At 36.2% G+C, this 72,089-nt stretch overlaps 1 long non-coding RNA gene and 1 pseudogene across 1 annotated transcript; both read left to right on the top strand.

Moving 5' to 3' along the window:
- The first annotated feature begins 23,103 nt into the window (after window positions 1-23,103).
- Window positions 23,104-28,205, top strand: LOC131659470 (chorismate synthase, chloroplastic-like; annotated as a pseudogene).
- A 17-nt stretch (window positions 28,206-28,222) lies between these two features.
- On the top strand, window positions 28,223-29,449 carry LOC131656969 (uncharacterized). The gene is made up of 3 exons (XR_009300403.1): window positions 28,223-28,685; window positions 28,920-29,161; window positions 29,249-29,449. It is a non-coding gene; the product is annotated as an uncharacterized LOC131656969 (long non-coding RNA).
- The last annotated feature ends 42,640 nt before the right edge of the window (window positions 29,450-72,089 follow it).

The raw sequence follows: 72,089 nt of genomic DNA, 5'->3' as shown, positions 1-72,089 counted from the left end.
GAACGGCAGTTCGATAGCACTAATCTCTTTGGACATGATAAATTCCCGGATAAATACTTCCAAAACTTTTGTTGCTTGCCGCTTTACCGCTTCAACAGTAATCAAAGTTTTAATTAGTGGATTAAGTCCTTATTGAGAGGCAAAATCATCTTAGCGGGTGGACTAGAGATAGCTTCGCTAACAGTGAACCATAATAAAATCCTTGTGTCTTTTATTATTATTGCATCTTAGTTGTTTGTGTTCTTAGGTTGCAAAAAAGTTTTGATCTAGTCAATTCAAACCCCCATTTTCTTGTGTTTCTTTGCACCTTTAGAAGGAACAGTTTCATAGTTTCGTATGTATGAACATACAAAAATATATGATCATCTAAGTATTTTCAATGGTACTGTTTCCGAATAAGAAACTACTGGAGTTAGGGTTGAAGATTAAGATAAAGCTTTGAGACTCGTATGGTCTATTCCATCTTCATATGAACATATTAAACCTGTTTTGATATATGAGAAGGAAACTTTGAGTTTTGATGAAGTTGCTAGTAAAATTATTTTGGAAGAAAGAAGATTGAAAGGTGAGGATAATATTTCATCAAACTCAGTGTTGGTTGCTAGAGGAAGGTCTTATATGAAGAAAAATAATGAATCGGGTATGAGATATTGGAAATATGGAAAGATTGGTCATATTAAGTATAAGTTTCTTGATAAAAATACTTGTTGCAGCCGATAAATTCCGCAGCTTGAGATGGTCCACGTCCATCTTCATCAATACTAAGCACATCTAACATGGAGGACCACATCTGATCTAAATGAATCAAGGTAGTATAATGTGAATCCCATCTAGTATCCCCGAGTCTAGCGAGAATAGATGATTGGTGCAAACCCTTTTCTTGAGATATCTCACCACTCTCAAGTCAATTAAAAATATCTTGGTGTTGTGCCTCCGTCAAAGCATCTCTTCTCTTGCAAGATGCACTTATTGTGGTTACAATCAAGGAGATGTACTCAAAGAAATCAAGAATAGATGAGTAACCACTAGCAACAAACACAACCACCAATTGCTAATGGTGAGCATAGCAATGGACATAGTAAGCATAAGGGTTTTCATCTAGAATATTTCTTTGTAAACCAATAAATTCACCTCTCATATTTGAAGCCCCATCATATCCTTGCCCTCGTACCTTTGAAATAGATAATGTGTGACGATCAATAATACCATAAAGAGAATCCTTTAGTGCCACAGATGTAGTATATTTGACATGATGTAGAGCAATAAATTGTTCCCCAATTTTCCCTTTGATGTTCAAGAACCTAGAAATATAAATATAAAATCAAATGTATTCATCTAATTTTGAACAAAATTTACAAGTTTAAGTACAATAACAAACTCATAGTAATGGAGGCAAGGAGAATAATATGTAATAGAAATTGGAAAATACAACTACTAACCTCAACATCACTGCCATTTGCTCTTTGACAGATATATCACATGACTCATCAATAAACATAGAGAATTGTATATCACCGAGCTCTTTCATAATCACCTTGGTAACTTCATGTGCACAACACGTTGCGAGCTCCTTTTGAATGTCACTGGAAGTCATTATGTAATTTTTTTGACCACGATCAAAATCATCTTTCACTTTTTCATCATTAAATTTTACCCAATCCATCATCTCTTTAAAATTTCCCTTGTTTAGAGAAGTAGAGCTTTCATCATGGCCACGAAAAGAAATGCCTTGTGCTATGCGATATCTAGTACAATCTAAAGAACAAGTCAAACGGATCTTATACAATTTTTGTGATTTCCCTAGTTGCTCTAGCAAAGATACTTGTCACCCTTTGTCTTTGATTATTATAATCGTCATAGTGCTTCTTCATACATGAGTTGTGCTTACTATCATGACTACCAATATGATATTTAAAGCCTTTATATTTCAATCTTTAAATTCGTCTTTGTTAAAGATTTATGACCAAAGTGTTCAGCCCTCCCGGGCGGCTTAAAGAGAAAATAATAGAAACAATAAACTGCATCCTTCGGCTCACGGTATTCAATCCATGTATAATTCTTATACCATTCTTTACAAAATGCTCTTGAATACTTCCCAAATTGAGTACGAGGAAATCTTGCTAAAACTGGTTGCGTTAGACCCTTTAATATATATGCCCTCCTTACTTGGTCTTGAATATCCGGAGCATACTCATGAATTTGTTTCCTACATCCTGGATCACGCACAATCTCATTTGGATTAAACTCATTGGCTAGGTGGTGTTTCTTCTACTTCGGCTTCCGGTTGCACAACATTCATATTCTTAATACTTGTTCTAGGAAACAAAAATCTCCTCATCTCTAACATTTAACGATCTAGAAAAAGAAACTATGAAGTTAAATTGATTTATTGAACAAAATTGAAATTAATATAGACTTAAAAAAACTAAATATTTCCATGGTTTAATTGCAATTTTGGTCTCTTATTTTCCTTTTTTTGTATTTTTTTAATCTCTAATCAGTTGTAGTAACTTTATTTTTAAGTCATTGTATTTAATAAAAATTGTATTTTAAATCTCCATAAAACTAAAACAAAAATACTAAATTTTTGTATATTTTAAGATTAAGTGAACAAAATATTTCTAAGAATTATAATCAAATTTTAGAACTATAAATATATAACTCTTAAAAAAATTAGACTCTCAATATGTGGATCCTATACCTGTTGAGCACTACTAAGAATTATTAGTAAAAGGGCATGGCAGTCAGTCACCAAACTATTGTAAGACTTAATTTATCAGTATTCACCAAAGTTTAGAACTACAAATATGAATATATATATATATATATATATATATATATATATATATATATATATATATATATATATATATATATATATATATATATATATATATATATATAAGTGCATGGCGGTCACCAAGTGATAGGAAGCTAATCCTATCAAGACTATCAATCTAGGGTTCAACAATTAAAAGAGAAAGACATTAAAATAAACTAAGGAAATAGAGATAAAAATAAACTTTGATTTCTTTGATTGATCCCAAATGTCTCTATGAGACTACATTATATGAGACTCTTCATGGATAATAATAACATAAAAGCCCAAACACTACTAAAAGCCCAATAACTATACTAATAATATAAGTTCTATTATTACCATCTAACTAATATAATACCCTTCTATCAATGCCGCGGGGTTCACATGAACCTTGTCCTCAAGGTTCGAAAATAAATATGAGAGTGGAGATATTGTTCCCGGATCCCATTGGAGAACTTTCAGTGTTGCATCAGCTTTTAGTAAACTCGCTCGCCTATGTTGAGCCAAAGCAACTGCCAATGCTTCTTCTACCTTCAAAGAAGCCAATTCCCACAAACCTTGCTCAACAAAAAGAATGTTCTTGATCTTTCCCGCACCAGAAAGTTCATTCAGGCCTGTTTCTGTTGCAACTTTCCTTGTAGCTATGACATTAATCAAATTCTTGGTGATTAAATCATGGACAATGGCCATAGCTTTTGTACCATCTTCATCTAAGTCGTGTAGTTCTGCCCACATATCAATGAGGACGGTAACAAGAATCCTCTGATCTTCAGGAAAAAATCCCATATCCATGAAGCACTCCTTCTGATTGATATCCTCCAATATATCCAAGCTTTGTTGAAGGAAACAAAGCAAGTTAGTAGTAGTAATATTAAATTCCAGAATGGATTGACTTTGTAAAAACTCTTTCATATTTTGCCACTTCTCAAAAGGCTGCTGACAAAGTGATCCAGCAATGACCTGAAGCGCTAGCGGCGAACCCTTACAAGCTCTCACAATCTCCCTAACGAGATTTTGATCAGGCATGTATGAGCTGTTGTGATTCAATTGCGTGAAGTGATGGAAAAGGGACTCTGCAGGACTATAATCGAGCGGATCCAATTCTAACATTTGGAATTTGAACTTCTCAACAAAGCCTTCCGGGTTAGGCCAAACATCATCCAAGACTAACAATATTGGTTTTCTACCAAAATTCCTCAAAAGAAGTCCCAATCGGGTAACTGCTTCTTCATCGGTTTGAAACTCAGGCACACAACATCCGCAATGCTCAAATAGTGTCTGTACAACGTTCTTCAAGTTGGGATTGTTTGAGACAGTAACAAAGAAAATGTTTCCACCAAACTTGCCTTTGATTTGTGGATGCCAACACCGCTTCTTAGCAAGAGTGCTTTTACCAGAACCACCCAAACCAGTCAAAACAAGCACAGAAACACCATCTTTAACCAATTCCATCTTCAACTTATTCAGATGCTCAACCATTCCCAAACACTCAGGCTCTTCCGGAGCAACACACAAACCCCTAACTTGATTCCCATCAAACTGACCCAAATTCTCCTTCCTCATCAAAATCTCCAAAATCCCATTCACCTTAGCCAAAACCTCAATCAAATCCTTATGCGGCATTCTATCAAACATCTTAGAGCAAGCTTTATGCACCTATATCGCACACACATATCAATCAACGAATTTGAAAATCTAACATTGTCTCTGAAATCTTTCTTCATCGCAAGCCTATGTACGCACAGTCCAAGATCAAGTGCACCCATATGAGCACAAACAACAATGATAGCCATAACAATCATGTAATCAAGAACAACATCGACAATCTGCATTTCTTGAAAACACTCTAGAGCTTGTTCATAACAGTCCTTCTCGCAATCATAAATTTTGGTGTCGGGTGAAAGAAAAGGCTTGTTCTTCGTGTTCTTGAAGGAAACAAAGATCATTAGACACATGAAATATGTTTTAGTAGATGAGATCATTGAAGGAAACAAGGGAAAGCTTGTACAAGAGTGGGGCAGCTTCTGTCCAAAAGCTGTTTGGGAGTCTGATTTTGTATGGAGAGAGAGAAAGTCTTGCTGAATTGATGTGAATGGTGATAGGGAGCTACACGTGATCCCTATAGCAATAAGTGGGACATTTTTTTTGAATGAATGGTTGTGATGAATTCTGCATAAATTGATGGAAATGTAAAGGTGGGTGATTCTTTTCAAAGGATAAGAAGGAATCTTTTTGCAGTATGGGAGAGTGCACTGACGGGCATGTGACAGGTGGCAGGCGCGTGGGTCTTCTGTGAATGAAGTGCAGCAGGCGCGTGGCAGGCTTTAATTGGACCGTTGGATTCTTTTTTAGAACGTTACACAGTGGTGAAAACCTGATGAATTCATTCTGTAAACATTGATATAGTGGTGACTCTTGTAGGAAAACAAACGTAGTTGTCTTTTTTGCGTGAGATTTCATCTGACATATCATGGAAGATATTGTCGGAAGTCTGGCCGGAGAAGTCGCCGAAAATATATTTTTCGTCATATTTTTTTCATAGCAAAACAATTTCAGAGGTGGTGGTGGAACAGGAGGCTGATCAACTATTGACTCCGGTGGTGATTTCTCTCCCTGTGACTTTGTTTCTTCATCCTCTTCTGTCATCAGATTTGGTTGTTCCAGCTGTGTTTTTTGCAAATTTGATGAATCTTCTAGGCCCTCCTTAACCCATTTAACATCATCATTAAAACATGTGTGTTTGAAGTGAGAATCTGGACTACAAGTTGAATGTGTCCGTTTAGAACAAGGTGACGATGCCCTAAAACAAGGAGATTGGATTTGCTGTTGCTTTAGATTTGGCAAGGGATTTAGAGTTATTTCAGGAAGGTCTTGACGGACTGGTTCCACAATGAAATCTTGATGAAAACAAGTTTCCTCAATGGGTTCCATTGGTTCCAGATATGGCTTTGTGAAAACATAGTTTAAAATTTCTGAATATGGTTTCCCTGCTTCATCTAACTCAGGCATAACATCTCTAAACTCAGGTTTAAAATACCAGAGAATAGCAGTAGTAAAGGCATCCCAGCTTGTCAATGAGTACCTTTGAGACCATTGAAACCACCATTGAAGAGCTCGACCTCTCAATGCTGGAACAATGCTTGCTAGTTTTTTTTCTTCTGGTATTCTATTTGTAACAAAATATTTTTCAGTACACAAAATCCACCAATAACAATCGTCACATCCATCGTATATGGAAATATTCATCTTCAATACTAGGCAAGAGATCGAAAATGAAAGCACCAATTGATAGGAAGCTAATCCTATCAAAACTATCAATCTAGGGTTCAACAATTAAAAGAGAAAGACATTAAAATAAACTAAGGAAATAGAGATAAAAATAAACTTTGATTTCTTTGATTGATCCCAAATGTCTCTATGAGACTATATTATATAAGACTCTTCATGGATAATAATAACATAAAAGCCCAAACACTACTAAAAGTCCAATAACTATACTAATAATATAAGTTCTATTATTACCATCTGTGGACCTCCGTTTTTTTTCGGGCCATACCTCTGAGCGGGAGAGATACGTGAACTGACTCTTTTTTATCGCTTATGCTTTCGCATTTTTGAAAATTCACAGAGTCGCCACCGACCTTTTATTTTATCCAATTAAGGAAAGGTTTATAAAAGAAACAGAAAAAAGACCTTTAAGAAATTCTGGGTAAGGGGGTTGGTTATACAAAGGGAAGGTGTTAGCACCCTTTGTATCCATGGTTATCCATGGGCTCTTAAGTTTGCTTAGCTCACTTGTTTTTCGATCATTTTTCAATTGCTTTAGAATGCTCATATGTGGTTTCAAATACCTTTGTAAATTGAATTTGTAATGATCCTTGTGCGGATGTATACAAAATGTTCGTTTATCTTTCGAAAGATGTTTTGAAAAGAACGTTAACTTTGTAATGATCCGTGTTTGGACGTATACAAAGTATTGTCTTTTTGAAAAGTTTTGTTTTGAAAAACAACAGTGTATGAGAATTTTGTTTGTTTTGATTTGAGCAAGCAAACTAGGAGGTCTACCCTGAGTTGTAAGGTCTTTATCCTATTTCCTTTAAAAATCTATCCTTTCACCGGATACAAACAAAAGGTTCGATTTTGTACTCGAAACAGTAGAATTTTGACTTTGATTTTGAAAAGAATGAGAAGGGATTACCTTAAGAGGTGCAAGTGTGATTGTGATTGGATTCAGATATTTTATCTTTGAAGTTAGTGATCTAACGGTTCAATTTTATCTTTGACATACACGCAGTTTATATTTGCTGGAAATTAAAATGCGGAAATGTAAAGTGCGGAAAGTAAATCTACGCTATTACATCGATTGTGCAGGAAATGTAAACTAAGCCTATTTACATGATTTTGACATCCTATACATTTATCTAGGAATTTAAATTGCAAGAAAAATAAAAGGCATATCTTTGGATTTTTTATGATTGATTTTAATTATAATTAATGCATGATTAATTAAATTAAAATGAAGAAAAAAGATGAAAATAGATTTAAACCTAGAAATTAAGTTTAAAATATGTACAGAATATTTGTCAATTAATTTTAAAACAAAACTAATTTTTTTGGAATTTTTGAAATTGTTTTGAAATTGATTAAGCTAATTAATACATAATTATACAAATAATTATACAAATAATTCAAACTTAAAGAGAAAATTATTCAAAATATGTACAAAATTAGTCTATAATATATAAACAATATTTTATATAAAGAACAATTTTTTTATGATTTTTTTTTATTGGTTAGAATAATTAAAAAGCCAATATATAAATATATACTAATTAATTATGCAAAATATTGAAATTATGAAGAAAAATAGAATATTTTTATTTCAGAAAATAAAATATTATTTTAGAAGCTTAAAAATATTTTTTTGTGTATTTTTTGGATTTTTAAAACTATTTTTAATTAATTTTGCAAAGAAATTAAAATAAAAAAATAAAATATAAAAGGATACGATCAGGTGTGGTATGCATGTGAGTCCATGGTATGGATTGCTTGTCTGATGCGTTGGATGAAAATTTGAGATGATCCAAGGGCTCAGATTGGAGGGAACATGGTAGGCGTGGATGAGAGTGATCACGTGGGATCACAAAGACTTTCAATAAGTCAGTTGGGCCCCACCATGCACGCGTGGATGGGAGGACTGGTTGACTGGCGAATGAGAGGTGCCAGAAGTGCCACGCGTGCTGGTCAAGATTTCCAACATACTATTCATCTTCTTCAACCTTTTACCTATGGATTTAGCTGCGGATTTAGCTGCAACATTACCTGCGGATTTTCTTTGCTTTTTCCATACTTTTAGAAACCTGCAAAAACGTTAGTTTCAAACAACAAAAGCAACCCAGATCCCCTAATTAGGATGCTCTGAGTTCATTGGTGGTGTTAGTTTTGATTAAAACCCACTCTATCTATGAAAACGAAAGCTTTGCATCTTTAGAGTTCAAAAATGGCATACGATGCTCTAGGGTGTATGGCTCACATGTGATACGTAGGATCATCTCTATATCATGTTAGGAACCCATAGAAATGATTAGTTTGTATTATAGTTAAGCGCGCATACGAAAACGAAAGCTATGAGTGTATGTTCATGTAAAACTTTATACACTTATTACGACTCTCATGGGACCAAACAAAGAACTTATTCTTACTCTATGTTGCTTTAAGAGATGATTGGAAGTGATTGTTTGTATTGATATTGATTGGAATATGGAATTCGAAAATTACAAAGTTTATGGAATTTTGAGAGAATTTATGAAGTTTCTTGCTATGCTTTGGCAATATTTTCGTGCTCTCTTTTCTCCCCCTTGTTGCTGAAATATTCTAGCCTATTTATAAGCCTTGAAGTGCTTAGGAACTAAGCTAATAAGCCTTGATTGTCTTTGTTGGAATCTTGACTTTCAAACTTAAAATCTAAGCAACCATTGCTTGAATCTTCCACACTCTTGTTCTAGGCTTCCTTTGCTGCCTTCCTTGCTGAATAATTAAGTCCCATGTGGAGACTTTAGCTTAGAAAATAAGCTATGCTTTATCCTTCTTTTTTTTCCTTTTTAATTTAACCTTAAATGATAAAATTAAATCAAAAAATGGAGAAAAATGTTATGGGCTTGGTCTTGGTCGTGGGAGGCCCATAATAACATGGCAAACATGTTTGAACCATGAAAACTTGGCCCCATTTGGAAAAAATGTATTTTTGAGCAATGTTGGTTTCATGCATTTTCCCAAAATTTAGCCAACTTCAACAAGGTGTAAATCCCTCAATTTTTGTCATATGAAGGAGTTCTTGCACTTTTTGGAAACCTCAAAGAGTCCTCTAACCAATGTCTTTGGTCTCATGTCAAAATGATTTTTGATGCTCCTTGGGTGTCCTTTTGAAAAAAGTGTCTTTTTGTTGACTTTGAAAATGGCCTGTAATGTCTTTGGTCATATTTTTCAAATGGTGAATGCAATGACCATGGGATCAATTGCATTTGAAAGATAATTGAATTTCCTTCAAAATGAGCTTTGGTTTGAATTTTTTGGATGAAGGATGAGAGAGTTATGACCAGTCAAAGTTGAGTTGACTTTTCTGGCAAAAACCCTAATTTTGAATCTTAGGGTTTTGTTGATTTTTGATCTTTCCTTGATGAATTATGATCATCCAATGATCAAATGATGAATCCTTTGACAAAATATGGACTTTGACAAAAAAAAATCATTTTTGACTGTCTGTTGACTTTTTGGTCAAACGGGTCGTCTGTTGACTGTTTGAGCTGCTGACGGTGCGTCTGAGTGAATTGAAGTTTGAAAATTTGTATGATGGTACTTTGAGATATATGGATGTGCATGAAATCCATTTGAGGTCTCAAAAACTTGTTTCTCCTGTAAAAACAAGAAAACCCTAGTCAGGGACTGTTTGTGTAGGAGACAGTTAAGCGTACCTGATTTTTGTGCAGTGTTGAGTCTCTGCTAATCGCGTGATATTCAGAAGACTTCTAGAACAAAAATCTTGGAATTTTGAATTGTAAAAGATTGATTTGATTGATGGTACAAAACACTGAGAATTGTACTGCCAGCAGTTTGACTATCGACTGACTGTTACCAGTACAGTCTGAGTTTCCTGATTCTGCGCCTGCAAAAAGATTTAACTCTGTACCAATTGTATCAGTACTATTTATCTGTAAATAAATAAATAGCATGTGTGAAGTAATAAACAGTATTTGGCGTTTGCGTAAGAATAAATTCAACTGCAAGCCAAATTACTGTATAAGAAAAAAATTCTAAAAACTAAGTATTTCATATGTCAGGATATTTGTTGAAATAAAAATCCATGATTATATGAGACTCTTAATTTTCAGATTGGAGTTTTCTTGAAAAAAGATGCGGGCAAATTTTGGGGTATAACACCATCTAACTAATATAATACCTGTCGCCCTCGGTTTTTTATATCTCGTGTGAGAGATACGAACTGACTCTTCTTTTGTTTTTGAGTTTTGAAAATCAGAGAGTCGCCACCGACTTTTATTTTATCCAATTAAGGAAAGGTTTATAAAAGCAACAGAAAAAGACCTTTAAGAGATTTTGGGTTCAGGGGTAGGTTATACAAAGGGAAGGTATTAGCACCCCTTTGTATCCATGGTTATCCATGGACTCTTAATTGCTTAGCTCACTTGTTTTGAATCATTTGTCTTGCCTTGAAATGCTTGTATGTGGTTTTAAAATTCATTTTGCAAATTGACTTTGTAATGATCCTTGTGCGGATGTATACAAAATGTTTTATCATTCGAAAGATGTTTTGAAAAAAGAGCTTTAACTTCGTAATGATCCTTGTTTGGATATATACCAAGTATTGTCTTTTTTGAAAGTTTTATTTTAAAAAACAATGATATATGAGACATTTGTTATTTTGATTTGATTTGAGCAAGCAATTAGGAGATCTACCCTAAATTTATAAGGTCCTTTCCCATTTCTTTTAGAAAATTCTCCTTTGACCGGATGTAAACAAAAGTTTAGATTTGCATTTGAAACAGTAGAATTTGATTTTTTTGAAAGGAGTAACAGAGGGATTACCCTAAGAGGTGCAAGTGTGATTGTGTTCTGATTCAGATATTTTTATCTTTGAAGTTAATGACCTAACACTTTAGTTTTTATCTTTGACATACACGCAGTTTTATATGTACAGAATTTAAAGTGCGGGAATGTAAGATGCGGAAAGTAAATCTACGCTATTACATGGCTTCGGGAGGGGGATTACAATAATAATCGGGAGAACAAAAACTAAAACCCTAAGCTAAATTATTACATTACTCGTGCGAGAATTAAATCTAAGCTTATTACAAATTATTTACAGGACTTTAAATAAAGCAAACAAATTATGTTAAAAATAAAATCGAGGAATGGAAAGGGTGGATGATAAAGAAAAAATAAAGTTTTGAAAATAAGATAAAAATCCTAAGTCTAAGTTTTTAAACCTAAGTTATTTTTGGTGTTTTTAACTAAATTAAGAGTCTAATTTAACCTAATTAAAAGACTAAATAATAAAAAAAAATCTAACCTAATCTAATTAAATCTAAATTAAGTCTAAACTAGTTGTCTATTAATTTTTAAACTAAAACTAATTTTTTTTGTAGTTTTTGGAATTTGATTTTAAGGTTATACTAAATTAATTAAACTAATTAGTTATACTAAATAAATTAACCTAATAATATAATAATATTTTTTTTTATTCAGAAATTAAGTGATAAAATATAAAAAACCTAAATCTAAAAGAAAAATGATTTTGAGTGATTTTGATTGGTTGATATTTAATTAAAAGTAAAAACTAAAATTATTTAATTAAATAAGCAAGGGGGTGTATTTTGCAATTTGAAAATGAACTGATTTTAGTTCAAAACCTGCATATGGGCCAGAAACGAGGGGTGTCAATAACAACACGCACAGGCCCAGTCTGATTGTTTTTATTTTTTTTTCTGAATTTAAGTCATGTGGGGCCCACGTTTTTAAGTAACAACCAGTCATGTTTTATCATTTCGCCACGCAAGCCATGGACCTGTTGACTGGCCAATGAGGAGACTGGAAGGAGCCACGCGTGCACTGACTCTCCCCTGGGACTTGTTGACTACCGGAACAGTGTTTTCCGATTGTCTTCTCCGGCGAGAGTTTTTTTGAAAAACCTGCAAAACGAAATTAAAAGAAGATAGAACCACCCAGACTACCTAAAATGGGGGCTGCGAGTTCATTGGTAGCATCGGTTTTGCTTGAAACGCCATGTAGATAGGAGAACGAAGCTTCTCCGATCCAAAGCCTTAACTATGGCAAATCATGTTTTAGTCATTATGAGCTTCATGCGATTGTTAAAACCTGTCCTATGAGGTCTCAGGAACACAATGATGGGGTTAGTTCAAGTTAAAACATGATGAAAACAAAAATATGAAATTCAAGAATGTAAGGTGATCGGAGTTTATGATGCCAGTGATTCAAGGTCTTTTATCCATTTATACAGATACCTACTTACTCAATAATCACCCAGGAGCACGATGGGATGTTTGAAATTGATTGTAAATAGCTGCAAGAGTGAAAACAAAAATTACATATATTTGATATTTTTTTGACAATTTTATGAATTTCATGACTATTCTCTTGCTAGATCTTTGTGTCTTTGATTGATGAAGTATCCTACTTCATTTATAAGCAATGAAGTGCTTAAAATTGAAGCAAAGAAGCATTGATTGCTTTGTTGAACTTTTGATTTTTTTATATTAAAAATCTTTGAATTTTTGACCATGGCTTGATCTTCTTGGTCTCTCTTGCTCTAGGCCTGCTTTGTACTTCTCTTTGTTGCAGAAAATAAGCTATCTTGATGACTCAAACAAGAGACAAAGCTTTGGATAATGATTTTGCACCATTTCTTTTTCAATTTAACTTTAAATGTAATAAAATTAAATCAAAAAATAAATAAAAATGTTATGGGCCTTAGGTTGGTCGTGGGAGGCCCTTAACATTGTTAGAATCATGTTTGGATCATGAAAACTTGGCCCCTTTTGAAAAAAAAACATTTTTGATCAATGTTGGTTTCATGCATTTTCCCAAAATATAGCCAACTTCAACAAGGCATAAATCCCTCAATTTTTATCATATGAAGGAGTTCTTATACTTTTTAGAAACCTCAAGATGTCCTCTACAAGCTACTTTGGAAACGTTTTTTCATTTGGAGAAGTTATCTTGATGTTATGGCCTTTGACAAAACACCACTTTTTGTTGACTTTGAAAATGACCTGTAATGTCTAAGCTCATATTTTTCAAATGGTGAATCCAATGACCATGGGACCAATTGCATTTGAAAGATAATTGAATTTACTTCAAAACAAGCTTTGGTTGGAATTTTTGAATGAACGAGGAGAGAGTTATGGTCAGTCAAAGTTCAGTTGACTTTTTAGGAGAAAACCCTAATTTTGAAACTTAGGGTTTTGTTTATTTTTGATCTTTCCTTGATGAATTATGATCAACCAATGATCAAATGATGAATCTTTTGACAAAATATGGATGTTGACAAAAAATTTCATTTTTGACTGTCTGTTGACTTTTCGGTCAAACTGGTCGTCTGTTGACTGTTTGAGCTGTTGACTGTACGTCTGAGCGAATTGAAGTTTGAAAATTTGTATGGTGGTACTTTGAGACATATGGAGGTCCATGAAATCCATTTGAGGTCTCAAAAAACTTGTTCTCCTGAAAAAAAACAAAAACCCTAGTTAGGGACTGTTTGCGTAAGAGACAGTTAAGCGTACCTGATTTTTGTGCAGTGCTGAGTCTCTGGTGATCATGTGATTATCAGAAGACTTCTAGAACAAAAATCTTGGAATTTTGAAACGCAAAAGATTGATTTGATTGATGGTACAAAACACGGAGAATCGTGCTGTCAGCGGGTTTGACTGTCAACTGGCTGTTCAGGCATTAACGTAACAGTTAAAGTGAAAATTCAACAGTTAAACTTAATTTTTCCTTTTTGTTTTTTGTTGTGTTAATAGTGAAAATTTATTTATATGAGTTGTTAGAAAAACACAAAACATAATAAATAAATAAATAAAATACACTGTACGCGAACGAAATTACCGATAATAACCTTGAAAAATATTTAATGCGCAGAAAAATAAATATTTAACTAGCAGAAAACACACATAATATTATCTGGATAATTAAACTACAGTACGACAGATAGTACGACATTTAATACTGACAGTACAAATATTACATAATATAATGAACAGTACGACAAATAAACGGTACATTATTTGAAAGCAAAAGATACGACAAACTTTAAAAATGACGATTAAAAACCCATGCTATAAATAACAACATATAGATGATCGGGATGTAAACAACCCAGGTCCGCATTTTTCAGGACTATGCAGACAGAAAAAGGACATGATCATCACCAAGACGGTGATGACCATAAGAAAACACGTATCCATCCACTTCGCCATTTTAGCCTGGGAAGAAGAGAAAATAAATATGAGGTAGAAATTTGAGAGATGAGTTGAAATTTGATGTGAGAATTTATGGAAAAAATGAGAGGTATTTATAGAGTGAAAAGAAGGATAGAGACGTTGGGGAATGAAGTGATTTCGTACAAAAAAGAAAGTGTATCGTAGGGTTTGAAAAGAGAGATGTATAAAATAAAGTTAGGATTTGATTTTGAAAGAAAGAGATTTGAAAAGAAAGGAAAAGATTTTGAAAATAATAGAATATAGTACAAAAATTAGTGGGAAACAAAAAACTAATAATAATTTACTCGTTACCAGTACAGTCTGAATCCCCGGACTCTGCGTCTGCAAAAAATTTAATTCTGTACCAATTGCGTCAGTACTATTTATCTGCAAATAAATCTCAAATAAACAGCGTGTGTGAAGTGATAAACAGTAATTGGCGTTTGTGTAAGAATAAATTCAACAGCGAACCAAAATACCGTATAAGAAAAATTCTAAAAACCGAGTATTCATAAAAGCAGGATATTTATGAAATAAAAATCCAAGATTATATGAAACTCCTAATTTTTAGACAGAAGTCTGTTGCCTTCTTTCTGAAAAAGATGCGCATAAATTTTGGGGTATAACAGTTGCCCCTATTCAATCTTCTTAAACCTGAAGAGACTGATTAGAATCTGAAGGTAGAAGATGATTGAATATTTTAGATGCCCTGAAAATTTGCACTTACCTCCACCGGAAGTGATGTTGGAAATTGCATTTGAGTGTTTGTCTGAGAAATGATGTTGACAGATCGAAACATTACCTGAGATGGGCTTTCAGATGCCGTCTGGCAAATGTGTTGATGTTTGTTCATCAGGATGAATCCATTGATTATATCTTGATGAAGGATTTGAAAACCTCTGCGTTGACCGTTATGGAACCGTCCGAGGTTACCGCTTTAAATCTTAGAGGCTGATCGTTACGGAACCGTCTGAGGTATCGACTTAGATCTGAAAGTAGATCATTAAGGACCCGTCCAAGGTATCGACTTAGATCTGTAGGTAGATCATTAAAGAACCGTCCAAGGTATCGACTTAGATCTGTAGGTAGATCATTAAGGAACCGTCCAAGGTATCGACTTAGATCTGAAGGTAGATCATGAAGGAACCGTCCAAGGTATCGACTTAGATCTGTGTTGCTTGTTTTGAGTTGATAGGTGATTTGGAAAGAGAGATTTCTTCAGAATGAATCTTTGGCTTGATTATATCTGAGAGGAATGTTCGTCTGAATAGAATTCAGGGGAACACTGCATGTGATTGAGAACAACTTTTCTGAGGATATTCGTCCACCTGAAAAAATCAAGTTAGTGACATGCAATGTTATGATACATGTAATGTATATGTTGAGATTCTCGAACTAAATGAGAAACGTGCATGTTATGTATGCGTTTGTCATGAAACATTATATGCCATGTATGAATATGCGTATGATGTATGACTTATGCAATTTAGAGCGTATCAAACTTCTGGTTGGGAAAATAAATCCCTGCTTGCTATTTTGGAAACGAAGGCATTGATGATTGTTGATGATTTTTGTTCAAGTATACTCGGCTGGGGAAATTCCTCACGGACCAGAGTACTCTGTTGAGGGATATTTGACTACCGCTTGAGGATGAAGGTAATTTGAAAATTCTGATTTTGATGCCTTTTGAATGGGAATGAGAAAGATGTATAATCCTCCGATGCACTATTTAACCAAGCCTTGGTGTGAAGGACCACACCTTCTGGGGATAGTGCTCTTGAAAAGCCTTGCTGGGGAATAAGATTTCTCGAATCACTTTGTTGGAGAGAAAAATCTCATTGAGGAATTTGCTGAGAAATACGTCTCTGTTGGGGAATTTTCTTCTGAAGCTGGTTTCGGGATGATGTCCAGATGATTGGGACATTACCTGAATGCTATTCCTGTTTTTCTCATAAACATCAGTCATATTCAAATGCATATGTTCATTCAAAATTATCATTGGGACGTTTACGTATTCAAAAACAGAAAAAGTGAAAACATTGATTTTGAGCATGAGCTGCATTGATTTTGAAAGAGAGCCATAATAGGCGGATTAGTACAAGGAGACAAACATCCTAGTAGTAGGAAATTGTCATAAAACTTTGAAAAGTACTTATAAAGAGAAATAGCTATGTGAAAATAATCCAGTCAAGTTTCAACTCTGCTATTGCCAATCTTTCTTTGAGTATCTCATCCCTCATTTGCTGGAAGAAAGTGATTGGACTGATTGGTGCCTTTGATGTGTATAACCTTGCAGGTGAGTGGGTAGCCAAACGGGACATAGTCGTACGCTTTTGTTATACCCCAAAATTTGCCCACATCTTTTTTCAAGAAAACTCCAATCTGAAAATTAAGAGTCTCATATAATTATGGATTATTTCAACAAATATCCTAACATATGAAACACTTAGTTTTTAGAATTTTTCTTATACAGTAATTTGGCTTGCAGTTGAATTTTGCCCGCGTACCGTAAATATTAGTTATTTATTATGTCTATGTTTTTTTAACAAGTCATGTAAATAAACTTTCATTTTTCACATAAAACAAAAAACAACAAAAAAGAAAATTAACTTTGACTGTTGATTTTTCACTCTAACTACTACGTCAATACCTGAACAGTCAGTTGACAGCCAAACTGCTGGCAGTACAATTCTCAGTATTTTGCACCATCAATAAAATCAATCTTTCACAATTCAAAATTCCAAGATCTTTGTGCTAGAAGTCTTCTGAATATCACGCGATTAGCAGAAACTCAGCACTGCACAAAAATCAGGTACGCTTAACTGTCTCCTACACAAATAGTCCCTAATCAGGGTTTTTCTTGTTTTTACAGGAGCAACAAGTTTTTGAGACCTCAAATGGATTTCATACACATCCATATATCTCAAAGTACCATCATACAAATTTTCAAACTTCAATTCACTCAGACGCACCGTCAGCAGCTCAAACAGTCAACAGACGACCCGTTTGACCAAAAAAGTCAACAGACAGTCAAAAATGAAAGTTTTTGTCAAAGTCCATATTTTGTCAAAGGATTCATCATTTGATCATTGGATGATCATAATTCATCAAGGAAAGATCAAAAATCAACAAAACCCTAAGATTCAAAATTAGGGTTTTTACCTGAAAAGTCAACTCAACTTTGACTGATCATAACTCTCTCATCCTTCATCCAAAAAATTCAAACCAAAGCTTATTTTGAAGGAAATTTAATTATCTTTCAAATGCCATTGATCCCATGGTCATTGGATTCACCATTTGAAAAATATGACCAAAGACATTACAGGTCATTTTCAAAGTCAACAAAAAGACACTTTTTTCAAAAGGACACACAAGGAGCATCAAAAATAATTTTGACATGAGACCAAAGACATTGGTTAGAGGACTCTTTGAGGTTTCCAAAAAGTGAAAGAACTCCTTCATATGACAAAAATTGAGGGATTTACACCTTGTTGAAGTTGGCTAAATTTTGGGAAAATGCATGAAATCAACATTGCTCAAAAATGTATTTTTTCCAAATGGGGCCAAGTTTTCAGCATTCAAACATCATTTCCATGATATTATGGGCCTCCCACGACCAAGACAAGGCCCACACCTTTTTTATCCATTTTTGGCATAATTTTATCTTATTTTAAGATTAAATTAAAAGGAAAATGGATGGATAATGGGTAGCTTGATTTCCAAGCATGACTCACCCAAGGAATCTTCATCTTTCTGCAGAGAATTGAAGAGCAAGGCAGGTGCATTGAAGACAAGAAGACTTGGTCAATAATTCAAAGCTTTTTTAATATAAAAAATGCAAGAATTCCACAAAGGCAACTAGTTGCTTCTTAGCTTCAATTCCAAGCACTCAATGCTTATAAATAGCCTAGCATGCTTCAGTAACAAGAGGGGACGAATCAGAAACAAAGCCTTGCTCATAATACACTTGTAACCACTTGAAAAATTTCAAAGAAAATTCAAATTCGAGTTTTTAATTTCAGTCAATTTCAATACAAACTAAGCATTCAAAAATCATCTCTGAGCTTCACTGAAGCTATTCCAATCAATTGCAAGTCTTAAACCTCACTGAATCGAGCTATACAGGTCACGATTTGTCCAAACTAAAACTGACTTGTATCTCATAACACAAGCATATCTAGCACGATGTAGACATATATTTGGACTTGGTGTGGTGTGTAGATCATTTCTGGAACTTTAATTAAGTTTTAGACGCTTATACACGAAGTTACCATTTTAGGGTTCATAACCTAAAATTTAGGGCTTTCTGAAATAGGCAAAATTAGAAGTTCTAAATAGCATCATTGAACTCGCATGAACAAGACGAATTAAATGGTGGCATCGCGCCAAATTTATGTTGTTGTTTGCTTGTATTCGCTATTATTAACAGGTGTAAAAGATTGGAGTTTTTACACCACCTGCAAATGAACGGTGTAAAATCCCATCTGAAGATTGAAGATGATGCGTGGCGTCCTCTGATTGGTTGGGAGGCGCGCGCGTATTTTTTAAATTAACTTTGGATTCAGTGTTTTGCAGGTACGTCACGTGCCATGGTCCCTCACCATCTGGGCCTTCTGATCCACTTGCCAGCTCATCCAACGCGCCAGACAAAGCAGTCCTTACCATGGACTCTCAATCCAACCACACCTGATCAGTATCCTTTTCTTTTCTATTTTTATTTTAATTTCTTTGTTAAATTAATTAAAAATAGTTTTAAAAATCCAAAAAATACACAAAAAATATTTTTAGACTTCTAAAATAATATATTATTTTCTGAAATAAAAATATTTTATTTTTCTTCAAAATTTCAATATTTTGCATAATTAATTAGTATATATTTATATATTTGCTTTTTAATTATTCTAACCAATCAAAAAATCATAAAAAAAATTGTTCTTTATATAAAATATTGTTTATATATTATAAACTAATTTTGTACATATTTTGAATAATTTTATCTGTAAGTTTTAATTATTTGTATAATTATTTGCATAATTATGTTTTAATTAACTTAAATCAATTTCAAATCAATTCCAAAAATTCAAAAAAAATTAGTTTTGTTTTAAAATTAATTGACAAATATTTTGTACATATTTTAAACTTAATTTCTAGGTTTAAATCTATTTTCATCTTTTTTCTTCATTTTAATTTAATTAATCATGCATTAATTATAATTAAAATAAATCATAAAAAATCCAAAAAAACATGCCTTTTATTTTTCTTGCAATTTAAATTCCTAGATAAATGTATAGGATGTCAAATTCATGTAAATAGGCTAGTTTACATTTCCTGCACAATCGATGTAATAGCGTAGATTTACTTTCCGCACTTTACATTTCCGCATTTTAATTTCCAGCAAATATAAACTGCGTGTATGTCAAAGATAAAATTGAACCGTTAGATCACTAACTTCAAAGATAAAATATCTGAATACAAACACAATCACACTTGCACCTTTTAAGGTAATCCCTTCTCATTCTTTTCAAAATCAAAGTCAAAATTCTACTATTTTGAGTACAAATCGAACCTTGCGTTTATATCCGGTGAAAGGATAGATTTTTAAAGGAAATAGGATAAAGACCTTACAACTCAGGATATACCTCCTAGTTTGCTTGCTCAAATCAAAACAAACAAATTCTCATACACTGTTGTTTTTCAAAACAAAACTTTCAAAAAAGACAATACTTTGTATACATCCAAACACGGATTATTTCAAAGTTAACGTTCTTTTCAAAACATCTTTCGAAAGATAAACAAGCATTTTGTATACATCCACACACGGATCATTACAAAATTCAATTTACAAAAGTATTTGAAACCACATATGAGCATTCTAAAGCAATTGAAAAGTGATCGAAAAACAAGTGAGCTAAGCAAACTTAAGAGCCCATGGATAACCATGGATACAAAGGGTGCTAACACCTTCCCTTTGTATAACCTACCCCCTTACCCAGAATTTCTTAAAGGTCTTTTTTCTGTTTCTTTTATAAACCTTTCCTTAATTGGATAAAATAAAAGGTCGGTGGCGACTCTGTGAATTTTCAAAATGCGAAAGCATTAAGCGATAAAAAAGAGTCAGTTCACGTATCTCTACAGAACAGAGGTATGGCCCGGGATTAAAAAACGGAGGTCCACAGAACTGGCGACTCTGCTGGGGAATACTTTCAAAAAACAAAATGTTTTCAAAAGGGGTTACCTTAAGAGAATAGATCACTTCGATGTTTTCAATTGATTGACTTGATTGCTCTATTTTTCAAAGGTTTGTTTGGGTATTTTGCTTGTGTGAAAGATTCTAACCCGAATCTCGAGATACCTTAAGTATATGACAATAGACCAAGGAAACTGTACGGCATGTACCGATACGGTTGATCTGGTAGTCATCGTTAGTGCGATACTTTGGTTTATACTGATGTCCCTTGAAAACGATCAAGGAGTATATTAGGCTTCCGAAATGTCATTAAGCACTAATTTGTCTTAGAACCTTTTTAGTTGAACTTGACTTGTGGCCTATTAAGTGGCTAGCTTTGAAATTGATCGAAGTTAGTTATCCTCGAGGAATATTTTGATCGGCCGCTCGAGCGCCGTATTGAGATGTTACTTCCAAGGATCATAGAACCCGAATGCTATTCTAGGACAGGTTTTAACCAACTCAACTTCAGTGGGGAGGGTATCACCTATCAGCTCCATGCAAGCCTTTAAACCTAAGGCTATTGTTTGATTTGTTTTTGTGTGCCACATGTTTGCATCATAAGCATATCATTTTTGCACCAAACACTTCAAGGATCAAAGAGTTTACCTTTGTTTTTGCAGGTAATGGCTCCCGCCACCAAAGATTACATCCGAATCAACATCTCAACGGTACCATCTGAACTAAAAGACTTAGTGTCAGAATTCCCCAGGAATGTTCAATTCACCGAAAGGCATGGTCACCTACTCCATTTGGTTACCTCAAAATTTGAAGAAGACATGATACGGGTCCTGTTCCAGTTCTTTGACCCTGAACATCATTGCTTTACCTTTCCTGATTACCAGTTGGTACCCACTTTGGAAGAATTCTCTGAACTAATTGGATTGCCTGTTCGAAATCAATTACCCTTGACTGGTTTAGAAAGGATTCCAAAACCTGAAGTCATTGCTGCTGCTTTACATCTGCGGAAATCAGAAATCGAGTCCAATTGGGAAACAAAGAGTGGAGTTAAGGGTTTGCTTGCCAAGTTCTTATTGGAAAAGGCTCGACTACTGCTAGAAAACAAAAGTTATCCAGCTTTTGAGGAAGTTATGGCACTTTTGATCTATGGTTTGGTTTTATTCCCAAATCCCGACCAGTTCATAAGTGTACACATCATCAACCTTTTCCTAATCCGTAACCCGGTACCAACATTGCTGGGAGACATTCTACATTCTCTACACACTCGTACCTTGAAGAAACGAGGAACTCTCATGTGCTGTATACCACTACTGGCTAGGTGGTTTACATTTCATCTTCCCCGATCAGTGTTGAGAAATGAACAAAGAATGCAATGGTCTCGCAGGATTATGTCTTTGTCTCATTCAGATATCCGGTGGAACAACTTCTTTCAAAGAGACATTACTATCATTGATCATTGTGGAGAGTACCCTAATGTGCCACTCCTTGGCATCAAAGGAGGCATCACTTACAATCCCTCTTTAGCTCTACGCACTAGTACAAATAAAACAATATAATTTTAAAATTTACACCCGATTTACTAAAAACGGGTGTAATTGAGAATTTTGATGGCAATTTTGTAAATAAAATGTCACTTTTGCATTATCTGATTATAATATACACCCTTTTTCCAAAAAACGGGTTTAAATTAAAAAATTTATTATAATCAAATTTCAATTACTCCTTTTAAACTAAAAAACGGGTGTAAATTTATATAAATAAAAAAAATTGTTTAATTTTATAACTTAAAATATATAATCTATGTGGCAATTTAATGGATCTATATTTATTAGATTAATAAAATATACTAAAATATACTAACATAATTTATTAAAATATACAAAAACAAAATAGTTTTTCATCAACTCTGAACTTCATCGCTTTCACTGAACTTCATCGCATCGCATGCATACCGAATCCATTTTTCAATCAACTCTGAACTTCATCGCTTTCACCGATCAAAATAGTTTTTCATCGCATCGCGTTGCTTCTGTGAACTTCGTCGCTTCACGAAATCCTTTCTCTTCGCTCATTCGCTCATTCTCTCATTCGCTCAACTTCGCTTCGCTTCTGTGACGAATGAAAAGGGCTTCGTTCACTCGCTCATTGAAAAACGAAGCTCTCTTCTTCTCCAACACCGCACCGCTCATTTGCTAACCGAATCTGGAAAAAAACCATTTCGCAGTGACGACAACGAAGCTGAGAGGAAACCATTTCACAGTGACGACATTGGTAAGGAAGAATTAGGGGTTTTATAATTTGAGCGACATTGGTAGCTGAAGAATTAGGGTTTATACTCGCAAATTAATTCCTATTGCTTGATTTTGTTTGAAATGAATTTTGTTTGTGTGAACTTGTTTTTCTTTTTCTGTGACATTGCTTGATTAGATAGTTCTTCAGACTTTAGATAGTTTTTCTGTGACATTGCTTTGTTCATTCAATATTGAGCATGTCAAACAGGTTCTATTGGCTTTTATGACTAAGAAAACTATATTTGATGTTCTTACTTGAAATTCTTCTTTGTTTTGGTGTTTTGACTATATATGAAGGCTGGAAGGGAGAAGGTGCGAGATAGAGAAGAACCTGCAGAGAAAGTGTAGACTCAGAAGGGGTTTACTCAAGCATCGTTCGTTTAGTTTTGAAAGGCAGGTCTGAATCTGTGACTTATTTGTAGCTTATAGCTCAAGTACTTATCAAAATAAGCACTTATGAGTAAGCTCACATAAACCATTTTTATAACGAAAGATAACATAAATTCAAATTATTTTTATATATGATATAAGTTGTTTTCTTAATAAGTTCAAAAAGTGTATGAAAAATGTTACAAGCTGTATTGATATAGGTTTCCAAATAGTCACATAACTACTTGCACTGTAAAAAAGCTTTTGGAGGCTATAGAAGAATACTGTATAAGATGGATTTTATTGAAATGCATTCTGAATTGCTAGTAAGGGAATGTGACATTTATAAATGATAACTGATAGACCATGATTGTTTCTGGCACAACATGACTTAAAAGAATAACAGTGCAAGTTCTTGTGTATAGGAGGCCAGGTCAGAGCCGAATTACAACTTCTAGAAAGGAGACGGATACATGTAAAATATTTTCAGGAGTTTCAGATGGTCAGTATTTCTTCCTACTACTATTAATTGGGAAGTTACAAGTTTATCGACAAAAGGTCTTAAAATATAATTTATTAATTGCAGGTGTTACTACAGGAACTCCAATCCACGTATTTGTGCCTAATACTGATCAAAGAGGAAACGTGAGTATAGTTTCATGTTCATAGATATTCAATAAAGATAAGCAACCACGACCTTGATTTATGGGGCTGTTAAAACTTTGTACTTTTGGTAACTTTTTTCAGGACTATAGCGAGATGTCATTAGCTTATAGGCCTTCCCATGCAGATGCAACCTATGACATGAAGTATGGTGTGAGATCAGTTCAGGTATTGACCTTTACATTGTAATAAGAGGCATTTTCATTGGATGGGATTTGTATTAAGCTCATCCGTCTTAACTCCTATATTTAGGGTGGTGGTAGATCTTCTGCAAGAGAAACCATTGGAAGGGTTGCTTCTGGTGCTGTTGCTAAGAAAATCCTTAAAAAGTTTGCTGGAACTGAGGTGTGTTACTTGTCTCACAAGTTTAGCTAATATTTCTTCAATTTTTTAATATACTAAGAATATTTATCATATTTGGAGTGTGTCAGGCTTTTTTGACCGTCCAATAGAAAATTGGTATTGGGAAATCCCTTGATTAAAGAACAATATAAAACTTTAAGGGTATGCAACCTCCTTGCCCAAAGACTCATATTTCCTATCAACTGACATCTTGCCGCTCCCTCTCAACCTATCTCTTATTTATGGGCAAAATACCTCAATTGTTACAGTTATCTCTGTCCAACCAAACCAACTAACTACTTGATAAATCCTCTATCGGAATGTCCTAACAAACACCTCACCCACCTAATGAAAATCATTCCCCTTGTCCTCAAGTTGAACAACTTGTAGTTGCTGAATTCATTATTCCACCAAGGTCCCTAATATTAGAAACACGGTGTATAAGATACATATGAAAAATTAGGATTTTTTTTCGCCGTCTGTGTAATATACAGGTTATTATACCTACCGTCATAAAAATTCCTAAGGTTGCAAAGCAAGACAAGAAGAAGAAGCCACGCGGTCGTGCTCACAAGCGTATGCAATACAATCGCCGATTCGTCACCGCTGGTAATTTTTTTTAACTTTTGATTTGAATATTTTTGCGTTAAACTTAGATGATCGTGAATATCTTATTTTCGTATTGAATTTTTATGACGGTAGGGTTTTGATTTTGTGTTTTATTTTTTTTGTGTGCTTGTAGTTGTGGGATTCGGAAAGAAGCGTGGACCTAACTCATCAGAGAAGTGAGGATGATGCATCATAGTGGAAGGTTTTTTGATTAGCTTGCAGAATGTACTTTTTATTTTTATTGAAGACAGAGTTTTGATTGAGGAACTATTGAATTTCTGACTGTTTAAATGAAAGAGATCTTTTTGTTCTAGTTGATATCGAAATTGTGCAAAGTTTATTGTTTGTTGTGATTGACTGTTTTTTAATTTGAAATTGGTTATGCTTTAAAGCTTAACTAATGAACTCTTTTAAACACTCTTTTTCTACTAAGTAGAGTTTGTCCTTTATAGGCATTGAAGTGTTTCAGTTAGCTTAGAATGCTTCAACCAGAGACATCTAACCTAAGAGTTACCATTCACCCGAATATGTGAAAATGTCTTATTGATATGCGGTCTTTGTGGCTGCCAAGTCCTTATCCTTCTTTTGTAATGTGTCCTATTTTTAATAGCTATGTTTGGGCGATTAGTAATACCATTCAAATGGAAACATAGCCTTCCACTGCACCTAGTTAGTAGTTTGTGTGCATTATAAGTATATTAGTAATACGATTTAAATGGCAACAAAGCCTTCCACTGCACATAGTTAGTACTTTGTGTTCATTATACCTGCATTGTTAGAAATTGTTAAGTAATTAATATCTTATGTTTTGAGAGAGTTGTTACTATAGCTTGGTTGTCATTCCTAAACTTCATGCCTTCATCTCAAACTAACTCATCTGTACTAGCATTGCAATGGCTGTATCATTTATGGACTCTAGGAGTTCATAGCATATGTATATTTCTTCATTAAAATATATTGTATGTGCTAAATACTTCCGCTGATTTCAATTTGGGAACATCTACTTCAATGAAGTCTTAGAAGGTAGAACTAGATCAAGAATTATAGATTTAAAAGTTGCTTTGTTTCCGTCCCTATAAAATACTTTTTTGGGTTTGTTTTAGTCCCTGTAATATTTATTTTATGCTAAAGTTGTGATTGTAGATATATTCCAGAGACTCACCAAAAAATAGGGACTCATAAAAAAAGTGAGTATATTCCAGAGACTCACCAAAAAATAGTTAGTGTAGGTACCAAAACAAAATAACAAGGTCCGAAATGTAATATGGGCATCCTCCTAACCATATTGATCTTATGTGATATGATGTAGATATATGTGGGCCTTTAAGATGCTTTATTTGCCAATTCCTTCAGAAGTATCCTTAGCTAATTCTTGGATTTTCAGATTCTTGCCTATGTCTCTCAAGTTCACAAGATTATTCTTCTTGAGGACTTAATTGATAACGATGCACTGACACTTGATCAGGTATAAATATAATTGTTATTTTCATATTTATATATGCTAGAATGTACCTTTTATAAAATTATTTGCATTAGATTTTGTGCTGTCATGTATTATAAACACCAAGCTGCTATTGATTGATCTTTTACTTGAGCAAGTAACTAAGATATATGGTCTCTGCACACTGTAGTATTAGATTGTGATACAGATTCTCATTCATTCATTCAAAAACCTGATGAATGATGCAGATATAGATGGCATCTTAATTAGGACTTGTGTGGTTGATTGTATGTATTGTTTAAGGATTTGGCATTGGAATTTGGCCTGTTCATTTTAGAGGGAAAGTGTGATTAGTTATTTACGATTATCTGTTAATACGAAAAATGTGAAGATATGTTGCTTTTGTTGCTGAAAGTTTTTGTCTATAAAATTGGTCATTGTGAAGTTGTTCACTTGCTAAAAGTTTACTCTATTGAAATTATGGATTTACTAATAGATTAATTTCTTTAGAATTTAGATAGACTGTGACTTTTAGGGACAAAGCATCCTAAGTAGCACTTTCATGGAACTAAATTCTATTTATATTCCAAGATAATTGACGGATGAGGGCAATGATAATTGATAAAATACATGTGCATGTATAATGAACTATTAGGTTGTTGAAATTTAGTGTTATGTTTATTTCTTGAAGTCCTCGTTCAAATTTCTGATATAGATTAAAGCTTCATAATGAATACAAATTAGAAACCATGTGCATGTATAATGAACCATTTTTTTTCAAGTGCTGGAAGAACTGTAGCTTGAAGAAATGTGAATGTTACTACCCACACATTTATCAAATAAGACTTTCTTTTAGGAAGTGACTCACAAGACTAACTTTTCTAATATCGCTTTTTGATCTAGAAAACTCAACAGCATTTCCAATCATAAGCACAATCTATTCTCGGTTCTAATATCGTTGTTGTTTATTGCCTTTTTGAAATTGAATTTTCAGATTTGTTTTGAACAGATTTTGCAAATTGTGTGTAATCTGTTATATTTATGAGTTAGTATAATTAATTGTCATTTACTTATACTAACTTGTCACAAACTTACATTGTTGTAGGTTAGCAGTGAAGATGCACTTAACATGGCTAGGACATTGGCCGTAAAAGGACTCATGGTAATCTTGAAATGTCAATTTCCTACACTTAAAACAAAAAATGCTGGAGAAAACTTCAATCTTTATACATTGGATACATGATACTTAAATAAATTGCAACAAACTGTTTGCGAATTGCAATTGGAAGTTTGATAGTTTAACTTTTTTTCTAGGTTGGCATATTGTCCGGAGCTAACACGGTTGCAGCACTTAGATTGGCTAGTCTTCCTGAGAACAAATGAAAACTTATTGTGGTAAGAACAATTATCCTTAAAACAGCGTGAAACTTCATTATGCGGGGTCTAATTAGAGATACTATTAAAATATTGTAAAATTTCTGATGACTTGAATTTCAGACTGTTCATCCAAGTTTCGGGGAACGATACTTGTCATCTGTCTTGTACCAAGACCTTAGGACAGAAGCTGAAAACATGCAGCCCGTGTCCGTCGTTTAATTCTTTCCATGAGTTCCGATTCAACTAGAAACTATAATTTGAGTTTGAAGATAAGATTATACCCGAGAAAGTAGTTTCAATTGGATACATTTGTAAGTGTGGTATTCTATTAATCAGACATGTTGTTTAACATATGGCTAATGTGCCATGAACAATAGCGTTTAGTGCCCCTAGCTGGCTCAAACAATGAATCATGGTGCCATGGTATAGACGGTCTTGCTTCTCGTTCGGCTGCATACTACCAGCAAGGTGCCAGTTTCGCCAAATGGTAAGTGTATGCTTTGTCATGTCCTTTGTATATTATTTTGGTATGTGTTTCTATCCTTTGTATAATGTCCAATAGTTCTTGGTAGTAATGAGGAGAAAACTATACGGAGAGGTCTACATTAATTGATAACTATATCCCATGATTGTTATTTGAATTATGACGCATGAAACTTGTTTATTTGTGATGAAGATGGGATCTTGTTGCTTGAAGTTAATAGGATGCTAAGAGCAGGAGAGTATTTTGTTTGGGCTGCCCAACCGGTTTAAAAGCACGAAGAAGCTTTAGAAGAACACTGGGAAGATATAGTTGAAACAAGTTTCCATTTAGATTGAATTTATTGAAGCTTTTTAGCTATATTTTTATTGAATTTATGTATTCTTCAGTTATGTACTTTTCTTGAACTGGCCTGAACAGTCAATAAGTTATTGGAGAAGAAGGATCCAAGTGCATCTAAGATTACCATTCAGCACTCAAGAAGAAATGACATGTGCAGGATGATTCAACAAAAAGCCTAGTTTCTAAGGCTCTTGTCTCCCATCCAATTCTCCATACATGGACGACGCCTTTGCTAGATCTATTCCGGAGGTAAATTCCCATTGTTTATATAACTTTTCACTAGTTCTCAATCCATCAAATCTTATTGTAACTTCAGAAAAGAATCTAGATGCAAATATTTGTTGATTGTTCTTGAGTTCTTTATACAACTTACTAATATATATCTAATTAGTCGATAAAAAAATCAAAGTAATTACTATAGTTGAAATATTTAATATGTTAGTGAAAACAGTCTTACATGATTGTTCTTGTTTTTTTTTACAGTTATGTTTGATTGATGTGCATGTAAATCTGAAAGATTTGATCATATAGACGCTTAAAGAGGCTTTTGAGGTCTTTTGCAACAAAGGTGTTGCTGGAAACTCTAGTGCAGAACTTCTTGCCACTTTTTGTGATAACATTCTCAACAAAGGATGCTTTCATTATTTTATGGACTTTGGCAGTACATGTTCAACAAGTTAAAGCTTCATGTACTCATTTTAGGGATTGAAAAGGCTGGCAAAACGGTAAAACATTTTTTAACCTCGTAGTTTTTAAGAAATTAGAGGTTTGTTGTTTGGCTCTGAATTACTATATAATGAATAATTTTGTAGACTTTGCTTGAGAAGATGAAGTCGGTGTAAACGAATGTAGAAGGTCTTCCTCCTGATCGAATTGTGGAAAGTAATTGCTTCTCCAGGGCGTGGTATTTTGGCCATGGATGAATCCAATGCTACATGTGGAAAGCGGTTGAATTCAATTGGACTAGAGAACACCGAAGCTAACCGTCAAGCATGGCGTAAAAGTATATATGAAGAAAGTGTTATGACTTGGTTAAAATATAATTTTTATGTGTATGATTTTATAGTACGTGAAATATTATGAATGCACATGATATTGTATACTTTTTGGTTAATATTAAAAATATTTTGACTTAGTTAAAATATGATTTTATAGTATTTGCAATATTATGACTGAAAATGAAATATAACTAAATGGTGTATATGAAATAGGGTGTAAATAGATTTAAATATAATAGTTCATTCATAAATGACATATTCACACCCGATTTTTATTAAAACAGGGTGTAATTAAGAACATATCTACACCCGATTTTAATTAAAACAGAGTGTAATTAAAACGTAATTACACCCGATTTTTATTAAAACAGGGTGTAATTAAAACGTAATTACGCTCAATTACACCTGATTTTTACTAAAACAGAGTGTAATTAAAAACGTAATTATGCCCAATTACACCCGATTTTTATGAAAACAGGGTGTAATTAAAAATGTAATTATACCCAATTACACCCGATTTTTATTAAAACAAGGTGTAATTAAAAACGTAATTACGTCCAATTACACCCGATTTTTATTAAAACAGGGTGTAATTAAAAACGTAATTACACCCGATTTTTGTTAAAATAGGGTGTAATTAAAAACGTAATTACGCCAAATTACACCCGATTTTTGTTAAAATAGGGTATAACGTAGAACATATTTACACCCGATATTCTTAAAATAGGGAGTAATTACGAACGTATTTACACCCGTTTTAAAATAGGGTGTAAATGCGTTAGACATTTCTCACCCTGTGGATATACACCCAATTTTTATTAAAAATAATGGGTGTAAATTTAATAAAAAACGGGTGTAAATTAACATTTTTGTACTAGTGACGCCAATTCGGATATGCAAGGAGCAACGGTCCTCATGACATGATTATCCATGGCATTGTGTTTGATTACGAGAATGATTCTCATAGACACCGACGAAGGTTCATACATGCATGGGGCAGTGTCTATAGAATAGAAAGCAAAACTCTGGGGCAATGGAATTCTATTCCTATGGAACCCTACCTCAGATGGGTCCGCACTCATGCTCAGAAACTCCTTATGCCATATCCTGCTGTTCTACCTGTGACTATTGAACCATAGGTCGAAGGATATGAACATCAAGTTATTCTACACCCGGACATGCCAACTGACCTAGAAGAGTTGCAAAAATCTTGGGTTCAACTCAAAGAGGAAAGAGACACCTTCAAATCATACTGTCAAGACTATGAGAGAAGGATATTGGAGCTCACCGGACAGCTTCAAGAAGAACAGCAGATCAACACATTCCTGGGGGCAAAGAGAAAGCGTCCACGGGAGACCTGAAGGATCATTTATTTTATTTCTGTCTTGTAAGCCCAAATGAGGCAAAGAAAAAAAGAAGCAAAAAAAAAAAAGAAATAAATTGATTAACTAACGTTTGTTTCTTCTTTAACAAATCTAAACTCTAAGATCCTTGAAACATTGCACACACATTTCACTTCATGCATTGCATATACATTTCATACATTGCATTCATATACATTGCACATACATTTCATACATTGCATACACATGGCATCCAGTCATACACATTGCATAACAGGTTCACATGACGAATTTCTCATCTTCTCGCTGTTTATTTCAGTCAGAAGAGATGGAATCTGAAATGAGCATCAAGAATCTCGAAGCATAGAATGCCCAAGTTCAAGTGGCAATTCTGGAACTAGCAAAGGGGCAACAAGAACTGAAAGCCCTGATAATCAAGAAGAAAAAGAAGCCCAAAGGATCTGTAGGCGTGAGTCACCTGAAAAGGAAGATCAAAATCCCAGTCAAAAAGTTCAAAAAGCCACCGATCCCTGAAACAGTCGGTGATGATGAACAAGAAGACAATCAAAGCAACCAGGGTTCTGCTAAACCCTCTCTCTCTTCAAATGAAGAAAATGATCATTCTGGGGACGAACCGGATGATGAAAAATACCAACAGCTGGAAGACCGTATGAAAGCTATGGAGATACAAAAAATACCTGGCTTAGATTTCAATGATCTGGGGCTCATCTCGGATGTTGTTATCCCTCCAAAATTCAAAGTTCCTGTCTTTGCAAAATATGATGGAGTTTCCTGCCCGAAACTACATCTGAGATCCTATGTGAGGAAGATACAACCTCATACAACAGATAACAAATTGTGGATTCACTTCTTCCAAGAAAGTCTGTCGGGTACACAACTCGAATGGTACTACCAGCTGGAAAATACCAAGGTTCATACTTGGGAAGAATTAGCTGCTGCTTTTTACAAACAGTACCAATACAATGCAGATCTTGCGCCAACCCGTACTCAACTAAGGGGCATGTCTATGGGACCAAAAGAAAGTTTCAAAGGATATGCACAAAAGTGGAGAGATATGGCTGGAAGGGTTCAACCACCCTTATCTGATCGCGAACTAGTTGACATGTTCATGGGCACTTTAACTGGCCCTTTCTATAGCCATTTGCTGGGAAGCTCATCATCAGGTTTCACTGACATGATACTGACCGGAGAACGTGTCGAAAGTGGCATTCAAAATGGAAAAATTCAAATAGGTTCCTCCTCTGGTACTACAAAAAGGCCCATCAGCGGGAGAAATGAGGTCAATGCAACACAAATTCAGAAAAGTCGCAAAAGTGAGCAGCATCAATCTGTAGGGGCAGTTCTGATCTCCGCATCTGCACCTCAAAAAGATCAGCAGCCAAAATATACGCATCGACCAGATGCACCAAGAAGAAATTTCACCAAAATCAATATGCCAATCTCTCAGGCATTGCAGCACTTGCTAAAAGCAGATCTAATCACCTTAAGAGGTCCTCCAAAGAATGACAACACTTCCTCTCCAAATTATCGCCCTGATGCGACATGTGCCTATCACTCAAACTGTCTAGGACATGACGCAGATCACTGCTGGGCCCTGAAAAATAAAATACAAGATATGATAGATGCTGGTGAAATTGAGTTCGATCCTCCAGAAACTCCAAATGTCATCACTGCACCCATGCCAAAGCATGACAAAATTGTCAACGCTATCCTGGACACTGTTTACATCTATGATGTGAACGAATTATCAACTCCACTCTGCGAAGTCAAAGGAAAGCTAATCCGAGCTGGTTACTTCCCAGGGTGTGACCCCGACTGCTTTTATTGCTCATGCCTGCCCAATGGTTGTGAAAATCTGAGGATGGGAATTCAAAAATGGATGGATCGCCGTATCATTATGTTTGAGAGGCTCCTTTCTATGGACGTGCTGTGCGAAGTCTTTGCAAACGGGATGAGAATAGAGGATGCCTCAGTAATCTCCAGCTTACCATTCAAAATCTCTGCCAAGGCTCCATTCAAAATTTCTGCTACACTCAAAGTGGCATCAGTAGTCATTGCTAGTCCAACTCCATTTCCATACTCCTCTGACAAAGCTGTCCCATGGGGATATGACACTCATGTTTATGTTCATGAAGTTAAGCAGGGTACCTCGACTGAAGAGGCCGCAAAGTTAACTACTCCAACTGTGAGTAATATTGTGGGTACCAGCAAGATCACGAGAAGTGGAAGAATCTTTTCACCAGAAATTTCTCCAAATGTTGCTGCTAGTCCAGTCCGAGTCCCAGTTCCTAATCAAAATGTCAACGCTCGAGGCAAAGAGCCACAAGTTGAACAAGTTCAAACCCCGGTGGAGATCACCGCTTAGGATCCATCAAAGCAAGAAATGGAGGAAATATTGAAAATCATCTGCAAGAGTGATTACAATATTGTTGAGCAACTGGGGCACACTGCTTCAAAAATCTCAATGCTATCTCTGCTAAAATATTCAGAAGCTCATGCCAAAGCTCTAATGAAGTTCCTCAAAGCTGCGCATGTGCCTCAAGAGATCTCAGTCGACCAATTTGAGAATTGTGTCGCCAATCTAACCGTGAGCAATGGTCTCGGTTTCTCCGATGTGGATCTAACCCCTGCTGGGAAAAATCACAACAAAGCCTTACATATCTCCATTGAATGTAATGGCACCACTCTATCTCATGTGCTAGTAGATAACGGTTCTTCTTTGAACGTGTTACCGAAAACAGTACTAGAAAAGCTTGACTTCGAAGGAATTGTGTTACAACCAAGTGATGTTGTGGTAAGAGCCTTTGACGGGTCAACCAGAATGGTATACGGAAAAGTGAATCTCCCAATCAGAGTGGGTTCTCAGATCTTTGATTCTATCTTTTACGTAATGGAAATTCACCCAGCATACTCCTGTTTACTTGGACGCCCTTGGATACATGGGGCAAACGCTGTAACTTCTACCCTGCATCAGAAGTTAAAATATCCAGTAAAAGGAAAGATTGTCACAGTCTATGGCGAAGAGGAATATGTGGTTAGTCACCTAAGCAATTCCAAATATGTTGAGTTGGAGGACGAATTCATCGAAACTCCATGCCAATCATTTGAGGTGGTCTCTCCAGATGTCTCTACCACCAAGCATATTCCTGCTACTCCAACTACAACTATGGTTTCTCTCAAAGATGCCAAAGCCATGATTGAACAGGGTGATTGCACAGTGTGGGGACAACTTCCCGATATACCCTACAAGTCTGACAAACTAGGTCTGGGCTATGATAGTGAAAATCAAAATAATGATCAAAGTCCTCGTTCTGAAGGATTAATGTCACACTTCGTCAGCCAAGAAGTAAACGCTATTGAAGATGAAGGAGTGTTCATGAACCATATCCTTCAGCCATATCCAGATGAGATTCCACCTATTTCCATGGGAATGTGGGATGCTGTGGGAGAACCAAACGGCGGGTATAACTATCAGTATGCCGCACCTCAGAATTCTTATATTGCTATGGAAGACATTACCCCGACTGGATGGGGTGATCAAATTGGAAATGAAGAAAGTTTCACAAGTCCCGTCACTGAGCAATATCAAAATCCACCCAAAGAAGTATGGGACACGCTAGGAGAACCCAGCGGCAAATATGACTATATGGTGAAATACTCCGCTCCTCCGAGCTCACAAATTGCTATGGAGGACATTGTCCCAACTGGATGGGATGAACAGTACGATGACAATTTCGCTTTCGAAGAAGCCAGGGAAATACCAAATAACGAGGGTTGCTTTCTGTCAGCATACACTCCTCATCAGGATGCACAAGTCTCTATTCAAAACATCATCCCGACTGCATGGGACGGCCTTATCGAGCACCTCGCTCAGCCAACAGAGATATCTCAGCCTGGGCTCTCGTATCCAGCAGAGTATATCCCCTATCCCGAAGGATCACCGGCTCATTTTCCCACAAATGAAATCAATGCTGTGGAAGATGAAAAAGACAACTGCAACTGGAACAGCTGGGTACCCCCTGCTCACAACAGTGGATTGAACAACTGGAAAGCTGAGGATGTGATCTCCTTTGACCAGGAGTAAATGCCATTTCCTGTTTTCTTTGTGTATATTATGCAAAGATAAAAATGGTTCCTGAACAATCGAACCATGAGCTTGAAAGCTGTGTGCCTTAGCACACTGGTCCTTCTATAAGGGCTTATCATATCATGATCATGTGCATTCAATAAAATCATGGGACGCTTGCATATTTAAATTTTGTGATCCTTTTTCCTTCTTTCTTCGCTTTCTAATAGCTATGTTTTTCTTCACACATACTCACATAATTAACATGCAGATTCACATACACTCTGGATCCAGTCACCAACGATTCTGCTATTGCCCGTCATGACTTTGAAAATCCGATCTACCAAACTGAGGACGAAAGTGAGGAAGATTGTGAAGTGCAAAGAGAACTTGCAAGGCTGCTAGAACAAGAAAACAAGGCCATACAGCCTCGCGAGGAGCCAATTGAGGTCGTCAACTTGGGCAGCAACGGAGAAAAGAAAGAAGTCAAAATAGGGGCTGATTTAGAACACAGCGTCAAGCAAAGACTGATTCAAATGCTGCGAGACTACGTCGAGATATTCGCCTGGTCCTATGAGGATATACCAGGCCTTGACACGGACATCGTAGTTCATCGCCTGCCAATCAAAGAAGGTAGCACTCCAGTCAAACAGAAACTACGAAGGAGTAGGCCTGATATGTCAAAAAAGATCAAAGACGAGGTTGAAAAAAAGTTCAATGCCGGATTCCTAAAAGTTGTAAGTTATCCTCCTTGGATAGCTAACATCGTGCCTGTACCTAAAAAAGACGGGAAAGTCAGAATGTGCGTGGACTACAGAGATCTGAACCGGGCAAGCCCCAAAGATGATTTCCCTTTACCACACATCGATGTACTGGTTGACAATACCGCACAATGCAAGGTATTCTCCTTTATGGACGGATTCTCAGGGTACAATCAAATCAAGATGGCACCCGAAGACATGGAAAAAACAACCTTCACAACACCCTGGGGAACCTTTTGTTACAAAGTAATGCCCTTTGGTCTGAAAAACGCAGGAGCAACCTATCAACGTGCAATGGTAGCGCTATTTCATGATATGATTCATCAAGAAATAGAGGTGTATGTCGATGACATGATTGCAAAATCCAACACCGAGGAAGAACATTTGGGTCATTTACACAAGTTGTTTGACAGACTCAAGAAATACAAGTTGCGACTGAACCCAAATAAGTGTACCTTTGGAGTAAGATCCGGCAAACTCTTAGGTTTCATCGTCAGCAGCAAAGGAATTGAGGTTGATCCCGCCAAGGTTAAAGCCATTCAAGAAATGCCTATACCTCGTACCGAGAAACAAGTCAGAGGATTCTTGGGACGTCTAAATTACATCGCCCGATTTATTGCCCACATGACTACTACTTGTGTGCCGATCTTCAAACTGTTGAAGAAAGATCAAGTGGAAAGGTGGAATGACAAATGCCAGTTAGCCTTTGACAAAATCAAAGAATATCTCCAAAAACCTCCAATCTTGTTGCCACCTGTGGAAGGCAGACCTCTGATAATGTATCTAACTGTGTTAGAAGACTCAATGGGGTGTGTACTAGGACAACATGACGAATTCGGCCGAAAGGAGCACGCAATCTACTATCTTAGCAAAAATTTTACCGATTGTGAAACAAGATACTCACTACTCGAAAAAACTTGTTGTGCCTTAGCTTGGGCGGCTCGCCGACTAAGACAGTACATGCTAAATCACACCACTTTCCTAATCTCCAAGATGGATCCCATCAAGTACGTGTTCGAAAAACCTGCTCTCTCTGGAAGAATAGCGAGATGGCAAATGATCTTAACAGAATATGACATTCAATACACTTCACAAAAAGCAATCAAAGGAAGTGTGGTAGCTGATCATCTGGCTCATCAAGCAGTGGATGATTATCAAGCATTGAACTTTGACTTCCCAGACGAAGACATTATGCTAGTCAATGACTACAAACAACCAGGACCAGAAGGAGGACCCGAGCCAGGATCCCGGTGGACTATGGTTTTTGACGGAGCTTCTAATGCACTTGGAAATGGCATCGGAGCTGTGATCATTTCCCCTGCAGGAGGTCATACACCATTCACTGCCAGATTATGCTTCAATTGCACTAACAATATAGCCGAATACGAAGCATGTATTCTGGGTCTTAAAGCTGCAATCGATCTAAGAATCAAATTCCTGGAAGTCTGTCATACCCCAAATTTTGACCTAAGATACCACCTCATATCATTTGCATATGCATCATTTGCATCTCTAACAAATTGCATAGCTTGTGTTTGCTACTTGTGACTCAGCAGGATTTAATCTGGAAATCACTCATCAGTACAAGTAACAATCAATTAGGGTTTTGTTCTCCCTTCATCTCAAATGAATCATCTTCATCAACAATCAACATTTGGTCCTCAAAGATTCACTTCAACAAGTTCAAAGGCTCTGAATCAACCAAATTAGGGTTTTGACTGAAGATAGCATACTCCTGACTTTTGCTCAGGATTTGACCTAATGATTTGGGACATGATATCAAGACCTCAGGTGCATTATCTTGATCTAATTTATTGGCTCAAGATACCTCCTACACAAAGATTGATCAGACAAATCCTCAGATCAGGGTTTTGAACTATCAGGGACTGAAATCAAGGATCACATTTGGGAAACCCTAAAAATCCCCAGGAAGTCAATCAAAGGTTTCAATCATCCTTAAATAATCCCTATGACAACATCCAATGGAAATTACATCTCAATTCAAGATCCACAGTCATCAATTTCATCAGGTCGACAATTAGGGTTTTTGACCTAATTCACTGAACAACTGACTTTTTAATCAGGACATGGTGCCACAACTCAAACTATGATTGAATATCCTCCAATACCTCAATATGATCCATTCATACCATTCATTTGATGAGGATAGCCTGTTTCATTTGAAATCTCCAGAAACGCGATTCGTCTGAAAAAAGTCAACTGTACAAGATCCCCATTGACTTTTGGGGAATTTTGGTCAACCATGACTTTTGAAGTTTTGAATCATCAATATATGATATATGAAGTCATTTGATCAAGAAAAATCAAGAAAATCAATCAAGAATCAAAAAGTCAAAAGTTTGACTTTTCATACTTAGAAAAATTTCTAAGTGTTTTTCATGGTTTTTTCCAAACTTTGGAAGGGAATTTCTCAAAATTTCACCTACAAACTGAAAAAAACTTCCAACATGAAAGTTGTAGATTTTGATCCAATGAACAACTTTGTCACATATAATTTTTTTCCAAAAGATCAACCATTTAAGAGATATGGAGCTTCAAAGTTAGTATCTTTTGAAAATTTCACTTAAAACCTCATTTTCTTCAAAGTTCATGGATCTTTTTCACCCACTTCCTTAAAGATCTTGAAGAAACTTTCAACTAGGGTTTTGAAGTGTGTAATATGAGCTTTCCAAAATGTCCAAGAGCATGAAAAAATTTGAAGTGTAGCTATGGTTTTGAATTTTGACATTAGTGAACTTTTCACTTGAAATTTCATGCCATTTTCACTAAGTTATGAGCCAATTTGCCAAATGATCCAAATAATGATGCATAGAGGCAATAATTCAAAGATATTTTTCTGATTTGAGATCAGAATGGAAGAGGATAAGAAGCTTGAGTTTTAACCATGGTTTGGTCACTTTAACCATTTTGCATTAAATGTAAAAGATTCCTTTTTATCTCTTAAGCCAAATCACCAATTCTTGATCAACTTGCAAAGGTCTGAGTTTAGAACTCTTGGCCTATAAATAGAGATGCAAATCACTCTTCAAAACACACCAAAACCTCACAATTATAGGTTTTCTCTCTTCTTTCTTAGAATGCAAGTTTCTTAAGTTTCAAAGAGGTAGAAATGTCAACCTCCAAATCCTTGAAGCTATGGCCAAAATGATGATTCTAGCAAACCATAAACACCATATGGGATGTGTTTGAATCACTCATACACCCAAAAACACCTCAAAACTCAAAATCACTACCTACATTCCATATTTGCATATATTGAACCTTATCATGCCAAAATCCATACCAAGCCATATCTGTCCAAACTAACACTTCCAACACCTCATATATGTCACATATGAACTATCCCAACACTCATCATCAATCAAAAACTTCAGAATCACCAAGCTCGATTCATACTTGAAGCAACTGCAGATCGGGTTCCACCAACTGATCCAGATGTTTTCAATCCACTCCAAGCATCCAGACACCTTCCATATGGTCCATTGAAGCTATCCAGATCATCAAACAACTTCTGTAACACCTCTATTGCAGAATTCGAATCCCAGCTTGGCCGTTTTTGAAGGTAAGTGCTATGAACTTCAAACTCATACATACATGCATCATAAATGAAAAATTGAGTTGCTATCTTGTTTCTGCACTATCACTGATCAATAGCCCTCAATCAATTTCACAATTCATCAATTATACACAATTTCAGATTGAATCATAGGATTAGGGTTCTTCGTGTTCATCAGAAAACCAATGATCTTAGAGTGAAAATAAATGCAATTAAATGATACCATTGTATTCCTCGTCCAAAACCGAGCAAGATAGACTATCTACTTGATCAAAACAATCCAGTTTCAAAGATTTTCAAAAATCAGTTGAAGGTGTGTTCTTGGCGCGTTTTTTTGGTTTGAAAAATTCAAATGTTTGTTTTCAAATATAATTAAATGGAAGCGTGTGAATAACAAGCTGCGCGCGCAACTCAGTTGGCAAGTGTTTTGAGTTGTGAGAGAGAGGGCGTGGGTTCAAACCCTGGCAGGACCAAAACATTTTTTTTGACACTATTTTCTTTCATTTTCTTTAACAACTTCACCAATTAATTTAACCAATCAAAATTCATTATTTTCACTTCATTTTTTGCATACTCTTTGTTTAATATACATATTTTATGAATACCAAAAAAAATCATCAAAAAAGATTTATTTAATACATTTTTAAATAGGTTTAAAATGACATGTTTTAAGTTTTTTTTAATACTTTAAAATATTGTTTTTCATTTGATTTTTAACCTAATCACTTGTAAATATTTTTTGTGATCAAACCCTAATCATTTAGGTCTTAATTGAGTATTAAAAATTGTTTTAACTTAATTAAGTTGTTTTTTTTCAAAAATTCAAATCGTTTTAAGACGAGCGATCGCGATTCTCTTTCAAAACGATAAACCATTTCTTTTTAACTGTTGATTAAATCTTTTTGACTAATCAATCAATTTTCAAAACGAAGTGGGGCCTCTCGAATATTAGAGAGTATAAGACCCACTCCTTTTTCCTTTTATACAGTTTTTTTTCTTTAAACAATAAACTTCTTTCAAAACAAACTTTCAAACAGTTTTTCAAACAACGCGTCTGTAAATAAAACAATCAACCATGTTTTTGTAAATATACCATGGGCCTCCATGTAGGTATAAGTCCCAAGCCCTTTTGTACATACCCATTCCTGTACATGAAATTAGGTATTTCATTGTACACGCACATTTTTGTACATATCTCAATCTGTTTTTCTAAACTTTGAGTAACAAACCAAAAATGAAGGTTTTTCTTTAAATCTTCCCAAAAATATACCATGGGCCTCCATGTAGGTATAAGTCCAAAGCCCCTTTGTAAATACCTGTTTACATAGCTTTGAATAAATTCAAGTGGACCTCTCCTCGAGTATAAGTCCCGAGCCCCCGTGTATACAAATGGATCATGCTTACAGGTATATTTCCTTCATAAACTCCATTATATACACACACTTTGTCATATATATAACTGTTCATATTTGTTCATGTACTTGTTCGTGTTTGTTCGTACTTGTTCATACTTGTGATTGTGTTATATATACTTGTTCAACTTAGTACAACACTAGGTTCCCCATAGCCTCCTATTAGGCTTCGTGCAAAGAATCTCCCTAGTTTAGGTTAGGACATAGAGTATGGTTTCCCGGTGAAATCGCTCTAAGAGCTCAAACCAACTATACCATGCCTCCCCTTGGGCTTTGTACAAACGAGTGTCCCTCCCATAGCCTCCTCTTGGGCTTACAATGAAAGGACCCTGGATTGTCCCTCCCATAGCCTCCTCTTGGGCTTACAATGCAAGGACCCTCGGATAGCCTCCTCTTGGGCTTCGTACAAGGACCCACGGGCTTCTTATAAGCATCCCCCAATATCCAAACACAAATACCCTAGGAGATTAGACATTTATCATCTCTATGATAGGAGTATCTCTTCTATATCATCACAAACAATCAATCAATCAAACTTTTTTGCCACAAGGCTGGCTATTCAATCAAACTTCTTTTGCCACAAGGCTGGCTAATCAATCAAACCGTTTTGCCACCATACTGGCTGATTAATCAAAGTTTTTGTCACAAGGCTGACTTCATTGAAACTTTTGCCACAAGGCTGGCTGATTAATCAAAACTTTTTGTCACAAGGCTGACTTCATTGAAAGTTTTTGCCACAAGGCTGGTTAAACAAACAAAAACATCTTTATCATTCTAAGCACCATAAGTGGCATGACCCAGGGCTTATAATGAAAAGATCTTCAAACAAAAAAAAACAGATGTATGTGATGATATAGATTAGATACATCGAACATTTAGATGACATTTGTCTCTTTTCCTTTGCTTCCACTAGCATAAGTGGGAACTACGATTGCTCTGACTTTCTCAACATCCCTTTGAGAATACGTAGGCACAAGGTCGATCCTTGGCGAGCAAAACAAAACAAAAAAACCATTCAAACCTTAGCACCTGTAGACCCCGAGCTACAGATGCTCTGATTCCCTCTAAGGGATATGTATGCAGAGGATCGCGATGATCTTTGCGAGCATAATCAAACAAACACCTTAGGTCCCACCTATTTCACAACATAACCTCCACCGTAACATAGAATGAAAAACAATAAAGAATCCTATAGAGTACTATAGATACGTTGGGTGCTAATACCTTCCCTTCGTATAACCAACCCTCTTACCCAAGATCTCTCCCCCACTTTTAGGTTATTGCAGCTTTTTTCCTTTTCCTCCTTTGGAAATAATAAAAAGTTTGGTCGGTACAAAAGAAAAATCATTTTTTTGAGCACTCGAGCCCAAAGAAGGCATCAGGTGTCTCATCCACAAAAAAGAGGAACAAAACGATTTTTCGCCCGCGACAAAGTCTACGGAGACTCGGCCTTGGTAATCTACCAAGTCAAAGGGGAATGGGACACAAAGCACCCAAATCTAATTCCTTACAAAGAATATGTGCTGAGTTTGATTCTTTACTTCGAAGAAATCACTTTCGAACACATCCCACGCGAGGAAAATCAACTAGCTGATGCTTTAGCTACCATGTCATCCATGTTCAAAGTCAGGTGGGACAACGAGGCGCCTATGATCACCATTTACAGGCAAGATGAACCATCCTATTGCAATGAGATCAATACCGAAGGAACCGAGGAAAAACCATGGTTCCATGAAGTAAAAAGATATCTCGAAGCTCAGGAGTACCCTGAAGGGGCATCCATTAATGACAGAAAGTTTCTAAGGAGGTTTGCTGCCAAATTCTTCCTAAGCAATGGAACCCTATACAAACGCAACCATGACTCGACTTTACTTCGCTGTGTAAACAAGAAGGAAGCAGAACAAATCATGGAAGAAATACACAATGGTGCCTTCGGTACTCATTCCAGTGGACATACAATGGCTAAAAAGATCCTGAGAGCAGGTTATTACTGGTCTACCATGGAAACAGACTGCCATCATCACTCCCGAACATGTCACAAATGCCAGATATACGCTGACAAAGTACATGTACCTCCAGTTCCATTAAGCGTCCTGACGGCTCCTTGGCCTTTTGCAATGTGGGGGTATTGATATGATTGGAGAAATCAAACCTACTGCCTCCAACGGACATCGCTTTATCCTGGTCGCTATTGACTACTTCACAAAGTGGGTAGAAGCAGCTTCATTTGCTTCTGTTACCAAGAATGTGGTGGCCCGGTTCATCAAATACAATCTCATTTGTCGGTACGGCATCCCTGAACGGATTATCACGGACAATGGCACAAATCTAAACAACAGAATGATTACTGAACTTTGCACACAGTTCAAGATCAAACATCATAATTCTTCTCCATATCGACCAAAGATGAACGGCACGGTGGAAGCTGCCAACAAGAACATCAAGAAAATCATACAAAAAATGACAGTAACCTACAAAGACTGGCATGAGATGTTGCCTTTTGCTCTTCATGGTTATCGCACATCTGCGCGTACTTCAACAGGGGCAACTCCATTCTCCTTAGTATATGGTATGGAGGCAGTTCTTCCAATTGAAATTCAGATTCCTTCCCTAAGGATTATGAAAGAAGCCAATCTAGACGAAGACGATTGGATTCAAGCACGGTTGGACCAGATAAACTTGATTGATGAGAAAAGGCTCGCAACTATTTGTCATGGTCAGCTATACCAAAAGCGTATGATCAAAGCCTTCAACAAAAAAGTCAAAAGTCAAGCATACCAAACTGGTGGCTTGGTTGTCAAATGCATCATCTTACCACAAGGTGATCCCAGAGGCAAATGGACTCCCACCTACGAGGGACCATTCATAATCAAGAAAATATTCTCCGGCGGCGCCATGTTGCTTACCACCATGGATGGCGAGGATTTCCCACATCCTGTGAATGCTGACATAGTCAAAAAATACTTCTCTTAAAAAGAAAAAACAGCTCGCTAAGTTGAAAACCTGAAAGGGCAACTTAGGCAAAAAAAATGAGCGTCTCGGTGGATTGAAAACCCGAAAGGGCGGTCCAGGCAAAAATTAGAGACTAAACAAATATTATCCCGGTAGGGTGAAAACCTGAAAGGGCAGCCTAGGCAAAAGTTAGGGAATGAAGCATACAACTATGTTCCGTTCAGCTGCCTACTCACCATCAAGATTCAACACCTCAAAGACACCGATCAGTCCAATCACTTTCTTCCAACAAGTGAGGGATGAGATGCTCGAAGACAGATTGGCAATAGCAGAGTTGAAACTTGACTGGATCGTTTTCACATAGCTATTTATCTTTATAAATATTTTCCAAAACTTTCTGACAGTTTCCTACTTCTAGGATTGTTGTCTCCCTGTGCTAACCAGCCTATCATGGCTCTTTTTCAAAAAATCAATGCAGCTTAGGCTCAAAAATCACCATTTTCACTTTTTCTGTTTTAAATACGTAAACGTCCCAATGATAATTTTGAATGAACATGTGCATTTGAATATGATTGATGTTTACCAGGAAAAACAGGAATAGCATTCAAGAAATGTCCCAATTATCTGGACATCATCCCATCAGAAGAAAACCACCAAGAGAAATGCATTTCTCAGCAAATTCCTCAAAAAGATTTTCTCTTCAAAAGAAGTCTTATCCCCCAGCAGGGTTGTTCCAGATTGCTATCTTCAGAAGGTGTGATCCCCGCACCCGGACTTGGTCAGATAGTGCATCGGAGGATTATGCATCTTCCTCATTCCCATTTGAAAGGGCATCAGCACTTCCAGCTACCTTTCATTCTCAAGTGATATTCAAAGATCCTTCAACAGAGTACCAGGGCTCTCAAAGAATTTCCCCAGCCGAGGGTACTCAAACAAGACAAAAGATCATCAACGATCATAATATGGTCATATCCAGATGACTGGCGGGAATTTATTTTCCCAAATAGAAGCTTGACATCTCACATTCATACATCACATATTCATACATCACATATTCACATTCATACATCATATTCATACATCATGCATCATACATCATGCATCATGCGCATATTCATGCGCATATTCATACACAACATCACATGCATATTTCTCCGGGAATATCTCACATTTACATGCATCATAAACATTGCATATCACTAACTTGATTTTTCAGGTAGACGGATATCTTCAACAAAGATGTTCTCAATCACATGCAGTGTTCACCTGAATTCCATGAACAGTTCTCTCAGATATAATCAAGCCGAAGATTCATTCTGATCACTTACCAACTCAAAAACAAACATTGCAGATCTAAAGTTGATACCTCAGACGGTTCCAGAACGATCTAGCATCACAGATCAAAGTTGATACCTCAGACGGTTCCAGAACGATCTAACATCGCAGATCTAAAGTTGATACCTCAGACGGTTCCAGAACAATCTAACGTTGCAGATCTAAAGCGATACCTCAGACGGTTCCAGAACGATCTAGCATCACTGATCTAAAGTTGATACCTCAGACGGTTCCAGAACGATCTAGCATCACAGATCAAAGCGATACCTCAGACGGTTTCAGAACGATCTAATATTGCAGATCTAAAGTTGATACCTCAGACGGTTCCAGAATGATCTAACATCAAAGATCTAAAGCGATACCTCAGACGGTTCCAGAACGATCTAATATTGCAGATCTAAAGCGATACCTCAGACGGTTCCAGAACGATCTAATATTGCAGATCTAAAGCGATACCTCAGACGGTTCCAGAACGATCTAGCATTACAGATCTAAAGCGATACCTCAGACGGTTCCAGAACGATCTAGCATCAAAGATCTAAAGCGATACCTCAGACGGTTCCAGAACGATTTAACATTGCAGATCTAAAGCGATACCTCAGACGGTTCCACAATGATCAACTTCCAAAATCTAAATCGAAAAACTTTGGACAAGTTCCGTAACGATTATCTTCCAAGACTTAAAGCAGTAACCTTGGACGGTTCCGAAACAGTCAACACAAAGACTTTCAAATCCTTCATCAAGATATAATCAATGGATTCATTCTGATGAACAAACCATCAACACATTTACCAGGTGGCATCTGAAAGCCCATCTCAGGTAATGTTTCAATCTGTCAACAACATTTCGCAGACGACATTCAAATGCAACTTCCAACATCTCTTCTGATCAAGGTAAGTGCAAATTTTCAGGGCATCTAAATATTCAATCATCTTCTACCTTCAGATTTCAGACAATCTCTTCAGGTTTAAGAAGATTGAATAGGGGCAACTGTTATACCCCAAAATTTGCCCACATCTTTTTTCAAGAAAACTCCAATCTGAAAATTAAGAGTCTCATATAATTATGGATTATTTCAACAAATATCCTAACATATGAAACACTTAGTTTTTAGAATTTTTCTTATACAGTAATTTGGCTTGCAGTTGAATTTATTCTTACGCAAACGCCAAATACTGTTTATTACTTCACACATGCTATTTATTTATTTACAGATAAATAGTACTGACACAATTGGTACAGAGTTAAATCTTTTTGCAGGCGCAGAATCAGGAAACTCAGACTGTACTGGTAACAAGTAGATTATTATTATCTTTTGTTTCCCACTAATTTTTGTACTATATTCCATTATTTTCAAAAATCTTTTCAAATCTCTTTTTCAAAAAATCAAATCCTAACTTTATTCTCTACATCTCTCTTTTTCCCAACACTATCATACACTTTCTTTCAAATCTTACTTCCACTCAAATTTTCCTTTTGTACGGAATCACATCATTCCCCAACGTCTCTATCCTTCTTTCCATTCTATAAATACCTCCCATTTTCTTCCATAAAATCCCACATCAAATTCTAACTCATCTTTCAAATTCCTACCTCATATCTATTTTCTCTTCTTCCCTGACAAGAATGGCAAAGTGGATAGAGACACTGTTTCTTACAGTCATCACCATTGCTACGGTGATCGTGACTTTCTTCTGCCTGCATAGTCCTGAAGAGTGTGGACCTGCAATGGTTGCACTCCCAATCATCTACATGTTATTGTTCATAGCATGGGTTATTAACCGTCATTCTTAAAATTTTCCGTATTTCTTATTTCTTAAATGTACCGTTTATTTGTCGTACTGTTCAATATAGTATGTAATATTTGTGCTGTCAGTATTAAATGTTGTACTATTTGTCATAATATTGCTTAATTACTAAGATAATATTTTGTGTGTTTTCTGCCAGTCAAATATTCCTATTTCTGTGCATTAAATGATTTTTCAGGGTTATTATCGGTAATTTTGCCCGCGTACCGTAAATATTAGTTATTTATTATGTCTATGTTTTTTTAACAAGTCATGTAAATAAACTTTCATTTTTCACATAAAACAAAAAACAACAAAAAAGAAAATTAACTTTGACTGTTGATTTTTCACTCTAACTTCTACGTCAATACCTGAACAGTCAGTTGACAGCCAAACTGCTGGCAGTACAATTCTCAGTATTTTGCACCATCAATAAAATCAATCTTTCACAATTCAAAATTCCAAGATCTTTGTGCTAGAAGTCTTCTGAATATCACGCGATTAGCAGAAACTCAGCACTGCACAAAAATCAGGTACGCTTAACTGTCTCCTACACAAACAGTCCCTAATCAGGGTTTTTCTTGTTTTTACAGGAGCAACAAGTTTTTGAGACCTCAAACGGATTTCATACACATCCATATATCTCAAAGTACCATCATACAAATTTTCAAACTTCAATTCACTCAGACGCACCGTCAGCAGCTCAAACAGTCAACAGACGACCCGTTTGACCAAAAAAGTCAACAGACAGTCAAAAATGAAATTTTTTGTCAAAGTCCATATTTTGTCAAAGGATTCATCATTTGATCATTGGATGATCATAATTCATCAAGGAAAGATCAAAAATCAACAAAACCCTAAGATTCAAAATTAGGGTTTTTACCTGAAAAGTCAACTCAACTTTGGCTGATCATAACTTTCTCATCCTTCATCCAAAAAATTCAAACCAAAGCTTATTTTGAAGGAAATTCAATTATATTTCAAATGCCATTGATCCCATGGTCATTGGATTCACCATTTGAAAAATATGACCAAAGACATTACAGGTCATTTTCAAAGTCAACAAAAAGACACTTTTTCAAAAGGACACACAAGGAGCATCAAAAATCATTTTGACATGAGACCAAAGACATTAGTTAGAGGACTCTTTGAGGTTTCCAAAAAGTGCAAGAACTCCTTCATATGACAAAAATTGAGGGATTTACACCTTGTTGAAGTTGGCTAAATTTTGGGAAAATGCATGAAATCAACATTGCTCAAAAATGTATTTTTTCCAAATGGGGCCAAGTTTTCAGCATTCAAACATCATTTCCATGATATTATGGGCCTCCCACGACCAAGACAAGGCCCACACCTTTTTTATCCATTTTTGGCATAATTTTATCTTATTTTAAGATTAAATTAAAAGGAAAATGGATGGATAATGGGTAGCTTGATTTCCAAGCACGACTCACCTAAGGAATCTTCATCTTTCTGCAGAGAATTGAAGAGCAAGGCAGGTGCATTGAAGACAAGAAGACTTGGTCAATAATTCAAAGCTTTTTTAATATAAAAAATGCAAGAATTCCACAAAGGCAACTAGTTGCTTCTTAGCTTCAATTCTAAGCACTCAATGCTTATAAATAGCCTAGCATGCTTCAGTAACAAGAGGGGACGAATCAGAAACAAAGCCTTGCTCATAATACACTTGTAACCACTTGAAAAATTTCAAAGAAAATTCAAATTCGAGTTTTTAATTTCAGTCAATTTCAATACAAACTAAGCATTCAAAAATCATCTCTGAGCTTCACTGAAGCTATTCCAATCAATTGCAAGTCTTAAACCTCACTGAATCGAGCTATACAGGTCACGATTTGTCCAAACTAAAACTGACTTGTATCTCATAACACAAGCATATCTAGCACGATGTAGACATATATTTGGACTTGGTGTGGTGTGTAGATCATTTCTGGAACTTTAATTAAGTTTTAGACGCTTATACACGAAGTTACCATTTTAGGGTTCATAACCTAAAATTTAGGGCTTTCTGAAATAGGCAAAATTAGAAGTTCTAAATAGCATCATTGAACTCGCATGAACAAGACGAATTAAATGGTGGCATCGCGCCAAATTTATGTTGTTGTTTGCTTGTATTCGCTATTATTAACAGGTGTAAAAGATTGGAGTTTTTACACCACCTGCAAATGAACGGTGTAAAAGCCCATCTGAAGGTTGAAGATGATGCGTGGCGTCCTCTGATTGGTTGGGAGGCGCGCGCGTGTTTTTTAAATTAACTTTGGATTCAGTGTTTTGCAGGTACGTCACGTGCCATGGTCCCTCACCATCTGGGCCTTCTGATCCACTTGCCAGCTCATCCAACGCGCCAGACAAAGCAGTCCTTACCATGGACTCTCAATCCAACCACACCTGATCAGTATCCTTTTCTTTTCTATTTTTATTTTAATTTCTTTGTTAAATTAATTAAAAATAGTTTTAAAAATCCAAAAAATACACAAAAAATATTTTTAGACTTCTAAAATAATATATTATTTTCTGAAATAAAAATATTTTATTTTTCTTCAAAATTTCAATATTTTGCATAATTAATTAGTATATATTTATATATTTGCTTTTTAATTATTCTAACCAATCAAAAAATCATAAAAAAAATTGTTCTTTATATAAAATATTGTTTATATATTATAAACTAATTTTGTACATATTTTGAATAATTTTATCTTTAAGTTTTAATTATTTGTATAATTATTTGCATAATTATGTTTTAATTAACTTAAATCAATTTCAAATCAATTCCAAAAATTCAAAAAAAATTAGTTTTGTTTTAAAATTAATTGACAAATATTTTGTACATATTTTATACTTAATTTCTAGGTTTAAATCTATTTTCATCTTTTTTCTTCATTTTAATTTAATTAATCATGCATTAATTATAATTAAAATAAATCATAAAAAATCCAAAAAAACATGCCTTTTATTTTTCTTGCAATTTAAATTCCTAGATAAATGTATAGGATGTCAAATTCATGTAAATAGGCTAGTTTACATTTCCTGCACAATCGATGTAATAGCGTAGATTTACTTTCCGCACTTTACATTTCCGCATTTTAATTTCCAGCAAATATAAACTGCGTGTATGTCAAAGATAAAATTGAACCGTTAGATCACTAACTTCAAAGATAAAATATCTGAATACAAACACAATCACACTTGCACCTTTTAAGGTAATCCCTTCTCATTCTTTTCAAAATCAAAGTCAAAATTCTACTATTTTGAGTACAAAATCGAACCTTGCGTTTATATCCGGTGAAAGGATAGATTTTTAAAGGAAATAGGATAAAGACCTTACAACTCAGGGTAGACCTCCTAGTTTGCTTGCTCAAATCAAAACAAACAAATTCTCATACACTGTTGTTTTTCAAAACAAAACTTTCAAAAAAGACAATACTTTGTATACATCCAAACACGGATTATTACAAAGTTAACGTTCTTTTCAAAACATCTTTCGAAAGATAAACAAGCATTTTGTATACATCCACACACGGATCATTACAAAATTCAATTTACAAAAGTATTTGAAACCACATATGAGCATTCTAAAGCAATTGAAAAGTGATCGAAAAACAAGTGAGCTAAGCAAACTTAAGAGCCCATGGATAACCATGGATACAAAGGGTGCTAACACCTTCCCTTTGTATAACCTACCCCCTTACCCAGAATTTCTTAAAGGTCTTTTTTCTGTTTCTTTTATAAACCTTTCCTTAATTGGATAAAATAAAAGGTCGGTGGCGACTCTGTGAATTTTCAAAATGCGAAAGCATTAAGCGATAAAAAAGAGTCAGTTCACGTATCTCTACAGAACAGAGGTATGGCCCGGGATTAAAAAACGGAGGTCCACAGCTTTATTCCCTAACTTTTGCCTAGGCTGCCTTTTCAGGTTTTCAGCCTACCGGGATAATATATATTTTTTTAGTCTCTAACTTTTGCCTGGATCGCCTTTTCAGGTTTTCAATCCACCGAGACGCTCATTTTTTTGCTTAAATTGCCCTTTCAGATTTTCAACTTAGCGAGCTTTTCTTTAAGCGAAGTACTTTTTGACTATATCCGCATTTACAGGGTGTGGGAAATCCTTGTCGTCCATAGTGGTAAGCAACATGGCTCCGCCGGAGAATACCTTCTTGATTACAAATGGTCCCTCATAAGTGGGAGTCCACTTGCCCCTAGGATCACCTTGTGGTAAAATGATACGTTTGACAACCAAATCACCGGTTTGATATGCCTGATTTTTGACTTTCTTGTTGAAGGCTTTGATCATACGTTTCTGGTACAACTGACCATGATAAATAGCTGCGAGCCTCTTCTCATCAATCAAGTTTATCTGGTCCAACCGAGTCTGAATCCAATCGTTTTCGTCTAGATCAGCTTCTTTCATAATCCTTAGGGAAGGAATCTGAATTTCAATTGGAAGAACTGCCTCTATACCATAGACTAAGGAAAATGGAGTCGCCCCTGTTGAAGTACGCGCTGACGTGCGATAACCATGAAGAGCAAAAGGTAACATCTCATGCCAGTCTTTGTAGGTTACTGTTATTTTCTGGATGATCTTCTTGATGTTCTTGTTGGCAGCTTCTACGGCGCCATTCATCTTTGGTCGATATGGGGATGAATTATGATGTTTGATCTTGAACTGTGTGCAGGGTTCGGTAATCATCCTGTTGTTTAAATTTGTGCCATTGTCTATGATGATCCTTTCAGGGATGCCATACCGACAAATGAGATTGTGCTTGATAAACCGGGCCACAACATTCTTGGTGACAGAAGCAAACGAGGCTGCCTCTACCCATTTGGTGAAGTAATCAATAGCGACCAGGATAAAGCGATGTCCGTTGGAGGCAGTAGGCTTGATTTCTCCAATCATATCAATACCCCACATTGCAAAAGGCCAAGGAGCCGTCAGGACGTTTAACGGGACTGGAGGTACATGTACTTTGTCAGCATATATCTGACATTTGTGACAGGTTTTGGAGTGACGATGGCAGTCTGTCTCCATGGTAGACCAGTAATAACCTGCTCTTAAGATCTTTTTAGCCATTGTATGTCCACTTGAATGAGTACTAAAAGCACCATCGTGTATGTCTTCCATAATCGGTTCTGCTTCCTTCTTGTTCACACAACGAAGCAAAGTCGAGTCATGATTGCGTTTGTACAGGATTCCATTACTTAGAAAGAATTTGACAGCAAATCTTCTTATAAACTTTCTATCGTTAATGGATGCCCCTCCAGGGTACTCATGAGCTTCGAGATATCTTTTTACTTCATGGAACCATGGTTTTTCTTCCATTCCTTCGGTATCAATCTCATTGCAATAGGCTGGTTCATCCTGTCTGTAAATGGTGATCATTGGCGCCTCATTGTCCCACCTGACTTTGAACATAGATGACATGGTAGCTAAAGCATCAGCTAATTGATTTTCTTCGCGCGGGATATGTTCAAAAGTGATTTCTTCAAAACAAGGAATCAAACTCAGTACATATTCTTTGTATGGAATTAGATTCGGGTGCTTCGTGTCCCATTCCTGTAATTGCAAAGCATCTCAAGCATAGTTTGTTTTGATGAAGACAATATGGACATCAAGCTTTCATAAAGGATGTGCAAAAAGAATCTCAAGTCTTAAGCAAAGAACACACAATTTCAAAGTCTTGAAGAAATAATAAAGATTCAAGAATCAAGCAATAAATGGCAAAGGTATAAACAATACTCACTTTGACATATAATTGTTCACAAAATATACTCTCATGCATATCATAATCATGAACAAGTCTCATATATCAAAGAGTTCTTTCAAAACCTTTTTCAAAGATAAAATTCAAAGTAAAGGTTTTAGGAACCGGGTTGTCCCTACAGGGGAACCGGTTCCCAGCATTCTCAAATTTCAGCATTCTGTGGTTTACTATGGGGAACCGGGTTGTCCCTATGCAGGAACCGGTTCCCACGTTCAAAATTCAAATTTTCTGCTGTAACGTTCAGCAGGAACCGGGTAGTCCCAGGCAGGAACCGGTTCCTACTGAACCAGTGTGTTTTTCCATTGCATTTTACACTCAAACGAAATTGTCTTTATATCTTTTAAACATTGCATTGCTTCATGGAAAAATAACCTTTTGAAGAGGTGTTTTACACACTATATATTACACATCTTTCATATTCAAAAATCACCTTCTTCATTAACAATTCATAAACCATATTCTTCATCTTTCAATATTCTCAAGTGTTCATAAATTCTCATTTTCAAGTGAAACTTTCCATACACATTTTCATTGAGAAATCTATTCAAAGTTTCATGCATACATTGTGAACATTTATATTCATTGTTAGAATTGTTTATTTGAAGAAGAAGATCAATCCAAGATTGATAGTGCTATACAAACTTCATCTAAATCTCTTGTAAAAATTCAAAGAAAATTATCTCCTTACTATCCAGGATTGTTGGAAGTAAGTGTTGTGTTTGAAGAGGATTGTTCTTCACTCACATTAGTATTGATTTGATCTTAAAGGTGTTAAGAACCTTTGATCACCCTATAGGTTAGATAGTAGGCATAGGCTTGTACAATAATTCTAACTATAGTGAAATCTCTTTCGTGTTTGAAAGGGGACTGGAGTACTCTCGGATTGTGAGGGGAACCAGTATATATCGTTGCGTCCTTTACTTTTCCGCACTTTATAGCTTTTATCACCATTACCAAAGAAAAGAAAAGAACCTTACAAAAACCTTCAAACACTTAACCAAAAATTATTAGAAGTATTCTCATAAAACCGATTAAATTTTTGAAAACCTAATTCACCCCCCCTCTTAGGCGCACTCTTATACTTACATTTGGCATCAGAGCAAGTTATAGGTAACTTGTTCCTAAAGATCCAGAATGGCTTCCGCAAATCAAAGACCGGTTTTCAAAGATGGTGGTTCTAACAACAAGCCTCCATTGTTTTGTGGTGAATATTTTGACTTTTGGAAAATCCAAATGAAGGCTCATCTAGAAGCACAAGGAGAAGAAGTTTGGGAGGCTGTCCTACAAGGTCCTCATGTTCCTACAACGGTCGTTAATGGTGTTGGATCGGAGAAACCTAAAGCGTCGTGGGATGATAATGATAGAAAAAGGGTTCTTGCTGACAAAAAGGCGATCAGTCTCCTTCATGGTGCTCTTAGTATGGATGAATTCTTCCGAATATCAACATGTACAACATCAAAGGAAATTTGGGATACTCTTGTAGAAACTCATGAAGGTACCGCTGAAGTTAAAAGATCAAGGTTGAATACTTTAAGTCAAGAGTACGAACTGTTTAGAATGAAGCCCGGAGAAACTATTCTCGATTTGCAAAAACGATTCGTACATTTGACAAATCACTTGAAGGCACTTGGTAAGACTCTTACTACCGAAGAACTTAATCTTAAAGTGCTCAGATCCTTAACTAGAGAATGGCAACCGAAAGTAACAGCGATATCCGAGAAAAAGAATCTATCTAGAATGACTTCCGCAACATTGTTCGGTAAACTTCAAGAATATGAGACGGAACTTGGAAGATTAGAAAAGCATGAAAACTTAGAGAAGAAATCCAAAGGCATTGCATTAAAGGTAGATTCAAAGGAAAGCAAACTGAAAGATACATCGGATGAAGATGAAAACTTCATGCTTCTTGTAAAAAGGTTAGGCAAATTTTTTGGTAATAAAAATAATATTGATAATGCTAACTTTGTCAAAAGGAAGAAATTCTCAAAGCATAAGGATAAAGAAGCATCCACTTCATCACAAGAAGTAACATGCTATGAATGTGGGAAACAAGGACACATAAAGCCGGAATGTCCAAAACTTTCTAAGAAGAATGGTTTCAAAGGCAAGAATGAATTCAAAAAGAAAAGGGCCTACATAGCATGGGAAGATAATGAAGTAAGTTCTTCATCGGACTCCGATAGTGACAAAATTGCAAATCTAGCATTGATGGCATCACACCACTCCGATGATGAAGAAGGCGAGGTTAGTTACGATGATTCTCTTTTTAATAATGGTGCACAAGGTGCAATAAATGAATTGTTAAATGAGTGTAAAATTCTCTATAAAACTATCTCATCTCAAAAGAAGATAATATCATCTTTAGAAGAGAAAGTTAAGATAATTGAAGAAGAACATAAAAATGACAAAGAAAAAATGATTAGTGTTCAAGAAGATAATGTTACATGCAAGAATTGTGAATCACTTTCCTTCCAAATTGTCCAATTAAAACGTGTTTTAGAAAGATATGAAAAAGGGCAAATTGGATTGGAAAATGTTCTTAGCACACAAAGATACTCCAATGATAAGAGCGGACTTGGTTTCTCTAAATTTGATAAACCAACATCCAACAAGACTATCTTTGTCAAAGCTAGTAACCAACCAATTCAAGAGAAAGTGATCAAGCCTAAAGTAATGCAACATTATCTTAAAAGGAAGAACTTTATTAAGAAGAAATCTTATCCTCCTAGATATAGAAGTAACTTTGAACCTACTTGTTTTTATTGTGGTATTATTGGTCACACACCCAATGCTTGTTATGTAAGGAACTTTAGTGTTCCTAGTGGACATTATGTATGGGTGAAGAAAGGAACTAACTATGATGGACCCAAAGCCATTTGGGTACCTAACAAAACTTAATTTGTTTTGTAGGTTTGCTTGAAGACCACTTCAAACCTATGGTATCTAGATAGTGGTTGTTCAAAGCATATGACGGGTGACCTAAACCAATTTTCAGATCTAAGGTTAAAGGCCAAGGGTTTTGTCACTTATGGAGACAACAATAAGGGAAGAATTCTTGGCAAAGGCAAAGTTGGTGCACCACCTTTCACATCCATTGAAGATGTTCTTTATGTTGAAGGACTAAAGCATAATCTTCTAAGCATTAGCCAACTTTGTGACAAAGGCTTCAAGATCAAATTCACTAAGGAAGAATGCTTGATCATCGATGAAGTCACCAATGAGGTAAAACTCAAAGGTACAAGAATTAATAACATTTTTATGATTTCTTTAAATGATTTATCTTTGAAAGTAAAATGTCTTTTGGTAAACAATAATGAATCATGGTTATGGCATAAAAGAGCAGCCCATATTCATATGGATCATTTAAATAAGTTAACCAAACATGATCTTATTATTGGCCTACCCAAGATAAAGTTTGTCAAAGATAAATTATGTGATGCATGTCAAAAGGGAAAGCAAACCAAATCATCTTTCAAACCAAAGAATGTGGTGACTACAACAAGACCACTTCAATTGTTGCATATGGATCTATTTGGTCCATCAAGGACAAGAAGCTTCGGAGGTAATGTATACGCTTTAGTTATTGTTGATGATTATTCTAGATATTCTTGGACTTTGTTTCTTGTGCAGAAAAGTGATGCTTTTAAAGCCTTTAAGAAATATGCAAAACAAATCCAAAATGAAAAATCATTAAAGATTGTATCCATAAGAAGTGATCATGGTGGAGAGTTTCAAAATGCATCGTTTGAAGAATTTTGTGAAGAACATGGTATCTCTCATAATTTTTCAGCACCAAGAACTCCACAACAAAATGGAGTAGTTGAAAGGAAAAATAGGTTTCTAGTGGAACTTGCAAGAACAATGCTTAGTGATGCAAATCTTCCTAAATATTTTTGGGCGGATGCGGTTAGTACGGCATGTTATGTTGGAAATCGAATAATCATTAGACCTATCTTAAAGAAGACTCCATATGAACTCTTCAAAGGAAGAAAGCCAAACATTGCTCATTTTCACAGTTTTGGATGCAAGTGCTTTGTTCTTAACAATGACAAAGACAATCTTGGTAAGTTTGATGAGAAATCCGATGAAGGTATATTTCTTGGTTATTCTCTTTCTAGTAAAGCATATAGAATTTATAATAAAAGAACTTTAACTATTGAAGAATCCATGCATGTATCTTTTGATGAGACTAACACTTCCAAAGAGGAAGAAGTTGTTTGTGATGATGATGATCCTTTAGATTTACCCCCGGAAGAACCTTCAAATGATACAATTGTGAAGGCACCGGAAGAACTTTCAAATGATATAATTGAGAAGGCACCGGAAGTACAACAAGAAAGTGTTCAACAAGAAAGTGTACAACAAGAATCAAACACCAATGATCTACCAAAAGAATGGAGAACTCATAGAGATCATCCTATTGATAAAGTTATTGGTGATATTAGTCAAGGAGTTGCAACAAGATTAAATCTCAAAGATGCTTGCTTACACATGGCTTTTGTTTCTCAAATTGAACCTTCAAAAGTTGATGAAGCCTTAGGAGACGATCAATGGATAAATGCAATGCAAGAAGAATTAAATCAATTCGAAAGAAATCAAGTTTGGGAACTTGTTCCTAGACCAAGTAATAAACATATCATAGGTACTCGATGGGTGTTTAAGAACAAACTTGATGAGAATGGTATAATTGTTCGAAACAAAGCAAGATTGGTGGCCCAAGGTTACAATCAAGAAGAAGGAATCGACTTTGAAGAAACATTTGCTCCGGTTGCAAGGTTAGAAGCTATCCGTCTTTTACTTGCTTATGCATGTTCATTAAATTTTCAGCTTTATCAAATGGACGTCAAGAGCGCATTCTTAAATGGCTACATCAATGAAGAAGTCTATGTCAAACAACCCCCGGGATTTGAAGACTTCAAAAATCCTTCACATGTCTTTAAGTTGAGAAAGGCTCTTTATGGATTAAAGCAAGCACCTAGAGCATGGTATGATAGACTTAGCAATTTTTTGTGTGAAAAGGGTTTCGAAAAGGGTAAGGTTGATAAAACTTTGTTCATTAAGAAAATCAAGAGTAACACTTTATTGGTTCAAGTCTATGTTGATGATATCATTTTTGGATCGACTAACAAAGAAATGTGTGAGGAATTCTCATTGATGATGCAAGGAGAATTCGAGATGTCTATGATGGGAAAGATGAATTACTTTCTTGGACTACAAATTAAGCAACTCAAAGATGGAATCTTTATCAATCAATCCAAATATTGTAAAGAACTATTGAAGAAGTTTGATATGGATAATTGCAAAGCAATGAATACTCCAATGGGCTCCGGTACATATGTTGATCAAGATGAATCCGGTACTCCAATTGATATTACTAAATATCGAGGTATGATTGGTTCTTTATTATATTTGACGGCAAGCCGTCCTGACATAATGTTTAGTGTTTGTCTTTGTGCTCGCTTTCAAGCAAATCCAAAGGAATCACATCTTATGGCGGTTAAAAGGATCATGAAGTATCTCAAAGGAACAACCAACGTTGGCTTATGGTATCCTAAAGGTAGTGTTTGCAATTTAATTGGTTATTCTGACGCGGATTATGCAGGATGTAAAACTGATCGTAAAAGCACAAGTGGTACTTGTCATATTCTTGGAAATGCATTAGTATCATGGGCTTGTAAAAAGCAAGCATGTGTTGCTCTTAGTACGGCCGAAGCGGAATACATAGCAGCGGGTAGTTGTTGTGCACAAATTCTTTGGCTTAAGCAACAACTTCGTGACTACGGACTTGATCTCGGATGCATTCCTCTTCGATGCGACAATACAAGTGCTATAAATATTACAAAGAATCCAGTCATGCATTCAAGAACCAAACACATAGACATTCGACATCATTTTCTTCGCGATCATGTGCTTAAAGGAGATGTTGAAGTCACTTTTGTAGATACTCATAATCAACTTGCGGATATCTTCACCAAGCCTCTCCCAAAAGAATCTTTTTACAAAATTCGACGAGAGCTTGGAATTTTAGACGAAGGTGATGTTTAAAATCTGTTCATACATCAAAGGTACATGTTTCTAACATTTTATGTGATAAAAAATGCTTTATAAATGTTCATTTATTATGACTTGGTAATTTTATATGGTATATGTGCTTTATATTTCATAAAATTAAAGTTTTTGGAAATTTTTTTAGTCCAGGAACCGGTTCCCATGTGGGACGAACCGGTTCCCCATAGTAATTTCTAGAGGCATTGTTTTTGTGTTCTGCAGGAACCGGTTCCCATGTAGGGACGAACCGGTTCCCACGTACATTTTTCCAGATTTCACTTATCCTTTTTGGCTATACGTGAAAGGTTTGTGTGGTTAATGTTTCTTTTCCTTATTTTATTTTATTTTCTTATTTTTATTTAATACACATTATATCACTTTACACCACACATTTACACTCATTCACTCACATTTACTTTCATTCAACATTCATCTTCATCTTCTTCAACCTTCCACCTCCATACTCAACCCTATTCAAAGCTCCACTATCTCACCATAACTATCAAAATTAAAACACCCACTACCTCTAAACACTATATAATCCTCCACTCTTTCACATATCTCACTCAAATCCTCCTCCACTCACCAAATCCGAAAATCCCAACCTAAACCCTAACTTTCAACAATGGCACCCAAAGTTTCAAGAAGTGCAAAGGGAAAGAATAAGATTGGAGAGTCAAGTGAAGGTCCTCAAGAGCATCAACCAACTGTTAAGAGTCGGAGACTCACTTTCAACATTCGTAGTCGGAAACTCCTTCAGGCAAAATACGGTAAACTCCCGGATTTCCCTAATCACAGTTTCACTTTTCCGGCTAGACTAGCTAATGCAGGGGTAGCTAATTTTGTGCTTGACCATGGTGATTATTACCCGGATTTGGTTAGAGATTTTTATCATAACCTTAGGATAGTAACCGATGAATTTGATGATTTCACATTACTGTCAAAAGTGTCAAATAAAGATATATGCTTAGATGTTGAGGAATTTGGAAGAGTGTTAGGAATTCCATCTCAAGGCTTAGCGCTCCTTCAAGGTAACATACCGGAGGATTGGCAACCATATAGTAAGATGGATGTCTTTGTGGATATGTGCCGACCAACTCAACGCGACACCGTTCGCCAACAGCTTGCTACCAAATTTAACATGTTCGGTTCTAGCTTATCGGTAAGTGATAGGATGCTCCATCTTATCATCGCTTATGTTTTATTTCCGAAGAATTCTAACCATTCCAGGGTCAATGAGTTCGAATTGATGGTCCTACATGCTTTGAGACGTGGCATTGAAGTCAATTGGGCACTTTCAATTATGCGCCACATGCAGCTTATGGCTTCCGTTAAAGGAGGCTTACCTTATGCAAGGGCCATCTCTCATATTGTTCGGAATGCTGGTGTTCTCCTCCAACGGGAACCAAAGAAAAATATGGATGAACAAGAGTGTGCTATCACCACCGCTACCGCTCTTAAAAATACCGGAATAGTTATGGATCGTGAAGGTAGATTTGTTTACAAAGTTGATTTTGAGCCAGCCGTGCCACAAGATCCTCAACGTCCCGAAGGTGGATACACAATGGATATGATGTTTGCCAAGCTTTGTTCTATTCAAACATCTATTGATAACAACAAGAGGGAGAATGACTATGAGCATAACCTTATGAGAAGACAAATGCGGGAAATTCAACGGACTCAAAAGCGTATCTTGGCTCATTATGAGGGAGAGGAAGGAAGCGAAGAAGAAGATGAACAAGATGATGATGATGATGATGAAGAACACATGGATGAAAGTGACTAATTTATTTCTTTTAAATTCTATGTCATGTTTTCTATTTATTATTAAGTTTTTATTTATGTTCTAGACAATGTTCCATTCATGTTTGTGATGTTTAGGACTATTTCTGTTTTATGTTGTAACCGTAAAAAACTACGTTTCGTATCGTTTGTAGTATTTCATTTGTGTGTTAACTTTTTGGTATTTTACATTGTGTTATATTTCATATAGTTTTTCTCTTTTTCCCCATCCTTTTTGATAATAACAAAGGGGGAGAAGGATATGCATGTATTGTTGTTGTTTTGTTTCAAAGAAAATGCAGGCCATTGCTAAAATTATCAAATGAAACTCATCACCATAAATCAAGGAATCATGGATTTAGGGGGAGTCTCTAACATAGGGGGAGCCTTGCATTGATTCAAACACTTTTTCAAAAGCACAAAACAACTCTCTTCAAAAACGTTTTCAAGTCTTGGTTGTCATCATCAAAAAGGGGGAGAATGTAATTGCAAAGCATCTCAAGCATAGTTTGTTTTGATGAAGACAATATGGACATCAAGCTTTCATAAAGGATGTGCAAAAAGAATCTCAAGTCTTAAGCAAAGAACACACAATTTCAAAGTCTTGAAGAAATAATAAAGATTCAAGAATCAAGCAATAAATGGCAAAGGTATAAACAATACTCACTTTGACATATAATTGTTCACAAAATATACTCTCATGCATATCATAATCATGAACAAGTCTCATATATCAAAGAGTTCTTTCAAAACCTTTTTCAAAGATAAAATTCAAAGTAAAGGCTTTAGGAACCGGGTTGTCCCTACAGGGGAACCGGTTCCCAACATTCTCAAATTTCAGCATTCTGTGGTTTACTATGGGGAACCGGGTTGTCCCTATGCAGGAACCGGTTCCCACGTTCAAAATTCAAATTTTCTGCTGTAACGTTCAGCAGGAACCGGGTTGTCCCAGGCAGGAACCGGTTCCTACTGAACCAGTGTGTTTTTCCATTGCATTTTACACTCAAACGAAATTGTCTTTATATCTTTTAAACATTGCATTGCTTCATGGAAAAATAACCTTTTGAAGAGGTGTTTTACACACTATATATTACACATCTTTCATATTCAAAAATCACCTTCTTCATTAACAATTCATAAACCATATTCTTCATCTTTCAATATTCTCAAGTGTTCATAAATTCTCATTTTCAAGTGAAACTTTCCATACACATTTTCATTGAGAAATCTATTCAAAGTTTCATGCATACATTGTGAACATTTATATTCATTGTTAGAATTGTTTATTTGAAGAAGAAGATCAATCCAAGATTGATAGTGCTATACAAACTTCATCTAAATCTCTTGTAAAAATTCAAAGAAAATTATCTCCTTACTATCCAGGATTGTTGGAAGTAAGTGTTGTGTTTGAAGAGGATTGTTCTTCACTCACATTAGTATTGATTTGATCTTAAAGGTGTTAAGAACCTTTGATCACCCTATAGGTTAGATAGTAGGCATAGGCTTGTACAATAATTCTAACTATAGTGAAATCTCTTTCGTGTTTGAAAGGGGACTGGAGTACTCTCGGATTGTGAGGGGAACCAGTATATATCGTTGCGTCCTTTACTTTTCCGCACTTTATAGCTTTTATCACCATTACCAAAGAAAAGAAAAGAACCTTACAAAAACCTTCAAACACTTAACCAAAAATTATTAGAAGTATTCTCATAAAACCGATTAAATTTTTGAAAACCTAATTCACCCCCCCTCTTAGGCGCACTCTTATACTTACAATTCCCCTTTGACTTGATAAATTACAAGGGCCGAGTCTCCATAGACCTCTAGGAACTTAATTCTCAGATTAATTGCAGCTTTGAGACCCAGAATACATGCTTCATATTCGGCTATATTGTTAGTGCAGTTGAAGCATAATCTGGCAGTGAATGGTGTATGTCCTCCTGTAGGAGAAATGATCACAGCTCCGATGCCATTGCCAAGTGCATTAGAAGCTCCATCAAAAACCATAGTCCATCGGGATCCTGGCTCGGGTCCTTCCTCTGGTCCTGGTTGTTTGTAGTCAGTAACTAGCATAATGTCTTCTTCTGGGAAGTCAAAGTTCAACGCTTGATAATCATCCACTGCTTGATGAGCCAGATGATCAGCTACCACACTTCCTTTGATCGCTTTTTGTGAAGTGTACTGGATGTCATACTCTGTTAAGATCATTTGCCATCTTGCTATTCTTCCGGAGAGAGCAGGTTTTTCGAACACATACTTGATAGGATCCATTTTGGAGATCAGGAAAGTGGTATGGTTTAGCATATATTGTCTTAGTCGGCGAGCCGCCCATGCTAAGGCACAGCAAGTTTTCTCGAGTAGTGAGTATCTTGTTTCACAATCGGTAAACTTTTTGCTAAGATAGTAGATTGCATGCTCCTTTCGGCCAGACTCGTCATGTTGCCCCAGTACACACCCCATTGAATCTTCTAATACTGTTAGGTACATTATCAGAGGTCTTCCTTCCATTGGTGGTAACAAGATTGGCGGTTTTTGGAGATATTCTTTGATCTTATCAAAGGCTAATTGGCATTTGTCATTCCATCTTTCCACTTGATCTTTCTTCAACAGTTTGAAAATCGGCACACAAGTAGTAGTTATATGGGCAATAAATCTGGCTATGTAGTTCAGACGTCCCAAGAATCCTCTGACTTGTTTCTCGGTACGGGGTATGGGAATTTCTTGAATGGCTTTGACCTTGGCAGGATCAACTTCAATACCTTTGCTGCTGACGATGAAACCTAAGAGTTTACCGGATCTTACTCCAAAGGTACACTTGTTCGGATTCAGTCGCAGTCTATACTTCTTGAGTCAGTCAAACAGCTTGTGCAGATGACCCAGATGTTCTTCTTTGGTGCTGGACTTTGCAATCATATCATCGACATAAACCTCTATTTCTTGATGAATCATATCATGGAACAGAGCTATCATTGCACGCTGATATGTTGCTCCTGCATTTTTTAAGCCAAAGGGCATCACTTTGTAACAAAAAGTTCCCCAGGGTGTTGTGAAAGTGGTTTTTTCCATGTCTTCGGGCGCCATCTTGATTTGATTGTACCCTGAGAATCCATCCATAAAGGAGAATACCTTGCATTGTGCAGTATTGTCAACCAGTACATCAATGTGAGGTAAAGAGAAATCATCTTTGGGGCTTGCCCGATTCAGATCTCTGTAGTCTACACACATTCTGACTTTCCCGTCTTTTTTAGGTACAGGCACTATGTTAGCTATCCATGGAGGATAACTCACAACTTTTAGAAAGCCAGCATTGAATTGCTTCTCAACCTCGTCTTTGATTTTCTTGGACATATCGGGCCTACTTCTTCGCAGCTTCTGCTTAACTGGAGTGCTACCTTCTTTGATTGGCAGGCGATGAACCACAATATCCGTGTCAAGGTTAGGCATATCTTCATAGGACCAAGCGAATATCTCAAGGTAGTCTTGTAACATTTGAATCAGTCTTTGCTTGACACTGTCTTCTAGATCAGCCCCTATCTTGACTTCTTTCTTTTCTTCGTCACTGCCCAAGTTGATAACCTCAATTGGTTCTTCATGCGGCTGTATAGTCTTTTCCTCTTGTTCTAATAGCCTTGCAAGTTCCTTTGGTACTTCACAATCTTCCTCACTTTCGTCCTCAGTTTGGTAGATCGGAATTTCAAAGTCATGAATGGCAATAGCAGAATCGTTATAAACAGGATCCAGAGTGAATGTGAATCTGCATTTATTATGTGGGTGTGTGTAAGAACACATAGCTATTTTGAAAATGAATAAAGCAAAGAAGCAAAAAGGATCACAAAATTTTGAATATGCAAACGTCCCATGATTTTATTGAATGAACATGATCATGGTATGACAAACCCTTATAAAAAGGACCAGTGTGCTTCGGGAAAGGCACCTGGCTTTTAAGTTCATGGTTCAATAGTACAGGAACCATTTTTATCTTTGAACATATAAACAACGAAAACAGGAAATTGCATTTACTCCTGATCGAAGGAGATAACATCTTCGGCTTCCCAGTTGTTCAATCCTTTGTTATGAGTAGGGAATATCCAGCTGCTCTAGTTGCAGCTGTCTTCTTCGTCTTCCACAGCATTGATTTCTTTGGTGGTGAAATGAGTTGTTGATCCTTCAGGGTGAGCAAGATACTCTGCTGGATACGAGAGCCCAGGCTGAGATACTTCTGTAGGCTGAGAGAGATATCCGATAAGATCGTCCCATCCAGTTGGGATGATGTCTTTGAGGGAGACTTGTGCATTCTGAGGAGCAGTGTACTATGTCAGGAAATCATTCTCGTTATTTGGTGTTTCCCAGACTTCCTCAGGAGCGACAGGGCTTGTGAATGTCATATTGTCTTTGAAATGGTTGTCCCATCCAGTTGGGGTGATGTCTTCAATAGCGATCTGCGAGCTCAGGGGAGCAGAATACTTCACCATAAAGTCATACTTACCACTTGGTTCTCCTAGTGTATCCCAGACTTCTTTTGGACTAGGTGGACTTTGGTATTGCTCAGTAATGGAACTTGTGAAACTTTTGCAATCTTCAAACTGATCACCCCATCCAGTTGGGACGATGTCTTCAATGGCAATAAAAGAACTCTGAGGTGCAGTGTACTTTACTAGAAAATCATACCCGCCGCTTGGTTCTCCCAAAGTATCCCAAACTTCCATGGAAACAGGTGGAACTTCATTTGGATATTGCTGAATAATATGGTTCAAGATCACTCCATCGTCTTCAATAGCATTCACTCCTTGGCTGATGAAATGTGACATTAATCCTCCAGAACGAGGACTTTGATCGTTCTTTTGAGTTCCATTAGCATAGCCCAGACCTAGCTTATCGAACTTGTAAGGTACATCGATGAGCTGTCCCCGTACTGTGCAACCACCTTCTTCGATCACAGCTTTGGCATCTTTGAGAGAAGCCATAGTTGGAGTTACTTTTGTAGCAGGAGCAACAGAAATGTGTTTGGCAGTAGAGACATCTGGAGGGACCACCTCAAAAGATTGGCAGGGAGTTTCGATGAATTCTCCATCCATCTCAACATACTTGGAGTTACTCAGGTGGCTAACCACATATTCTTCTTCGCCATAAACTGTGACGACCTTGCCTTTTACCGGATACTTTAACTTCTGATGCAGGGTAGAAGTTACAGCGTTTGCCCCATGTATCCAAGGGCGTCCTAGTAAACAGGAATATGCTGGGTGAATTTCCATTACATAAAAGGTAGAATCAAAGATCTGAGAGCCCACTCTGATTGGGAGCTTTACTTTTCCGTACACTGTTCTTGTTGACCCGTCGAAGGCTCTTACCACAACATCGCTTGGTTGTAACACAACTCCTTCGAAGTCAAGTTTTTCCAGTACTGCTTTTGGTAACACGTTCAAAGAGGAACCGTTGTCTACCAGCACATGAGACAAAGTAGTGCCGTTACATTCAATAGAGATGTGCAGGGCTTTATTGTGATTTTTCCCAGCAGGGGTTAAATCAGCATCAGAGAAACCGAGACCGTTATTCACTGTTAGACTGGCAACACAATTTTCAAATTGATCGACTGAAATCTCCTGTGGTACATGTGCAGCTTTCAGGAACCTCATCAAGGCCTTGGCATGAGCTTCTGGATAATTTAGCAGAGACAGCATTGAAATTTTTGAAGCAGTGTGCCCCAGTTGTTCGACAATATTGTAATCACTTTTGCAGATGATTTTCAATATTTCCTCCATTTCTTGCCTCGACGGATCTTCAACAGTGACTTCCACCGGTATTTGAACTGGTTCAACTAGTGGCTCTTTGCCTCGAGCGTTGATATCTTGATTAGGAACTGGGACTTGGACTGGATTAGTAGCAACATTTGGAGAAATTTCTGGTGAAAAGATCCTTCCACTTCTCGTAATCTTACTAGTACCCACAATATTATCAACAGTTGGAGTAGTAAAATTCATGGCCTCTTCAGTCAAGGTGTCTTGCTTAACTCCATGGACATAAACATTAGTGTCATAACTCCACGGGACAGCTTTGTCCGAGGAGTATGGAAATGGAGCTGGACTGGTGATGATTACAGATGCCACTTTGGGTGCAGCAGAAATTTTGAAAGGAGTTTTGGTAGGGATTTTCAATGGTATGTTAGAAACCACTGAGACGTCCTCTATTCTCATCCCATTTAAAAAAACTTCGCATAAATCGTCCATAGAAGGGAGCCTCTCAAACATAATGATACGACGATCCATCCACTTTTGAATTCCTATTTTAAGATTCTCACAACCATTGGGTAGGTGTGCACAATAAAAGCAATCAGGGTCACAACCTGGAAAGAAACCAGCTCGGATTAGCTTTCTTTTGACTTCAAGGAGCGGAGTTGACAATTCTCTCACATCATAGATGTAAACAGTGTCTATGATAGCATTAATTGTCTTGTCGTGCTTTGGCATAGGTGTAGTGATGACATTTGGAGTCTCTGGAGGATCAAACTCAATTTCCCCAACATCTATCATGTCTTGTATTTTATTTTTCAGGGCCCAACAGTGATCTGCGTCATGTCCTGGACAGTTAGAATGGTATGCACATGTGGCATCGGGGCGATAACTTGGAGAGGAAGTGTTGACATTCTTTGGAGGATCTTTCAATGTGATCAGATCTGCTTTTAACAAGTGCTGCAATGCTTGAGAGATTGGCATATTGATTCTGGTGAAATTTCTCCTTGGTGCATCTGGTCGACGCGTATACTTTGGCGGTTGATCTTTTTGAGGTGCAGATGCAGAGATCAGAATTGCCCCTACAGATTGGTGATGCTCACTTTTTCGACCTTTCTAACTGTGCACTGTATTGACTTCATTTCTCCCATTGATGGATCTCTTTGTAGTACCAGGGGAGGAGCCTATTTGAATTTTTCCACTTTGAATACCGCTTTCAACATGCTCTCCAGTTAATATCAGGTTAGTGAAACCTGATGATGAGCTTCCCAGCAAATGATTGTAGAAAGGGCCAGTTAAAATGCCCATGAACATGTCGACCAGCTCGCGATCAGATAAGGGTGGTTGAACCCTTGTAGCCAGATCTCTCCACTTTTGTGCATACCCTTTGAAACTTTCTTTTGTTGCCATAGACATGCCCCGTAGTTGAGTACGGGTTGATGCAAGATCAGCGTTGTATTGATACTGTTTGTAGAAAGCAGCAGCCAAATCTTCCCAGGTGTGAACTTTTGCACTTTCCAGTTGGTAGTACCACTCGAGTTGTGTACCCGACAAACTTTCCTGGAAGAAATGAATCCACAATTTGTTATCTTCCGTATGAGGTAGTATCTTCCTCACATAGGACCTCAAATGTAGTTTTGGGCAAGAGACTCCATCATACTTTGCAAAGACAGGAACTTTGATTTTTGGAGGAATAACAATATATGAGACTAGCCCAAGATCATTGAAGTCTAAACCAGGTATTTTTTGTATCTCCATAGCTTTCATGCGTTCTTCCAATAGCTGGTATTTGTCATCACCCTGTTCGTCTTTGGAATGATAATCTTCTTCGTTAGAAGATAGAGAGGGTTTGGCAGAACCCTGGTTGCTATGATTGTCTTCTCGATCACCTTCACCGACTATTTCAGGGATCGGCGCCTTTTTGGACCTTTTGACTGGGATTTTGACCTTCCTTGCAAGGTGACTTAAGCCTACAGATCCTTTGGGCTTCTTTTTCTTCTTGATTATCAGGGCTTTCAATTCTTGTTGCCCCTTTGCTAGCTCCAGAATTGCTACCTGAACTTGGGCGTTCTGTGCTTCGATATTCTTGACGCTTGTTTCGGAATCCATCTCTTCTGACTGAAATAAACAGCGAGGAGATGAGAAACCGTCATGTGAACCTGTTATGCAATGTTTATGAATGAAATGCATATGCAATGTTTTCAAGGATCTTGGAATTTATATTTGTTTAAAAAGAGAAACAAACATTTATTAGTCAAACAATTATTTCTTTTTCTCTTTTTTTTCTTTTTTCTTTTTCTTTTCTTTGCCTCTTTCGGGCTTACAAGATAAAATAAAGAAAATAAAGGATTCCTCAAGCCTCCCATGGACGCTTTCTCTTCGCACCTAGGAACGTGTTGATTTGCTGTTCTTCCTGGAGTTGTCTGGTGAGCTCCAACACTTTCCTCTCATAATCTTGACAATGTGCTTTGAAGGTGTCTCTTTCTTCTCTTAGTTGAACCCAAGATTTCTGCAGCTCTTCCAGGTCAGTCGGCATGTATGGATGTAGAACAACTCGAGGTTCGTCCCCTTAGACTTCTGGCTCAATAGTCACAGGTAGAATAGCGGGATATGGCATGATGAGCTTATGAGCATGAGCCCGCACCCATCTGAGGTAAGGCTCCATGGGAATAGATTTCCATTGTCCTAAATTTTTGCTTTCTACTTTGTAGACACTGCCCCACGCATGTATAAACCTTCGTCGATATCTTTGGGAATCATCTTCGTAGTCGAACACAATGCCACGGATAATCATGTCATGAGGATCGTTTCTTCGTGCATATCCAAATTGGCGCAAAGCTAAAGAGGGGTTGTAAGTGATGCCTCCCTTGATGCCAAGGAGTGGCACATTAGGTTACTCTCCACAATGGTCAATGATAGTAATGTCTCTTTGAAAGAAGTTGTTCTACCGGATATCTGAATGAGACAAAGACATAATCCTGCGAGACCATTGCATCCTTTGTTCATTTCTCAACACTGATCGGGGAAGGTGTAATGTAAACCATCTAGCCAGTAGTGGTACACAACACATAAGAGTTCCTCATTTTTTCATGGTACGAGTGTGTAAAGAATGTAGAATGTCTCCCAGCAAGGCAGGTACCGGGTTGCGGGTTAAGAAAATGTTGATAATGTGCACACTTATGAACTGGTTGGGATTAGGGAATAAAACCAACCCATAAATCAAAAGAGCCACAACTTCCTCAAAAGCTAGGTAACTTCTGTTTTTTAGTAGTAATCGAGCCTTTTCCATTAAGAATTTAGCAAGCAAACCCTTGGCTCCACTCTTTGTTTCCCAATTGGACTCAATTTCTGACTTTCGCAAATGTAAGGCAGCAGCAATGATTTCAGGTTTTGGAATCTTTTCTAAACCAGTGAAAGGTAATTGATCTCGAACAGGTAACCCAATCAGTTCAGAGAATTCTTCCAAAGTGGGTACTAACTGGTAATCAGGGAATGTAAAACAATGATGTTCAGGATCAAAGAACTGGAACAGGACCCGTATCATGTCTTCTTCAAATTTTGAGGTAACCAAATGAAGTAGGTGACCGTGCTTTTCGGTGAATTGAGCATTTTTGGGAAATTCTGATATTAAGTCCTTAAGTTCAGATGGTACTGTTGAAATGTTGATCCAGACATAATCTCTGGTAGCGGGAGCCATTACCTGCAGCAACAGAACAAAGGTAAACTCTTCGATCCTTGAAATGATTAGTGAGAAAATGATATGTTTATGATGCTTATGATGTCATGATGTCAAACATGTGGCAAACACAAACAAATCAAACAATAGCCTTAGGTTTAAAGGCTTGCATGAGGTTGATAGGTGATACCCTCCCCACTGAAGTTGAGTTGGTTAAAACCTGTCTTAAAATAGTATTCGGGTTCTATGATCCTTGGAGACAATATCTCAATACGGCACTCGGACAGCCGATCAAAATATTCCTCGAGGATAACTATCTTCGATCAATTTCAAAGCTAGTCACTTAATAGGCCACAAGTCAAGTTCAACTAAAGGTTCTAAGACAAATTAGTGTTTAATGACATTTCGGAAGCCTAACATACTCCTTGATCGTTTTCAAGGGATATCAGTATAAACCAAAGTGTCGCACTAACGGTGACCACCAGATTAACCGTATCGGTACATGCCGTACAGTTTCCTTGGTCTATTGTCACATAATTAAGGTATCTCGAGATTCGGGTTAGAATCTTTCACACAAGAAAATACCCAAACAAACCTTTGAAAAATAGAACAATCAAGACAAGCAATTGAAAACATCGAAGTGATCTACACTCTAAGGTAACCCCTTTTGAAAACATTTTGTTTTTGAAATCCCCAGCAGAGACGCCAGTTCTGTCGCCCTCGGTTTTTTATATCTCGTGTGAGAGATACGAACTGACTCTTCTTTTGTTTTTGAGTTTTGAAAATCAGAGAGTCGCCACCGACTTTTATTTTATCCAATTAAGGAAAGGTTTATAAAAGAAATAGAAAAAGACCTTTAAGAGATTTTGGGTTCGGGGGTAGGTTATACAAAGGGAAGGTATTAGCACCCCTTTGTATCCATGGTTATCCATGGGCTCTTAATTGCTTAGCTCACTTGTTTTGAATCATTTGTCTTGCCTTGAAATGCTTGTATGTGGTTTTAAAATTCATTTTGTAAATTGACTTTGTAATGATCCTTGTGCGGATGTATACAAAATGTTTTATCTTTCGAAAGATGTTTTGAAAAAAGAGCTTTAACTTCGTAATGATCCTTGTTTGGATATATACCAAGTATTGTCTTTTTTGGAAGTTTTATTTTAAAAAACAATGATATATGAGACATTTGTTGTTTTGATTTGATTTGAGCAAGCAATTAGGAGATCTACCCTAAATTTATAAGGTCCTTTCCCATTTCTTTTAGAAAATTCTCCTTTGACCGGATGTAAACAAAAGTTTAGATTTGCATTTGAAACAGTAGAATTTGATTTTTTTTGAAAGGAGTAACAGAGGGATTACCCTAAGAGGTGCAAGTGTGATTGTGTTCTGATTCAGATATTTTTATCTTTGAAGTTAATGACCTAACGCTTCAGTTTTTATCTTTGACATACACGCAGTTTTATATGTACAGAATTTAAAGTGCGGGAATGTAAGATGCGGAAAGTAAATCTACGCTATTACATGGCTTCGGGAGGGGGATTACAATAATAATCGGGAGCACAAAAACTAAAACCATAAGCTAAATTATTACATTACTCGTGCGAGAATTAAATCTAAGCTTATTACAAGTTATTTACAGGACTTTAAATAAAGCAAACAAATTATGTTAAAAATAAAATCGAGGAATGGAAAGGGTGGATGATAAAGGAAAAATAAAGTTTTGAAAATAAGATAAAAATCCTAAGTCTAAGTTTTTAAACCTAAGTTATTTTTGGTGTTTTTAACTAAATTAAGAGTCTAATTTAACCCAATTAAAAGACTAAATGATAAAAAAAAAAATCTAACCTAATCTAATTAAATCTAAATTAAGTCTAAACTAGTTGTCTATTAATTTTTAAACTAAAACTAATTTTTTTGTAGTTTTTGGAATTTGATTTTAAGGTTATACTAAATTAATTAAACTAATTAGTTATACTAAATAAATTAACCTAATAATATAATAATATATTTTTTTTAACCAGAAATTAAGTGATAAAATATAAAAAACCTAAATCTAAAAGAAAAATGATTTTGAGTGATTTTGATTGGTTGATATTTAATTAAAAGTAAGAACTAAAATTATTTAATTAAATAAGCAAGGGGGGTGTATTTTGCAATTTGAAAATGAACTAATTTTAGTTCAAAACCTGCATATGGGCCAGAAACGAGGGGTGTCAATAACAACACGCACAGGCCCAGTCTGATTGTTTTTATTTTTTTTCTGAATTTAAGTCATGTGGGGCCCACGTTTTTAAGTAACAACCTGTCATGTTTTATCATTTCGCCACGCAAGCCATGGACCTGTTGACTGGCCAATGAGGAGACTGGAAGGAGCCACGCGTGCACTGACTC

The sequence above is a fragment of the Vicia villosa genome, linkage group LG3 (assembly GCF_029867415.1).
Source record: "Vicia villosa cultivar HV-30 ecotype Madison, WI linkage group LG3, Vvil1.0, whole genome shotgun sequence".
Lineage (NCBI taxonomy): Eukaryota > Viridiplantae > Streptophyta > Magnoliopsida > Fabales > Fabaceae > Vicia > Vicia villosa.
This window is presented reverse-complemented; position numbering and strand designations above follow the sequence as displayed.